Source organism: Aethalodelphis obliquidens, unplaced genomic scaffold (genome assembly GCF_003676395.1).
Source record: "Aethalodelphis obliquidens isolate GAN/ISIS:26980383/991018 unplaced genomic scaffold, ASM367639v1 scaffold10, whole genome shotgun sequence".
NCBI lineage: Eukaryota > Metazoa > Chordata > Mammalia > Artiodactyla > Delphinidae > Aethalodelphis > Aethalodelphis obliquidens.
This window is the reverse complement of record NW_020837954.1, coordinates 12,171,746-12,241,388: the sequence shown is the minus strand read 5'-3', so window position 1 is coordinate 12,241,388 and position 69,643 is coordinate 12,171,746. Positions and strand designations below refer to the sequence as shown.

General features: G+C 36.8%; 1 protein-coding gene across 4 annotated transcripts; it reads right to left on the bottom strand.

The window, feature by feature from the left end:
- Window positions 1–20,029: 20,029 nt before the first annotated feature.
- BRMS1L (BRMS1 like transcriptional repressor) lies at window positions 20,030–61,628 on the bottom strand. 4 transcript variants are annotated; one of them, XM_027111083.1, is made up of 11 exons: window positions 61,364–61,627; window positions 55,152–55,242; window positions 51,230–51,357; window positions 49,365–49,444; window positions 42,447–42,506; window positions 30,385–30,481; window positions 29,246–29,329; window positions 28,273–28,337; window positions 27,168–27,207; window positions 24,946–25,093; window positions 20,030–23,563 (listed from the first exon to the last, which is right to left on the bottom strand). In XM_027111083.1, exons 1-11 carry the CDS (start codon window positions 61,503–61,505, stop codon window positions 23,446–23,448), a joined length of 1,053 nt encoding a protein of 350 aa, XP_026966884.1. In that variant the 5' UTR covers window positions 61,506–61,627; the 3' UTR covers window positions 20,030–23,445. The 4 variants fall into 4 exon arrangements, with proteins under 4 accessions (XP_026966884.1, XP_026966885.1, XP_026966887.1 ...); XM_027111084.1 differs by having other exon boundaries at window positions 24,946–25,072; XM_027111086.1 differs by lacking the exon at window positions 42,447–42,506 and having other exon boundaries at window positions 24,946–25,072; window positions 61,364–61,628.
- Window positions 61,629–69,643: the final 8,015 nt, after the last annotated feature.

Genomic DNA, 69,643 nt, shown 5'->3' with positions numbered 1-69,643 from the left:
TTGTATTGTTTTTAAAGGGTAAACTAATTTAATGAGTAGTGTGCAAAATCTTAACTTATATAACCTGAATTACAATTTTGGAAAAAAATGAAAGTCAAACAAATTAAAAGGTGTCAGCTGAGCCAAAGGCATTGCAGTCAGGGCTGAAATACAGAGACATTTAAAAGCTACCTTAGAAAGTGACAAACCACCTACTTTAACTGGCTCTAACTAGAAACATCAGCCATGTCTGCTCATTTTGAGCCATAAATATACATAACTGACTAAAGGGAGAGAAAAAGACTGGTGTCCATTGATGTCTATGTATCCACTACTCTGTTTCACCTTTAGAAACCTCTTTAATGCTTGCATTTTTGAAATGCAACAAAAATGATCAATTCAATTATTTTAGAGTCTATGTCGAGTACCATATAGTTTAGCTGAAATTAGAGACAACCAGCAATTGAGGGAGACCAGTTGAGAATGCATGCAATACACATTATAAAGAGGTAGATTTCACTCATTTAGGACTGAAAAGCACTATTTAAGAAAGTTGTGGAATAATCTTTAAGTGAAGACTCTATCTCTGGACTAGTCTTTAACCCAAGAGTAGAACCAGGGGGGGAAAAACTCCCAAATTTTCAATCTGCTTCAAAGAGAAATTTCACGAGGAATCTCTGCTATCCAGAATTTCCAGAAATCCCAAACACTTACTGTTCAGAAATGAGTTTCGCATCTTGAGCTTTGAAAAATGTCACGTTATTTGCTCTAAAGAAAACAAATTATTTCACAGAAAACAAATATGCAGTTTCCTCTCTCTGAAAGCCCCCTTTGTGTTTGAATGAAAACTTCATGGGATTGCCAGGAACCTAACGAGCTCAGATACCATGTCGATGTGCTTGCTTTTTAGATTTCTGGGACATGCCTGCTGCCTGCCGAGGATGTGAAAGGAGACAATTCAGAAGATAACGAGCCAATTTCAGATGTCTTCACATTCTATCAAAGTGAACACTGGAAAGTGTTTATCACTATTATTTATATAACATTGAAAGAAAAAAGATTTTGAAATTTGTTGTTGGTCTAGAACACTTGACTAACATTCGACTAACACTCCATGGATAATAATCAGAAGGTAACTGCATAGTAACATTGCAGCATGTACACAGTATGCAGTAACACTGATTCTTAAAAGGAATCATTGAAAAACAATGGCTTCATGAACTTTTGTGTCTCCCAAAGTAACATTTTACATATAAAATTTAGCTCAAAAATATATTCTAAGAATTTAGCCAAACCAAATACTAAAGATAGGAGAGAGAGAGAGAGAGAGAGAAAGAGAGACAAGGGTGGGGGAAAGGAGAGAAAAATATCTAGAAGAGAGTAAGCTTCAGATAACCAGAAGAACCTGAAGACATCAGTGTAAGGATTTAGTCATGCATAGTAAATATGTACTTTTCTGGTAGACTAAGACAAAATAAGGGTTATAAAAGTGTATTTTTTTGTATATAGAATTTTTCATCACAATCACAACCCATTACTAGCTAAACAATGAATATAGCATCTTTTAAAAATTTTATTGAGGTAGAATTGACATACAATAAACAGATTATACATAAGTGTACAATTTGGCAAGTTTTAACATATGTTGATAGCTATGCAATCACCACCACAATCTTTCATCATTCCTGTTTGTATTCCTGCCTCCTGTCCCTCCCCAGCACTCTCTCCCCCTCCTCTAGGCAACCATGGACCTGCATCGCATCACTTTAATTAATTTGCATTTCCTAGAATTTTATGTAAGTGGTGCTATTGGTGTCTTGCTTCTTTCACTCAGCATAATTATTTTGAGGTTCACCTGTGTTGTGTATGTATCATTCCTTTTTATTTCTGAGTAGTATTCCATTGCATAGATATAATACAATTTCTTTATTCACCTGTTGAGGGATATCTAGGTTATTTTCAGTTTTGGGCTGTTATAGATAAAGCTGCTATGAACACCCCTGTGATGTACAAGTTTCTGTATAGAGATAAGCCTTCCTTTCTCTAGGAGCAAAATGACCAGGTCATATATTAAGAGTATGTGTAACATTTTCAGAAACTAACAACTGCCAGCTGTTCTGACTTACATTCCCATTTTGTGTGTAAGAATCCTCCACATCCTTATCAATTTTTGATATGGTCAGACTTTTTCATTTTACCATTCTAAATTGTTTGGTGGTATTCATTAAGGTTTTAAATTTTCATTTCTTTAATGAATAATGATGTTGAGCATCTTTTAATGTCTGTGTTTCCAGATTTGTGTTTCATTGACTTCATTGTTCCTGTTTTATAATTTCATTGATTTCTACACTTCTCTTTATTATTTCTTTCCTCCTGTTTACAGTAGGTATCATCTGCTCTCCTTTTTCTAGTTTCCTAAGATGGAAGCTGAAATAATTTATTTGAAACTTTTCTTCTTTTCTAATATATGCACTTTAGCACGATAAATGTCCCACAAAGTACTGCTTTAGTAGCAATATCCTATAAGTTTTGATGTGTTGTGTTTTCTTTTTAATTCAGTTTAAAATACTTTGTAATTTTTCTTTTGATTTGTTCTTTGTCCCATGGGCTACTTAGAATTTAGAAGTGTGTTCTTTAGTTTCCAAATATTTGGGAATTTTCAGCGATCATTTTTTTTATTGATTTCTAATTTAATTCCATAGTGACCAGAGAAAATGTGTTTTGATGATGTGAATACCTTTAAACTTACTGAGACATGTTCTGTGCCCCAAGATATGTTCAATCTTGTTAAATGTTCTCTGTGCATGTGAAAAGAATGTGCATTCTGTGGTTGTTGGATAGCTTTCTAAAAATGTCAATTAGTTCTAGTTTGTTAATGTTATTTATTGTTCAAGTCTTTTATATCCTTGCTTATTTTTTGTCTAGTAGTCTATCAATTATTGAAAGATTTTTAAATTTCTGACTGTAATTGTGGATTTCTGTATTCTTTGATGTTTGTGTATTTTGAATTTTGTTAGGTGCATAAATGTTTTGGATTGTTGTGTGTCCTCTTGATGAATTGACTCATCATTACAAAATAGCATTCTTCATCCCTGCTGATAGTGATTGTTCTGAAAACTTTGTTTGCTATTAATAACCAGTCCAGCTTTTATATGGTTAGTATTATTATGGAATACCTTTTCCCATCTGTTACTTTTTAACCTATTTGTGTCTTTATATTTAAACTGTGTTTCTTATAAGCAGCATATAATTGACTTTTGCTTTTTTAATCCAATCTGGTCATCTATGCCTTGTAATTAGGGTGTTCAAACCATTTACATTTCATGCCATCATTGGTACAGTTAGTTTAAAGTCTATCACATTAATATGTTTTCTGTATATCCCATCTGCTCTTTTTTCTTCTCTTTTTCTGCCTTCTTTTAGATTGAGTAAAATACATATATTTTTGATGGGTATAGAATTCTAGATTAACAGATTTTCCCCTCAGTACTTGAAAGAGGTTGCTCGATGGTTTTCTCACTTGTATTGCTTCAGATGAGAAATCTACTGTCATTTACTTATCTTAATCTACTTATCTTTATGCCTCTGTATGTAACAGGTATGTGGTAGGCAGAAAAATCACTGATTTAGATGATGGATGAGACTGGGATTTTTGACCTAATGAGATTTAGATGATTTTTTTTATTTTGTCTTGATGACATAATTGGAGCTCTTGGGATGAGGTGAATGTATTTTACATGTGGGACATGTATAGTCATAGGACCCATGTATACTTAGGGTCCAGGAGATAGACTATGCTAGGCCTAATAATGACTCCCAGACATGTTCATGTTCTAATTCCTGGAACTTGGAGATTACCCTGGATTATCTGGATGGATCCAATTTAATCACAAGGGTCTCTAAAAGTGAAAGAGAGAAGTAGAAGAGAGTTAGAAAAAGAAACATAATTGTGGAAGCAGAATCAAAGAGATGCTATTTGCTGGTTTTGAAGATGGTAGAAGGAGCCACGAGCCAAGAAATGTGGGTGGCCTCTAGAAGCTAGAAGACACAAGGAAGCATTCTTTCTTAGAACTTCTAGAAAGGAAGGCAGCCCTGTTGATAACTTGATTTTAGCCCAGTGAGACTCATGGCAGACTGCTGACCACAGTACTGTAAGATAGTAAATTTGGGTTGTTTTAGGCCTCTAAGCTTGAGGTAATTTGTTACATCAGCTATAGGAAACTAATATAATACCCTTTTTCTTCTCTGGCTGCATTTAAGATTTTCTTTTTATCACTGGTTTGATAGATAGCATTTTTAAATGCCATACACATATTCTCAGTTTCCCCCCAGAAAAGACATTAATAGAAAATGCAATTTTAAAAACGTTTCTGTGCTGTTAAAGCAAAAAGCAATAGCTGGTAAAAAGAGGAAGAGAAAATAGAACAATGTATGATTGTCTTACTTATACAAAATTTTCTATTGAAAGTTTACCTTAAAAAACATTGCTTCTGGGCTTCCCTGGTGGTGCAGTTGTTGAGAGTCCGCCTGCCAATGCAGGGGACGCAGGTTCGTTCCCCCATCCGGGAAGATCCCACGTGCCGCGGAGCAGCTGGGCCCGTGAGCCATGGCCGCTGAGCCTGCGCGTCCAGAGCCTGTGCCTCACAACAGGAGAGGCCACAACAGTGAGAGGCCCGTGTAACGCGAAAAAAAAAAACAAAAAAAAAACATTGCTCCTATCTTAGTAAACTGCAGGTGATATCAACAACATTTTTAGAATGATTATACATTATGATCAAAGTCCTAAGACCTCAAAATAAATAAAGAAAAAGAAGTAAACATGAAGGCTCCTCCATGGGGGGGGAGCAGTGCTCAAACATTAATAATATAAATGTTTCTATATGTACCACTGAAGGACATAAAGTAGGCTATTTTATCTTAATCTGGTCTATTAAATTCATTTCAAGAATAATGCTTTACAGTTCTAAGAGGGAAGTTTATAGCAATACAATCCTACCTCAAGAAACAAGAAACAGCTAAAATAAACCACCTAACCTTACACCTAAAGCAATTAGAGAAAGAAGAACAAAAAATCCCCGAAGTTAGAAGAAGGAAAGAAATCATTAGGATCAGATCAGAAATAGATGAAAAAGAAAGAAGGAAAAAATAGCAAAGATCAATAAAACTAAAAGCTGGTTCTTTGAGAAGGTAAACAAAATTGATAAACCATTAGCCAGACTCATCAAGAAAAAAAGTGTGAAGACTCAAATCAATAGACTTAGAAATGAAAAAGAAGTAACAGCTGAGACTGCAGAAATACAAAGGATCAAGAGAGATTACTACAAGCAATTATATGCCAGTAAAAGGGACAATCTGGTAGAAATGGACACATTCTTAGAAAAGCACAATCTTCCAAGACTGAACGAGGAAGAAATAGAAAATATGAACAGACCAATCACAAGCACTGAAATTGAGACTGTGATTAAAAATCTTCCAACCAACAAAAGCCCAGGACCAGATGGCTTCACAGGCAAATTCTATCAAACACTTAGAGAAGAGCTAACACCTATCCTTCTCAAACTCTTCCAAAATATAGCAGAGGGAGGAACACTCCCAAACTCATTCTACAAGACCACCTTCACCCTTATACCAAAAGTAGACAAAGATGTCACAAAGAAAGAAAACTACAAGCCAATATCACTGATGAACATAGATGAAAAAATCCTCAACAAAATACTATCAAACAGAATCCAACAGCACATTAAAAGGATCATACACCATGATAAAGGGGGGTTTATCTCAGTAATGCAAGCATTCTTCAATATACGCAAATCAATCAATGTGATAAACCACATAACAAATTGAAAGAGAAAAACCATATGATCATCTCAATAGATGCAGAAAAAGGTTTTGACAAAATTCAACACCCATTTATGATAAAAACCCTCCAGAGAGTAGGCATCAAGGGAACTTACCACAACATAATAAAGGTCATATATGATAAACCCACAGCAAACATCGTTCTCAATGGTGAAAAACTGAAACCATTTTCCCTAAGATCAGGAACAAGACAAGGTTTTCCACTCTCACCACTATTATTCAACATACTTTTGGAAGTTTTAACCACAGCAATCAGAGAAGAAAAAGAAATAAAAGGAATCCAAATCGGAAAAGAAGAAGTAAAGATGTCACTGTTTGCAGCTGACATGATACTATACATAGAGAATCCTAAAGATGCTACTAGAAAACTACGAGAGCTAATCAATGCATTTGGTAAAGTTGCAGGATACAAAATTAATGCACAGAAATCTCTTGCATTCCTATACACTAATGATGATAAATCTGAAAGAGAAATTAAGGAAACACTCCCATTTACCATTGCAACAAAAAGAATAAAATACCAAGGAATAAACCTACCTAAGGAGACAAAAGACCTGTATGCAGAAAACTATAAGACACTGATGAAAGAAATTACAGGTGATACGAACAGATGGAGAGATATACCATGTTCATGGACTGGAAGAATCAACATTGCGAAAATGACTCTACTACCCAAAGCAATCTACAGATTCAATGCAATCCCTATCAAACTACCACTGGCATTTTTCACAGAACTAGAACAAAAAATTTCACAATTTGCATGGAAACACAAAAGACTCCGAATAGTCAAAGCAATCTTGAGAACGAAAAACGGAGCTGGAGGAATCAGGCTCCCTGACTTCAAACTATACTACAAAGCTATAGTAACCATGACAGTACAGTACTGGCACAAAAACAGAAATATTGATCAATGCAACAGGATAGAAAGCCCAGAGATAAACCCACACACATATCGTCACCCTATTTTTGACAAAGGAGGCAAGAATATGCAATGGAGAAAAGACAGCCTCTTCAATAAGTGGTGCTGGGAAAACTGGACAGCTACATGTAAAAGAATGAAATTAGAACACTCCCTAACACCATACACACAAAAATAAACTCAAAATGGATTAAAGATCTAAATGTACAGCAGACACTATAAAACTCTTAGAGGAAAACATAGGCAGAACACTCTTTGACATAAATCAAAGCAAGATCCTTTTTGACCCACCTCCTAGAGAAATGGAAATAAAAACAAAAATAAACAAATGGGACCTAATGAAACTTAAAAGCTTTTGCACAGCAAAGGAAAACATAAACAAGACCAAAAGACAACCCTCAGAATGGGATAAAATATTTGCAAATGAAGCAACTGACAAAGGATTAATCTCCAAAATTTACAAGCAGCTCATGCAGCTCAATATCAAGAAAAACACAACCGAATCCAAAAATGGGCAGAAGACCTAAATAGACATTTCTCCAAAGAAGATATACAGATTGCCAACAAACACATGAAAGGATGCTCAACATCACTAATCATTAGAGAAATATAAATCAAAACAACAATGAGGTATCACCTCACACCAGTCAGAATTGCCATCATCAAAAAATCTATGAACAATAAATGCTGGAGAGGGTGTGGAGAAAAGGGAACCCTCTTGCACTGCTGGTGGGAACGTAAATTGATACAGCCACTATGGAGAACAGTATGGAGGTTCCTTAAAAAACTAAAAATAGAACTACCATATGACCCAGCAATCCTACTACTGGGCATATACCCTGAGAAAACCATAATTCAAAAAGAGTCATGTACCACAATGTTCATTGCAGCTCTATTTACAATAACCAGGACATGGAAACAACCTAAGTGTCCATTGACAGATGAATGGATAAAGATATGTGGCACATATATACAGTGGGATATTACTCAGCCATAAAAAGAAATGAAATTGAGTTATTTGTAGTGAGGAGGATGGACCTAGAGTCTGTCATACAGAGTGAAGTCAGAAAGAGAAAAACAAATAATGGATGCTAATACATATATATGGAATCTAAAAAAAAAATGGTTCTGAAGAACCTAGGGGCAGGACAGGAATAAAGACGCAGACGTAGAGAATGGACTTGAGGACACAAGGAGTGGGAAGGGTAAGCTGGGAAGAAGTGAGAGAGTGGCATGGACATATATACACTACCATATGTAAAATAGATAGCTAGTGGGAAGCAGCCACACAGCACAGGGAGATCAGTTCGGTGCTTTGTGTCCACCTACAGCGGTGGGATAGGGTGAGTGGGAGGGAGACGCAAGAGGGAAGAGATATGGGGACATATGTATATTTATAGTTGATTCACTTTGATATAAAGCAGAAACTAACACACCATTGTAAAGCAATTATACTCCAATAATGATGTTTAAAAAAATAGAATAATGCTTTAATAATGCTACCTACTAGTCCAACTAAATTCTATAGTCTATCAGGCTTAAAGAATTATATTGGGCTTTTAAAGCTCCTCTCTGCTGAGAAACTCAGACTGCTTTTTTTATAAAAAATAAATTTATTTATTTATTTATTATTTATTTGTGGCTGCGTTGGGTCTTTGTTGCCGCACATGGGCTTCCCTAGTTGCACTGAACAGGGGATACTCTTCGTTGTGGTGTGCGAGCTTCTCACTGCGGTGGCTTTTTTTGTTGCAGAGCATGGTCTCTAGGCATGCAGACTTCAGTAATTGTGGCGCGTGGGCTCAGTAGTTGTGGTGCAAGGGCTGAGTTGCTCCGCGGCATGTGGGATCTTCCAGGACCAGGGCTCTAACCCATGTCCCCTGTGTTGACAGGCAGATTCTTAACCACTGCACCACCTGGGAAATCACCTAAGACTGCTTTTATATATAATGACTTTAAATGTCGTAATGGTCCCATAAATTTCATCAAAAGACCGTAGTATTCCCAAATAAAGCCAATTCCCCACCCCCCACCCCCAAATGTTAACATCTACTGGAATCGGGCAAACTCCTTGTTTTCTAACTAAAGAAACCCTGTGGATATTTTTTAAGTAAATAAGGTTTAAAGGTTAAGAGAGGGTGTTCAGCTGTGTAGATATAAAACAACTGAATTTTGGCAGAGGAAGTTCATAATTTCCAGATAATTTAAGGTAAACTATTTCCACAAAAAACACACACAACTTTTTAAACTTTTAAAAACTCACATGTCACATGCGTTCATTTTCAAAAAGTTAAAAGAAATAGACAAGAATATGAACCCATAATCCCACTGTCCAGGATAACCTCTGTTAATATATTGCTGTACACCTGTTGATCTGGGTATTTTCTGATTGCCCCTCAGGATCCATTCTCAATCCTGCCCACCCTGCTCTGTGCTATATAGGCTGATCTACATGGACTGCATCAAAGGACCCCTTTGCAGTCTGACTTCTGGTTGAGCTCAGTGAATGAAGGACACTAGTTAAGAGAGTAGAGGGAGGAAGGAAAGAGAGGCCAAGATATTCATTTTCCAGCAACCACACTGTCAAGTTGCTATGGGAAGACTACATCCCTTTAGGAAAAGTCACAAATCCTGTCAAAAGGCCATCTCCACCGAACAGCCCCTTCCTCTGGCTCCTTTAGGCAGGCCTGGAGGTGGTAAGAACATCCCACCCTCCATACCCTTATAAGTTCCAGGTTCTGTACTATTGTTCATTGTTTCTCTATGTTCTGCCTACACCTTGTAAATAACCCCTATATTGAACTCTGCTCAAATTACTCAAATTCAGTGTGCCATCTGTGTCCTGCTGCTACCTTAACTAAAACCCCTGTCCAGGTTTTTAGGTATCAATTATATACAAACACACACATACAAATACACATTCATGTTTTTATAAAATACCTGCATAATTCGCCAGTGACAGTATAGCTCTATCGAAATCTATATGAATTACTATTATTCAAATTTTACATTGTTTCCATTTTTCTATCTGAACATTGATGCAATAAATATCTATGTACTTACATATATCTTGACCCTTTATTATCCTAAGATACATTCGTAGCAGCAGTATTTCTGGGACAAAGGGTATGTGCATATTTAAGGCTTTTGATATTACCAAATAGTCCATCATACAGGCCATAATGATATTCACCTGCCCATGCAGCATACAAGAAGCCCAAATGCCCATTATCTCACCCACTCACTAACACTCTACCAAAACATTCTTGCAGAAAGAAAATTAACCTCTTCAATTCTATTGTATTCATACCACTTAGTACTGTGTGATGAAGCTATACCCAAAGCTACTAAGTTGCTAGCTGGATAACAATTCAAACATCGGCTCTAAATTCCAATTTTAGAAATCATAAAATACTGTTTTCTGACTTCTCCTCTTTTTCCTGCATGCCCCTCCACCACCCAGGTTTAAATCTTTCTTATTGTAAAGTAAAATGTGAAGACAGAAAAAGCACATATACACAATACACAATACACATATATAACTCAAGAAATTATTATAAGGCAAACATACCTTAGTCGAGAAGTAGAATCTTTCCAGCAGCTCCAGAAGTTTCTTCCACGTGTCCCATCCCAGTCACCACTCTTCTTCATCCCACATGAATAACGACCATTTAGCTTTTATAATAATCACTTCTTTGCTTTTTAAATATAGTTTTGTCAACACACCATCAGTTATTCTTGCCTAGTTTTAATAAAATTATATGTCTTTTAAGTATGTCTTATTCGATAAGTTCTCCCTCTATCCCTTTCATTTCCTTACACTTTTTCAGTTGAAGAAACTGGGCCATTTGGCTGGCGAGTCTCCCACAGACTGGATTTTGCTGATTGCATATTCTTGGTACAATCCAAAATTTTCTTCTGTTCTCTGAATTTCTGCAAATTGTCAGTTGCATCCAGAAACTGGATCAGACTCAGGTTCAAGACTATAAGAGGCATGTGATTTCTGATTATCTCATTATTTTGTGATCTTAGCAGCCAATGATGTTTAATGCTTATAGCCATTCATTAGAAATTGCCAAATGGCAATATTCAAATTCTATTACTTTATTTTAATTTATTTGTTAGATTACCTTTATAATAATCTACTCTGTTGTTACCAAGTAGTGCAGTTCATATAGGAAAGGCAAGGTAAATGTTGTTGTCTTTCTCTTTATTCACCAGTTTTCAAGATAATGAATTGCTTCCTTATTCTCCAAAGGTTAAACACACACATGCACACACAAAATCATTATGAGCTTTTCAATGTAAACATTTTTATGGGCTTCAGTCCATTGTAATTGTTATCACATTTGAGCTCAAATTGTCCCATTTTTTACCACTAGGAGCCCTTTAAAGCCAGCCCCTGAATCCTTTTGATGTGACTCTAGCAGTATTTGATAGTTTTCTCTCTCTGGTAATATAGGATGTTCTAGGCTTCTCTTGTTTATTTCTTGCCCAAGTCCTCGATTTGACCATTTCTCCCAAAAGCCCTGGTTTCTTTTAATGAGAAACTGTAATGAGAATTATACCTTGTATCACAATCTAAGCACAAAGGATGCACCCTGTTTCTGGGTTGATCATTGTTTTTAGGCTGTTCGGTGGACAGAACTAGGAAATATATGTGAAATATTTGTTGCATCCAGATTGATAATTCCAATTCCACCTCAAGGTTTTATGTAACCTCTTTCCTATTGTATCTCCTTTCTTCCAGATGAGAATTCTGGTTCTCAAGAATGCAGAGGATGATAGAATTAATATATTCCCCAATTACTCAGTTTATCTCATACTACACACACAACAGTCTCAGAATAATAATATTAATATTACCACCAATATAACTACTGAAAACATTTTAAAAATTCATATACTCTTCCTATTCTTAAAACAGTTATACTCTACTTTGTCAGGCCATTACATACTACACACACTCTCTCCCTCTTATCCAGTGCTGGGGACACCTCATATCAGCTCAGGAGAGCCAGTTGTTAAATTTTCAGGAACTTTGTAAGCTGGATGTTAAACACATCCATTATTAAAAATTAAACTATATAAACTTACAATTAAATCATACTGAGAGAAAAGGTAGAAAATAAACAAAACTCATCATCTCCTAATTATTTTACTACATGTCATTACTACCTATGCTTTTAAGGTTATTTACATGGATTACATCTGCATGGTGGAAACACCATATTACTCTATCATGGTGAGAGGCTGCACAACTCTTCTCAACCCCGCCTTCAGTGACATCACATTTGGTAGCCTGAAGTCGACCATGGTGGGAGGATGTACGTCACAGAAATTGACAAATCCTATAAACTAGGGTTTTATTGTTTTTTACAATTGTCTAGACTTAAGAAACTGAAGGAGGAAATGGTAATAATGCAAATTAAACTTAAAAGTGTATTGTGTCTAAACGTATTGTGCCAGTACGTTTTTGAATAGCACCCCAAAAATGAGAAAATACTTGAAAACTATTATCCAGTTCATCGAAGAGGTCACTTGCATCATTGACAAATGAGTGAACTCATGATACACATCTTCATTGTTTCACATTTGTCTTACTCCTTAATATAAAATTTTACAGAGTTCCCTCTTGAGTTGTTTCCATGTGATGCTCAAAAATATGGTGGCTTGTTTTCTGAGATTTTCTTCGTTTTGTTACCACACACCACCTCGGTCTGAACCTTCTCTTTCCTTCATCTCTATCGTTTCCATGCTGCTCATCTTTGATTATATTCCCAGAAGTTTCTCCTCAGTGGGATCCCTGACCCAAAAGGGCTCCTGTCAGGTCTGTTTGGAGAGTTCATGGGGCGGGGCTTCTCCAGCTCCTTCAGTCCGTCTTCCTTCAGGGCCCTTGGTATTGGAGAGAGCAGAACCTCAGCAAGTGTCAGCTGCTCTCCTCAAAGTGGCCCACGTTGCTTTCCAGTGAATACCTGTTGGCTACTTTAAGGGTCTCCTCTTCCCTGTTGCTTCCTTCTTCCTCCTACACAGATGCTGTTTGTGTTTTGTGGCTGATGGTGGTTTGGCCTCACCTACCTATAGTTTGGGGTCCGTAAGGAAACTTCTCCATTTAGTTTTGTCGTAAATGGAGTCCATGAGTTTTTAGTTTTGCTATCTGGTTCCTCTGAACGCTTTTATGTGGAGAATAAAAGACATTGAAAAACCATGCTGCTGTCATCATCATCTCTCCAGAATTTTCCATCTAAAATTAATTTTTGTATTAATGTAGAAGTTCAACTTCCATATTTTCCCATATGGGTAACTATTTTTCCACAGCCACTATTGAAAAGTCCACCCTTTCTTCATGGCTCTGCAATCCTCCCTCAGTCATGTATTAAGCATTCATAGATGTCCAAGTGGGATGAGTGTGCTCCTGCACTCTGCGTTTTGTTCCCCTGATCTCATCGTCTATTCCTGTGCTGATACCTCACTGTTTAATGACAAAATCTTTATTAAAATTCTAGTATCTGGTGAGAAGATATCTCAGCTTATTCTTCTTTGGAAGTGTTTTGGGTGCTATTGTCCTTTGTTCTTCCATATCCATTTCCAAATCAAGTTTGTCAGGTTCCTTGAAAAACCCCGTTATTTTCTACATTTCATTTAAGTATTTAAAAATGTAAATGCCTCTTTCATACATTATAAGGGTAAATGTTGCTTCAAGATACTTTTGTTTTAGGTGCATGTGTGTGGTATGTGTGTGCATACACGTGTATGTATTAGGACATGTGTCCCTGTCAAAAGGAAAGCCACTGCCCTGGGTCATCCAGAAGGTTACCTTGGCACTGGTTCCCGCTCAGGCTTCCTCTTTTCCATTAGGTGTTGATGGCCTTCTTATCCCTTGCCAGACAGTCTGGGAGTTTTTAAATTGAGACAGGAAATCATAGGAAATAAAGAAATGTTAGTAATGTCTTTACTCTTAGGAAAACAGTTTGAAGACAAACAGTCTGAACTCTTGGGCCGCCCAAATCTTGGAATTCTAACAGGGACACCTCAAAGCGCCCTCTGCTGGCAGCCAGTATTAATCACCGCTAGAGTCAATAATTACAAATAATTACTAATGCAGACTTTACTTGTACATAACTACATTTTAAGCTCGTGATCACATATAGGGAGTTATATTTATATTTACTATGATGTTCTCCAACTGACAAAATGGAATTCAAGCACATAAGCTAAAATAGCTCTAACTTATACAGAATCTACAGTTAAAAGACATTCTTTTTGAATGACACAGATAGATCCTTAAAAATAATGTCCTTAAAGACAATACACACACACACACACATATACACACACACACATATACACACACACACACAGAGCACAATTAGTGCCTCTCTCTGAGGGGTAAGGTTACAGGTATTTCACTATCTAAGTTAGATATATTCTATAATGGAAGTGCAAAAAAGAGACATTTTTTTCTTTACAAGTTTTCAAGTATTACAAACAAATCTAAATGCTACTTGAAAATGAAATGAACTAGTCATCTAAAATTATTGAGAATAACTGTTAGTTAAAAATGACTATTTTTGAAATTCTCTATTATGAACAGCTATCAGGAATAAATGTATACGTCAGAAATCTGTGCTTCTAACTTTACATTTTTCCCTGGTCAAAAATAAACAACCCATGACTAACCTCTTTCATTCTTCATGTAAAATTTCTGAGTGCCTAAGAGAGATGGCCATAACAAATGATAAAAATAAATTCTATGTAATTATGAAAATTAAAGTTGTATTTACTGTGGTTGATAAAGTCATTTATTAGTATACTACAATCTTAAAAATAGAGTTGAATAGTTTAAAATAGTTAATAAAATTAACTGGAGAGATAAAATTATATCTTAAAATTCAGATCATCCATATTAATAATTTCTAAACTGATAATTACTCCTGTGTCAGCATGGTATTGGAAGATATTTAAAATATCATTTATCTTGCTCAAAAAACTTAACTATTTTGTGTATTTACCCACTAATACATACAGTACCTGTTTATTTTAACTTTAATCTAGAAAGATTATAGAAAGTCTATGCTTCCCAATTTTCAAAGCTCTAATAATCGTATGCCTATATACTGAGGTCACTAAAACATCACCCTAACTTTGGGTATAACTCAATGTTTCAATGACAATGTTTATACCCTAAGAGAAGGAACTATGAAGCAATCTAGTTCTAGATCTTTATATAAAAGATCAGTGAAGTAATTCATTTTCCAGTGTGAATATTTATTAATTTGCTATTTATAAATATTCTTTATTGAATTATCAGCTAGGCCATTCCTGATTAGTAACAGTCTAGAGATTCTATTGATTATAAGTAGATTATTGGGTAAAACACAACCATACAAAACTATTTTAAGAATGCTGAGGATAAAATTGGAGAAGTGGGGAGCAAAGCTTACAACAGGGTTATTGATTTAATAGACAAACTATTTACTGCCACATCCCTTCAGAGCACTTCGATCTGTACAAAAAGTTCTGTTTCCTTTTTTTAATTCCACACTCTGTTTCTGTAGTAACTCTAAAGCATATAATCCGTTGCAATGTTCCTAAGCTTTTTACATGGTGAATTCTTTTCTGTCAATAAACAGTAATAACAATATAATGCTTGTTTCGAACTTTATCTTCTTCCTGAATATCCCTTAATTAGTACGCAACAGAATTAAATGTGACTGCAGTCTCACTATACGATTTTGAATAATTAAAAGAAAAAATACAAATTCCAAACTAAGCACCTAAGTCTTGTAAGAATTTACTGCCACCTTCAGGTTTTAATCAAAATGCAATCGTAGTACAGCTTTTACATTTCCAGGAGACAGTCCCTGGTTAATGTAGTTAAAATATTAACATTATTTTCTGGTTTGGGAAGCAAAGTGCTATCTAAGTTAGACTGCAGTACAAATGTCTTTCATGAAATACCCTTTCACCTTGTCTTTCATGATTCTTCTACAATGTAATTGAAAATGAAAGCCTACAGTATTTTATCAGTCACTACAATTACATACAGGGAGCTCCCAGAACACTGTCCAGAATATACCTAGGTATCTTCAGACTAAATCTAATTTAAAAAGCTCTTCAAGCAAAACAGTTTTAAAGGTTCCATGTGTCAGTGCCCTCCAGCCAAAGACGACCAGGAACACACCTATAGTTAAACACGTTGGGTTTCTTGCTCACTGCAACGAGGGAGCGCACACACCATGGGGGCTGTGGGTGTCTGAGAAAGAAGGTGTGAGAAAGGACTTAGAAGATTTGGACTTATAGTGGGAGATGTGGGGTTGTGTTCATGGAAGTGGGGCTTGGCTCTGGATGGGATACTGTCAGGAAGTGGGGGCACTTCTGTGATTGGGCACTTTAATAAATCTTATTTATAAGGCAGGAGGAATGAAACAAGGCCAAAGCCACCATGGATAAAACAGCAGCAGCTGTTCATATTAGCCAGGATAGGGGAAGCTTTCAGATTTTTGTGGTTGGCAGGCTGACCTTGGTTTTGTCTATACTTACACAAGATTATGAGGGCGTCTCACTTCATCGCGGGCACAGAGTGGCCTTGTTTGATGTTGATGTTCCATGCGATTGTTTATGCTCAACAGAACACAAAGGCCAGTGCCAGACAGTTCCCAGTTGTCAGGGACTGCTTTTCTTTCTCAGGGGAACGTTTGCAATTCTACCAATACCTTTAGTGTTATTCCTTGAATTTGTGGTGAAACCATAAAAGTTTATTATGTTTTTTTAAGATGGAAATCAATAGAATTTGAAGCCCTGGTGTTCATGATACATGTTGTAAGCTAAAAAAAAAAAAAAATTAGAAGGAGGGTATTTATTAGAAGACTCATGTAACATGAGGAAGATTGGGTGCAGGTGGACTGTGGGTTAGCTGGAAGCAGGAAGTTAAATGCCAAGAACAGTCTCTCATCTCTTCAGCTCTCCATGTCATCTTTCTCCACAGGGCAGGAAACTTAATTGCCTATTGCTTAATTGTCTTCCCACTTACATTTAAAAAGGGAGACTGACTCTCTTTCCACAGATATAATTTGAAAGATCCCAGGGGAGGGTTCCAGCTGGGGCAGCCTGAGTTACAGACCCACCTAATCTAAACAACTGTGACCAAGAACGGCAGAGCATGAGAGAGATGGATGCTCCCATTGGAACCACATGGTTGGGGAAGAAACAGTTTCTGGAAAAAGTAGAACTGGAGTGCTGGGCAAAAGAACTGAAGTTCAGCCAGGAGTGAAAAAATCAGTTCTGGGTTTTAGAAATAAAATACCTGCTATAGGCAGTACTCTTTACAATAGTCAAGACATGGAAGCAACCTAAATGTCCATCGACAGATGACTGTATAAAGAAGATATGGTACATATATACAATGGAATATTACTCAGCCATAAAAAAGAACAAAATAATGCCATTTGCAGCAACATGGATGGACCCAGAGAGTATCATACTAAGTGAAGTAAGTCAGACAGAGAAAGACAAATATCATATATCACTTATATGTGAAATCTTAAAAAAAAAAGATACAAATGAACTCATTTACAAAACAGAAATAGACTCACAGACATAGAAAACAAACTTATGGTTACCAAAGGGGAAAATGGGGAGAGGGGGATAAATTAGGAGTTTGGGATTAACAGATACACACTACTATGTATAAAATAAACAACAAGGACCTACTGTATAGCACAGAGAACAATACTCAGTATCTTGTAATAACCTGTAATGGAAAAGAATCTGTAAAAGAATATATATATATTTTTTAATTTTTAAAGGTGATTAATAAAAAGTCTTGACATTAAAGAAAAAGACAAGCACAGAAGAGTACGTATAATATTCCTTTAATGTAAATAATGGGCCCTGCTTTGCCCTATTTTATTTACCTAGCAGAAAAACAACCAATATAAGTCATGGAATCTTCTAAAGCTCAAAATGGAGAGAGAAAAAGAGGAAGTCCAGAGAACTAGGAGAGGACACAGGAGGCATCTTGCAGGCAGTGGACAGACCAGCATCCTCTCCTTCTTTGGTCTTCCTTCACCTCGGCAGCCTCGCAGAGAGTGGACTTGGGCCATGACCATGACTGGTGCTAAGAGCTCCCTTGAGCAGTCACACCAGGAGGAGGGAGAGGAGAGCTCTACAGGAGGGGAAGGGGAACAAGCAGACACAACCCTTGGGCTCCCCTGACTATGAGAAGCCTGAAACCTCCCAACAGACCCTTGGGCATGAGGGACGGTACAGCTCAAGGGTGTATAGGAAAGGCCCAAACCAATTTGGCCCTGACATAGTGGGTACTGTCATTATTTATACATATATAAGTATATTGATAAAATACGTATAGGTTAACACCATGGAGGGTAAGCTTCAAATCAAAAACTGCTATAGTGGTGGGGGAGTTGGGGGGGGAAGAACTGGGAGATTGGGACTGATATATACACACTACTATGTACAAAATAGAGAACTAATGAGAACCTGCTGTACAGCACAGGGAACTCCACTTCGCTGTACAGTAGAAACTAACACAACATTGCAAAACAACTATACCGCAATGAAAAAAAATTGCTGTAGCCAATGAATAATTTAAACAGTACCTGAAGTTTTTTTTAAATCGTCTTTCCTTAATAAGTGCAATTACCCATAAATGTACTTAAACATAATACACTGAAATCATAAATTTATCTTCAAAGAAGTGAAAACACTTCACTATTTTTGCCATTACCAATAACATTTTCATATTTGCTCAATAATAAGCGAAATATATTTCTTTCAACATCCCACTAATAGCAGGTATCATTTAGCCTCTGCCTGAGGATCTGGTTTCCTAAGCCGTTTAACATAAATTATAATCTTTACTAGCAGAGATGAAATGCTACCATGTGGCCTGCTTCTGGACTAGAATTATGGCTCTTCTCTCTTCAAGAGAATGCAACAGTCTCCTGGCAAGTTCACCCACTTCAGACTTCTATTAGATACAGAAAATGGAAAAGGAAAGGAAAAATGCACTCTAAAGATTGTTACTACATAACTTTTCCCCTTGACCTTCTTTAATAAATTGTGTCTTTGAAAGAGAATATATTAACTTCAAGTTTAGGAACAAAGAAATTTTAGACTTATAGTTGCTTTCTAGTTATAGATAGATGATAGATAGAAAGAAGATAGATGATAGATAACGTATATAACATATATACATTTTTCAGGAAGATCAGCAACTTGAGATAATCAACTAAGTTTAAGATCATTCAAAATATAAGTTCTGCCACAATCTTTTGCCTTGCATACCTTGAGGAAAAAAACCCCAGAAATTCCTAATATATGGTAAATTTATAAAGTAAGCATATCAGAATTCTGACATTTATGTTCATTTTGTTTCCAACATGAAAAATATTAAATAATGACTTTCTGTTTATATACTAAACATAGTTCCTGGCACATGGCAGGCATTCGAATTACCAGTATTATTATCACTGGCTGTCCATGAGCCAGGGGCCACACTGGTCCAATAAACTGGGCAGAGTAGCAAAGTACATAATATAGAAAGAACTTAGAGGGGGGCTGTGGACCAGGCCTGCACAGCGAGATCCTGGTCAGCAGAGCACCAGGAAAAAATAAAATCAAAAATAAGATACTAAAAATAGAGTTGCCATGATCCAGCAATCCCATTCCTGGGCATATATCCAGACAAAACTATAATTCAAAAAGATACATGCACCCCTATGTTCATAGCAGCACTATTCACAATAGCCAAGGCATGGAAACAACCTAAATGTACATCAACAGATGAATGGATAAAGAAGACATGGCATACGTATACAATGGAATATTAACCATAAAAAAGAATGAAATAATGCCATTTGCAGCAACGTGGATGGACCTAGAGATTAACATACTAAGCGAAGTAAGTCAGAGAGAGAAACACAGATACCACATGATATCACTTATACGTGAAATCTAAAATATGACACAAATGAACATATCTACAAACCAGAAACAGACTCACAGACACAGAAAACAGACTTGGGGTTGCCAAGGGGGAAGTGGGGCTGGGGAAGCATGCGTTCAAAGTTTGGGACTAGCAGATGCAAACTATTATATATAGAATGGATAAACAACAAGGTCCTACTGTATAGTACAGGGAACTATATACAATATCCTGAGATAACCCATAATGGAAAAGAATATGAATATATATATGTATAACAATCATTTTGCTGTATATCAGAAATTAACATGACACTGTAAATCAACTATACTTCAATAAAATTTTTTTAAAAATAAGATGATAACAATGTGTCTGGCACAATACCAGGAAGGGGCTATCTCACAAGAGCACAGGTGACCCCTTCAAGTTTCGACAAAACCATCTTTTGATTCCAAGTTTGCTTTCACACAGATTTTCCTAGAAGGAAAAAATATGCCAAGTAGTTGACTTGAGGAGTCTGGTCTCCTTCTCAGTGAAAATTATTAAACTGACACTCGGCTGTCACTTCAATCCACTGTGAATGGGTCGGTCTAACTCCCCCAGAGCTGTCAACTCAGGCATGTTATTAGTTTGATAGAGCTGCCATAACAAAATACCACAGACTGCGTGGCTTAAACAACAGAAATGTATTTTCTCACAGTTCTGGAGGTTAAAAGTCCAAGATTGAGGTGTTGGCAGGTTCGGTTTCTCCTGAAGCCTCTCTCCTTGGCTTGCAAGTGGTGGACTTCTCACTGTCTTCACATGGTCCTTCCTCTGTGTTCACGTATCTGCTGTCCAAATTTCTCTGTGTCCAAATTTCCTTTTATAAGGACATCAGTCAGACTGGACGAGGGCCCAACCTAACACCCATTTTAACTTAATCACCTCTTTAAATGCCCCATCTCCAAATACAGTCACATTCTGAGGTAATGGGTGTGATGGCTTCAAAATATGCATTGGAGGGGCGGGGGAGATACAATTCAGCCCACAACAGGGCATATGAATAAAGTTTAAGTTTCTGGGCCTATGAAGTAAGGGGCAAGACTCTGAGCCACAGTGACCAATGAGGGAAACCGCCTCAATTAATCCCACCTGACATATCAGGCACACTTCCAGTAGTTCATCTATGAAGACAATAGAAGGAACATACATTTTCCCTAACCTCATTCTGAGCTTTTGTGTTCTTTGAAAAATACTTTACATTTCCTTACATTTAGCAATTAAAATCATTTATATTCCAACTTGGCAAGAGACTACATAAATCCTAACTAGTGTATTCATTCATCCTACAACCATTTTCCTTATCAATTCATTTTAGTTCAGTTTTAGTGTACTGGACTTACTGGATCCAAAAACAAAATCAGAAATAACCAACGTCCCTGTTCTTCTTTTTAAATAATTATCAAGTATTTAAGATTGTACATGGTTCTGTCAGTGGTGTTTGAGTTCTGAGTAACAACACACATATCAAAACAACTTTTACGTGAAGAAGTTTGCAATGAAAAGTACTCAGTGTCCACTGAGAAGAAGGGACAGAATGAGGAATGTACATTAGTGTTTGCTAATAATTATTAGTGATGAATTGGATTACTGATGATTAGATTCTTTTAATGGGAAATGTCGAGAAGGGATAGACCAAACATGAAATCCTGGAAGCTGTGACAGTTAAGGTCCATATATTGATACTAAGACAGAGTCTGATCGTAAACAAAGTACCAGCAGCTGCTAGATCACATTTTGCAGATTCTAACAGTTCCCCTAAACTAGACCGTTTTTGACCAGAAGTCAAATGGCAAACTGCCAACAACGAAATATATTTTATAGTATTTCAATCATAGACAAGCATACACTTACCTGAATCAGTATCAATATTATGGAAAAGTTACATATGATATAAACATTGAAGTTCTGAAAGTAAATGTACTAAATCATAGTCAGTTTTTAAAATAAAGACTTTCTACTTAAAATTTCAGAACTTACACGGTACAGTTTTATTAAAGTAGAACATATATGCATATATTTAAATTAAATATAACTTAGCTGCCTTAAATATCTAAATATACGCCAATAGAGGTTGAATTGTGGTTTAGGGATGCAGAAACATTTGTTCAACACTCCGACACTCCATATCTATTAATGTAAATTGCCTTAAATCCTTCTTAGAAGTAGACAGGTTATAAATAATAAAAGTGCACAAGTCATTCAAGACACTACGAATGACACGCAAACACATCTTTTTATTATATACTAAATTTAAAAATCCAAATATTATTAAAAATGCTTATGAAACATTGTATACATAAGTACTGTCAAATACTATCAGATTATGACATTATGTACATTTGCTAAGGTTAATTAGAAACAGAACAACGTACATAACTGCTGATAATTAATTTCAGAAGTCAAATATTTTAACATTTGGCAACTGTGAAGTAGTGATCTGCACAGGAAGATGTTTGCAGAGGTAAAATAGCGAGAAAACAAATGGAAAAATGCAGATATTCCTGCCCTAAGTGTTAATAAGTAGATCTCTTCCTCATCCTCTTAAGTCTCAATATAACAGAAATTAAAGTGCACAAGACCACCAGGAATACCTGATTTGGTTGTACCCTAATATATACTACAGCCAATTGTGCTGCCATATTGAGGGTTTCAATTCCCTGTACTGTTCCTGAGTTTTTAGAAGTTAATTTTGAATGTGACTAGGGGAAGAGAGGCCAATACTTTCTAAATTGCACCAAGTGGCCTTAAAGTGTAGAAACACCAAAGATAAAAATATTAATTTGGGAATAGATTCAAGGAGATCATCCCTGTCTATTTTGCCCTAGGAATAAAATTAGGATACGAATCTAGTTTTACCTCTGGAAAATGCTTACTAAAAATCTGTTTCAAAAGATCAGACATGTACAGCAAGCACCACAATACTGTCAGTTACTGTCCACCACTTACATACTGCATCATAAATACCAGGCATATATACCTGCCCTCGAAAGGTTCACAAGAAATAAAGGTAGAAGCACGTTATTACTTGACACTAATATTTCTAATCAACATGAAGTATAATTTGTAAAAATAGGTCACCTCCATACAATCAAGGAAAAGGAGAAGGAAAGCTCCTAGTCTACAAAAGTGCTCCTTTTAGCTTTCAAACCCAATAGCTTAATTTCGGGTAAAACAAGATTGCAAAGTAAGGCCATCAGTTCTAAATAAGCTGATGATGCCATCTATACATACTCACGTATATATGTTTAAATTTCAATTCTGATTTGACACAAATGTACTATTACAAACCATTTATAGGAAACATTTTATAGGGCTTATTTACAAATATATGATCAGTGACAAAGACACTGAAAATCAAGAAAACTGCAGATAAATGTAGCCATTGCTAACATAGTTCACTAAAGGTAAGACAGATTTACATAAAAACCAAAGAAAAAAGTTTAGTAAGAAACCCCTACCATATATACCTATTGGTCACTGGGCCAAAAAGGCAAATAAATGTAATGATCATGATTAAACTTTTATCACTGTCTCTTTCAATAACATATCAACATGAGGTCTATTTAGAGTACTACCTACAGATACACAGTCTCTCATGATTCGATGAGAATATTAAGTTACTGAATATATTTTTTATTCCCATGGCACATCATACTTGGTAACACTAATAAGGTAGATTTAGATAACACTTAAATCATGATTACGAATGTTTAATTGAATATTTTCCTTTCTGTAGCTGTGAAATGTAAAGCTTAGATTTGCTTCCATCAGGCCTCTTAAACCAAACTTCATCATGGTTAATTGTTGTAATTACAGCACTAAAAAGAAAAAAAATACGAATGAATGAATTACAATATGCCTTCTCCACTCATTTTAGAGCACAAACTATAAAACCAAAATAGCTGGACTATAAGAGTAGATTCAGGTATGTAATTGTCATTTATCGGAATGCTATCAGCAGGGCATGCTGTCAAAAATATCACATTCAGCAACACTTAATAGATAATCTCCTTTCTTTTCTTAATAGAGTTGGTAAAACTTACTACTAGAACTATTAAAAGCACATTGTCCCTAACTCCATTCCCACCCCACCTCCAAAAGAAGAAAAAGTGGAGCTAACACCACTCCTTATGTAGTATTACACCTCCAACTCATATCAGCCTTGGCAGTAGGAAATCTTTCAAATGCCAAACTTAATTCCCAGTGTCAAGCATCTGTGGTACTTGTACAGATTTTTTTTAACACTACTAATCTTTACATAGACATCTTTCTAAAAATATATGTGTTTAATCCTCTTTTATGCTATTTCATCTCCTTTTTAACCACATTTATGCTAAGTAGTAGTAGTTAAATGTCTCAAAAGCAATAAGATAAAGCAAAGAATCCATGGGTATCATGTATAACCTAGTAATTAATTAGCTCAATGAGCTTCTATGAGAAAAGTTACTATACACACTGATCCTGAAATGAGTATTCTATACTAAACGCAAACACTTTATTTACTACTGATGCCTAGAAAAAGATAGTTTCTTACTGTAGAAGGTTACTACTCTGAGGATTAAATCCTAAACTACTAAAGGAATTAAAGCAGCAATGGGCAATAATATTTTCCAAAGGCCACACCAGATAAAACTTATAAGGCTCTATAAATAATTATATAAACTTTATTTAAGCCTAGACAGATTGAGTTTTTTAAAAGGCAATTTTCAGTTTTCAAGTTATACTTTAATTCCCACTAGTCTAAGTTTTTGTTAATTTTCAATTCCTTTCCCATTCTAATTGAAGCAAATTTTTAATCTAAAATACTGTAATAGACCCCAAAAAGTTAAGGATTAATAGAGCCACACTGTGGCAGCATACTGTCAAATTCATAACAGTCTGGATTAAAGGTCATAATATTAGGATCATAGCAAGTCATCTATTATAAGAATTAATAAATGGGATTTCTTACCTGGCTAAATAATTCCAACATTTCCATTTGTGTTAATGCTTGTGTCCATGAACTTAATATGTAACTCTGGTGTATAAAATTAATACTGGTGTGTAAACATGCTAATCAAATCATATGTCAAGAGAAAAAAAGAATCCATAGGGAATTAATAATGTATTATGAATGCACTATGGAAGCAGCAAATATTTACTGACAACAATGTGGTAAACTCTAATACTGAGTAGCACTGAAATGATAAAGGCTTTTTACCTTGTAGGACATTCATCTTTTTTGTCAATACATATTGTCTGTCCACGTATATACCATTCACCATCATAATACAATCTTCCCTCTTCGGATCTAGCACTGTGCAGGTGTTTTTCCAGTTTCACAGGTGCTAAAGGGATCAGTTCAAAAACTGTTATATTAATGAGACATTGTCAGAAGAAGAGTGCAGAACATTAAGTATTAACACCAACCCATGCATATATGTGAAAAAACACTAACAATATTTCTTAGATAACAAACCTAAATCTAATGAAAACAAGAGAATTTCATTTCTTACATTTTTATATAATTCATTCAGTTTTTAATATAGCTATTTAATAAAGCTAAACAATATATAATAAATCAATTAACTAGACAAGTGTAAGAAGGAGAAGCAGATATATTATCAATTACTAGTGCCAACTTCAAGTGAGATTTAAAATCTGAATTGTCATATTTCTACTGAAAATTATATTTTTCATATTTTCTCCCCTGCAGCTGACACTTCCAAAAAAGCAAAGTTTAATAAATATTCCAAGAGTTCCCCAGGACTTTGATTCTAAAAAGGAAACGTCCTCAAGTAGAACTTCCATTTTGAAATCCTAGAAATGGTTTGAGATTCACCAGATAAACTCATGCAGAGAAAAAAAACGTTCTTTATAGAAACACACTGTCAAAAGCATACCATGAAATACACACCTCTGCATCATTCAAATGTCACCACCTCAGAAAGGTCTTCCCCAACCACTCTACCCACTCCTCAGTTAATCTTCATCACAGCTTTATATTTCCTTCATAGCAATTATTACAATTTGTCAGTATCTGTTAGTTATCTATTTACATATACATTATTATTCTGCTTCCCCCCAAGGAAGTTCTAGGAGGTCCATCTGTTGCACCATTGTATTCCCAGAACCTCAAATAGTGCCTCCTATATAGAAGGTGTTCAATAAGTATTCACTCATTCATTCGTTCAACAAATGTTTTCTGAGCACTGCGACTAAAAGAGAGATGTTTCTGACCTTTGTGGAGCTTACGATTCTCTCAGGAGACAGGTAAACATGTAAACGATCAATAAAAAATTACAAATTGTGTTAAGTGCCATGAAGAAAACAAATAGTACACATGCTAAAGATAACATAACAGGGGTCGGGGAGGAGACCCACTCAACAGTGTAGTGAGACTCTTAAAGGAATCCATGACTCAAAAATGTTCAGAATATAGGTAGTTGCCCTTCCACCTAATTCCCAAGGGAAGCAGTTTAGTACAATATTGCTAACAATTTCCTGACATCATATAACGTTTAAAAGAATCCTTGGGTTAAATATAAAATAGAAATTGATCTCTTATAGATTATCTGTTGGGATACGACTCTTCGTATTTAAAACATGTTTTATTTAAAATTCTTGCTTCATTGTTCTTAGGATTAGGAAACCTCATATACAGTGAAAGTAGGCAGAAACAGAGAAAGTTACCCTAGACAATAATGCCCATCACTATCTTGGCAGTGATTTCAGACTTTCCAAAAAATTGTGAATAGTATAATTTGATATAAATTTTACTAAGGCATATCAGAATGTGTAAATCTTAGTGGTGTGTAAATTTTCTTGATGAATCCCACTGCCAGCACTCTAATCTCTCGCCTAGAAAACACAGGCACAGAAGAAATTTTGCCCACAATTCCAGAGGATTCACAGGCTCCCTGAAGGCCATCCACGGACTCCTAAAACCTCCCCTACACAATTACTGAACCCATAAAAAACACTAAGTACATACTTTTAAAATTACTGATCCATTATCAGCAATTGAAATGTAGTTGAAACACTAAAAGAAGAAATACATTCCATTCAGAAATCTTGAAACTTTTACATGAGACAAAGACTCCAGAAGAATTCCTCATAATTCTGGGGATAGTGTTCACTGATGAAGTGAAACCAGTGATAGGGGACTGACTTAAAAAGTCTCCACAGGGCTTCCCTGGTGGCGCAGTGGTTGAGAGTCCGCCTGCTGATGCAGGGGACACGGGTTCGTGCCCCGGTCCGGGAAGATCCCACATGCCGCAGAGCGGCTGGGCCCATGAGCCATGGCCACTGAGCCTGCGCGTCCGGAGCCTGTGCTCCACAATGGGAGAGGCTGCAACAATGAGAGGCCCGCGTACCGCAAAAAAAAAAAATAAATAAAAGTCTCCATAGCGAAGATTTCTGAACTCAGACTAAATGACTTACGTTCTGTTTTCACTCTGTGTGGACCCAGTGTAGCCATTGCCTTAATTTAAAAAAAAAAAAAAAGAAGAAGAAAGATGTCTGAGTTCATAGGCAAAGTATATTTTAGTTTCTATTTACTATATACAACACTACTGATAAGCCCAATAACAAAAACAGTGAAATACGATCTTTAGCTGCTTCAATAAATTGGTAATATCTAAGACCATAGGAATATATAAAAAGAATAACAATTTCTCCTAGAGGTGTTATCAATATCCGAAATAATCTCAAATTCTCAACTAAGAAGCTTCTGAAAATAGAAAAATTTAATAAGAAAACAAGTCTCCACTTTCAAACAAGCACAGAAAACCCTATAATGCTTGAATGTTTAAAGACAGGATGCAAGACATATGATAAGGGTTCAAATATTCACTTTCGTTTATTCAACAAATATTTATTGAGTGTATTCCATGAGCCATTATCAGGCTAAGAACTAGGCACAGAATGGTAATTTATTATTATTTTGGGGTAACCTAAATAAATGCTTTTCTGCACTTTTGCATGAATTATTAATTACATTATCACAGGAAAATACAGTCAAACAGCTGACATGCATCTCTTAAGATACTCTTGCAGGGACTTCCCTGGTGGCTCAGTGGTTAAGAATCCTCCTGCCAATGCAGGGGACACAGATTTGAGCCCTGGTCTGGGAAGATCCCACATGCCGCGGAGCAACTAAGCCCGTGCACCACAACTACTGAGCCTGCATGCCACAACTACTGAAGCCCGTGCGCCTAGAGCCCATGGTCCGCAACAAGAGAAGCCAATGCAGTGAGAAGCTTGTGCACCGCAACAAAGAGTAGCCCCCTGCTCGCCATAACTAGGGAAAGCCCACGCGCAGCAACGAGCACCTAACGCAGCCAAAAATAAACAAACAAATAAATAAATTTATTTTAAAAACTCTTGCAATTCACTATTATCTGTATTAGTATTAACTGTCTTAGAGAGACTGTTGCAAAGTAAAGCATATTTACAATAATATTTTGATGTATTAGTGAAAAATCATAGACTCTTAAAAAGTAGACTATAAAAAATATACTTGCATTCCATTGCTCTTTAATCATACCTTCCTTATTGTTGTCCAGTCTTCAAGAATATCAAGATCTTGTAACATATAAACTATATACGGACGTTGAAAAGTCAAGGTCAATTTAGCTGTAAGAATTTCACATTTTGAATTATACTTCCAAACTTCTGTTTTTCAGAGAATGGAACAATGACCTCTGGACAAAAACCTTCAGCATGCTGAATTCTGACTTCAAATTATTCTTCAAAAAACTTAGTACCAGGATAAATATGTTCCAGTACTTCAGATGTTATAACCATATTCCCTTAGTCCTATGGTATCAAGGATAGCAAGATATACCACCAACCTAATCACTGGTTTGAGGTGGGGGGAAAAAGGCAGGAGCGAGAGGAGGGTACCAAAGGGAATGCCAAGACTGAATGCACATACTAATTTAATTTAAAGACACTCCACTTTCAGAGACATTAAAAATGTTAAAAAGTACACATGAGGGCTTCCCTGGTGGCACAGTGGTTGAGAGTTCGCCTGCCGATGCAGGGGACGCGGGTTCGTGCCCCGGTCCGGGAAGATCCCACATGCCGCAGAGCGGCTGGGCCCGTGAGCCATGGCCGCTGAGCCAGCACGTCCAGAGCCTGTGCTCTGCAACGGAAGAGGCCGCAACAGTGAGAGGCCCGCGTACCGCAAAAAAAAAAAAAAAAAAAGTACACATGAGAATTAAGCAATCATGCTACATACTAAACAGCTGCTTCATATCAAAGCCCTTGTGATCTACAAAGCCATATTAATTTCAAAGTTGGGATCGTTACTAAATTTCTACTCCTTCCGTACTCCTCTTAATCTAAACTATACCCTTGTGCCTTCAATCGGTTTTATAAATCATCTTTCGCTTATTACAGGATCTTGCAAATAAAGACAATGTATACTAACAAAAGTTACAAAGATATGCACAATGCAAAAATGTACATTAAAACAAAACAAAACAAAAAAACCCAGAAAATTTGAAAAAGGATATCTGAAACCACAACTGGCTTCTTTTTGTCAGGACTGAAAGGGTCCTTCCTCTTTTTTCTTGACTGAAGCTCATCGTTCCACAGCTCTGGCAAGTAAATAAAAATTAAGTATTAGCTGATTTCTAGAGATCAAAGGAGGAAAGAAAGACTATATAATTTCATAGTAGCAAAATTTCATTGGTGTCTATGTTTATATACTGCATGTGTATACTATACATATATATATGACTATATATAATTTCATGAGCAGTTATATATTTTGAATTTTCCTCTGCTTTTATTAGAGCAAAATTCAACTTGGCACTTAGTGACTAATAACTGATAAACATATGTCAGGCACTGTGGTAAATATACATCACATGAATGGTCTCGACTAATCCTCAAAGCTACCTCTGAGGCAGATAGTCTCACTACTTCAATTATAGGAGGAGACTGATTTAGAAAAGCTAAAGTGACTGTCACTTGTAGTCACCCAACTACAAGTAATGCGTCATTAGAGCTCAGCTTGTCCACTCTGTCTACTCCATATCAGAGAAATAGAATTTATAACAAGTAAAATAATACATATGCAAGAACAATAGGATAACCCAGTAAATCTTCCATCCAGTGTAGAAAGCCTTTCCACAGTACCTCTGAAAAAGCCATTTCACTTTGGACTGATCTAATTAGTAGTAAGTATTTCCTTTTCCTGAGACAAAAATCTGCCTCCCTGGAAAGTCCATCCATTTGTCCTAGTTTGTGTGGGACCAAACAGAAAAGGGTTTTATTCCTTCTTCCACATGACAATCTTTCAAGGCTTAGAGGAAAGAACATATACTACAGCTGTCTTCCAATACTATTCTTATGTTTTAATAATATTCTTACTATTCTTGTAGTATACTATCTTATGCCTATAGTTCCTGTCTCGCTTCTGTTTTGTTCCCTTTCATGTGCTCCATTCTCTACGTCTTTCTGAAGTGTGAGTCCAAATCAAAGCAACGATCACAATCATATCAGATTCTTTAGCAGTCTTGCCCCTTCCTCTCTCATTAGGACACTTCATTTACATGACATATGTAAAGGAGACTACATACAGCGAGACACCTCAGTAAACCAAAGGTTTAGTGTCACTTAAACATGACAGTCACAGCATTCCCCTCACCTGAGGTAATATCAATGCTATGCCTGTCCTCTTCAAGCCTTCTTATCTTCTCCTCTAGTTCACTCTGCACTGTATCATATAACAAAAGCTTTTCACTCTGAAAAAAAAAAAGAAAGCAGATCACACATAAGTAGAAAGAACAAATCAGTCTATCTTAACTAAAAGTACCAAATAACTCACTCTTAAAGTATTTTAACATATGGCGCTTTTGTTTAATTTCAACTTAAAAATTTTAATGATAAAATGTCAAATATATGAATAAACTAACACTAGAAAATACAGAATCTAAATATAGGGACAACTATATACAATTAAATTGTTTAAGAACATCTAAATGTATATGTGATAAATAAAGAGGCAAATATTTACTTTACAAAAAAACTCATAGTAAGCTCCCATGGCCCCTTTTAAATATAAGCAGGTCCCACCTGTACCACAATGGAGACCTTGTCCTATAAAGTATATCATTATAAAATGGATCACTTTTTCTCATCAGAACAATTCCCTGTTAATATCGCAGAATCATATTAAAATAGACTAATATATCACCAGGAGAAAAATTCAAATCTAAACTTTACAATTATTTTAAACAATTCAATTATAGTCAAAATCCTAAAATTACAGATTAATTATATCCAAATCTTTCAACAAACCTACAGAAAGATTGAGTCACTTGCTAAGAGACAAGACTGTTCACTAGTAAATCAGACTAGAATCCAGGTCTACTACTTCTAGCCCACTGTATCCCTTATTTTAAAAGCCATAGAACACACATCAGTATAATATATAGATTTATTATATAAAAAGCTATGACAGATTTCCACCCATCCACCACACCCTTATCTCTAGTAAGGATATTAGCCTATTGGGCCAGATATATAGCTAGATGTGACTGTCTCATAGAGGCCACTGGAATGCAGTTAGTTATGATTTCTTGTGGATGGCATTAGCCATGCCCATTTTCAGCATTCCCAGTGTCACTTATGAAGTCCTCTCTTTTGGGTTTGAAATTTAGAGTCTACACATGCTTGAAGGTTCTCCTGAGTGGTAGAGAAAAGATGGCTTTTGTCAGGTTGAAGCAATCCAGGAGCTAGAGAGAAAGCAAAGCTGAAGAAGACTAAAACTAGATCTCATATGAAAAATTACCTCATTACATGCTACTCTCTATGCTTACTTCCTTTTACTTACCCCTCTGTCTTTGGCGAAGTCTAACAGATATTCTAGCCTTATCTACATTGTATTACAAGAATTGGGAAATGTTATGTAGCAGAGAAAAAGGGAGAGCAGGCTGTGGCCACAGTCAAGATCGTGTGACAGCTATAAATAGAGCCGGATTCTCCAACCAAAGATGACTCCGAATGCTAAGCAGGAGTGATAAGGCTTTTGCTTTTAAGAATATTTCAATTTTAAAAAAACTTTTAAGTAAAAATAAAAATTAACATTAAAAAAAAGAATATGGAAGTTTAACTGCTGCATTCTCTTTGCTTTCCATTGATAAATTTCCCCTAGGCCAAGCAGAAATTCTAAAATAAATCTACCCATCATTCTTTACAATTTAAAAAAAAAAAAAGCCACAATGGGACTAAAATGTTTGAAGCTATCTCTAAAAATATAATAGGTATATTTTAAAGTATACAAATAGAAGTATCTTGATTCTATCCTCACTGTTATTTCTTTGATCTTCTCTCCCTTATCCCCAACCCCTCAACAACTTTCCCTGAGAAGGAAAGTCATAATGAAGCAGCTAAAAGACACCTAGAAAAGAAAGAGGCATCCAAACTCCCTTGCTTTGGTGCCTGGAGAGGCCTCTATAGTCAATAGGTAACTTAGCTTTTTTAAAGTATTACTAATTATAATTACATGTTTGGCTTCAAAATCCCACAACCCTCCAATCTCCACACCTATACTTAGTGAACCGGCTCACTGAGCCCTTTTGCAGGCTGACACCTATGCTCCTTCTCATCAGGGCAATGCCAGGGAGCCCCAGGAAAGTGGCTCCAAGGTTCCCTGTTTGTACTCGTCTCCCGCTGGCCTGGGTTCAGAACCAGCTCCCTTTCGGCAGTTCCCTGACTTAGGCACCTCACAGTTCCCAACCTGGAATGGAGTCCTCGGAGATTTTCAAAGACTAGCATTACCAGAGAGCAAACCATATTAAAAAGCTACAATCATTTTTTTTTAAAGTGGGATACACTGGAATGAAAAGATAAGCAGAACAGAATTTAAAAGCCAAGAAATAGACCCATTGGTTATGGGAAATTTTATGAAAAGGGTGACTTTTCAAATCATTTGGAAACCTGATGACAATAAATGACAACAGAAAAATAAGTTTAACTATATAGAGAAAAACTCAGGTTCTTTGCCTCATGTTATACAAAAAAATTAATGGACTAAAGAGTTAAATTTACGAAATGAAATCCAAAAGAACTAAGGGGGACGCGGGTTCAATCCCTGGTCAGGGAACTAAGATCCCACATGCCATGGGGCAACTAAGCCCACGGGCCACAACGACTGAGCTCCCGTGCCTTGACAAGAGAGCCCGCGTGCCACAAACTACAGAGCCCACGCACTCTGGAACCCACGCACCACAACTAGAGAGAGAAGACCCAGCCGCCACAACAAGAGAGAAGCCCGTACGCTGCAACAAAGAGCCCGCGCAGCACAACAAAAAGATCCTGCATGCCTCAATGAAGATCCCATGTGCCGCAACTAAGATCTGATGCAGCCAAAAAATAAAGAAAAAATATCAGCTTCAAAGAACTAAAGGAAGGATGGGGACTCTTTATTTGATGTTGGGGTGAGAGAAGTCTTTCAAAGCACAAAAATTAGAAGGACAAGTTATTTTTTTAAAACTATGCACACAAAAATTAAAAACACATTAAAAAGCAAATAAAAGTAAGAGGAAGGCAATAAAAAAATATTTACAACATGACAAAGGCCTAATAACCATAAGATGGAATTAAACAAGCATGGATAAGTCAGTAAGAAAAATCTAAATACTATCTATACTCACTGCCAAAATCAGCCAAAAAGAGAGACAGAAAACACAAGTGCAAATTAAAATGTGCATTATGTGATATTATTTTTCACTTGACAAAGTTGTTTCATTCTTTTCAAGTATAATAAACAATGCCAACCGATACTGAGAATATAAACCAACTCAACAATTTGGAAAGTAATTTAGAAACAAGTATTGAGGACTTCACTGATTGTATCCTTTGATCTAGTAATTACACTGAAGATTCCATCCTAAGGAAATAACAACCTCGACCAATGCTGTATGGAAAAGGATGCTCACAACAGCAATACTTGTAATGCCAAAAACTAGGAACAAAGTAAAATCCAGTAATAGAGTATTGGCTACATAAATTATTGTACATCCATACTACTACTCTGCAGACACCAAAAATTCAGAATTCAAAAAGTAGGGAGAAACTGCTAGAGTAAGATTACAAATGAACCCAGATCATAAACTCTCTCTTCCCTAAGACATAATGAAATAAACAAAAATATGTACAAAATAAATCAACAAACCACACTTGTAGTTCTCAGACAAAGGAAGGGGCACAATGTCATGCCATAATCTCTGAACGTGGTGACTAAACTGAGACAGAACCCCAAGACCTGCATTATGTACACTACACACATGCGTGCACTTCATAAAGAAAGAATGAGAGAAGGGGGAATATTCTGAAAAGTCTGAGTTATACTTCCAAATCTAGAAAGAAATGAAGGAGGGTCTGGATGGGGGAAAATACATGAAAAGCCCTAGAGACAGAAAGCCCTCTTCATCATGGTAGGCTCACCAGTGAGAAGAAAACTTCCACAGCTCAGCAGCTGACAAGCTCTGCACATAGGCAGACTGTACTGACTCACTCTTAACTATGAATGATGGCCAAAGGTGACTAGTTATTTGTGAAAAGCATTGAAATGAAAGACACAGAGACAAACAAACAAAAAAGAAGTATAAAGAAACAGACACAAGTCAAGACACAGAAAAAAAATTCAAAACAACTACATTTAATACCCATAGAGGAAAGCGATTACACCCATAAGGAAAGAACAGGAGTTAGAAAAAATATTAAAAAATGAGTAATCAGAGGGCATAAGTGCTCTTGGAAATTAAACACATAATAGAAATAAAATATTTAGTAAAAGGAGTGGATGAGAAAGTTGAATATGCTCTAAAAAAGAATAAAATAAGAATAAAGGGAGGGAGGGGTAGGGACTTCCCTGGTGGCATAGTGGTTAGGAATCCACCTGCCAATGCAGGGGACACGGGTTCAAGCCCTGGTCTGGGAAGATCCCACATGCTGTGGAGCAACTAAGCCCATGTGCCACAACTACTGAGCTCACGTGCCACAACTACTGAAGCCCACGCACCTAGAGCCCGTGCTCCACAACAAGATAAGCCACTGCAATGAGCAGCCCGCGCGCTGCAACGAAGAGTAGCCCTCACTTGCCGCAACTAGAGAAAGCCCGCACACAGCAATGAAGATCCAACGCAGCCAAAAATAAATAAATTTTTAAAAAAATGAAGGGAGAGGGGTGGAGGGAGGTACAATAAAAATATATAAGATCTATATAATATATAATAATTATATGAAATATAAGAAAATTCAAAGATCAATCTTGAAGGTCCAGCAGCCAACCAATGAGAGTTTCAAAAAGAGAAAACAGAAAATAATGGAGAAGAACAATATAAGGAACTTCCCAGAACTAAAGATATGAGTTTCCTGATTTAAAGGTTCCTTTGAGTATTCATAATGAATGAAAAGAGACACACGACAAGGCACATCATCTTGCTGTTCCACAGCACCAAGGATAAAGAAAAATAGGTATTCAGGAAGAAAACAGGTCACGTACAAAGGATCAGGAATCAAAATAAGAGGCTTCTCATAAGCAATACTGGGAGCTAGAAGACAATGGAAAAATCCCTTCAAAATTCTGAGGAAACATGATTACTTACCATCTAGAATTCCATACTCTGAATTGGGAGTTAAGATGTTTTTGGACACGAAAGATGTAGGGTTTTAAAACATGTCCAATAAATGTTTGACATGCCTCCCTTCAAAAGGTAGAGTCTAATTCCTCTTCCCTTGAATGTGGGTAGGACTTAGTGACTCATCTCTAATGAACAGAATGTGGCAGAAATCTAAGTTATTAAAAACCCTGTCACTTCTGTCTTGCTCTCGTGACCCGTTCACTCTGGGAGAAGACAGTCACCAGGTCATGGGGGCCCTCAGTCAGCCTGTGGAGAGGCCCATGGGACTAAGGCTTCCAACCAACAACCAGCAACAGCTTGCCAGCCTTGGAAGTCAGTCACTTGGGAAGCAGATCCTACAGCCCCCCCTCAAGCCTTCAGACAACTGCTTCCCTGGCTGACCTCTTCACTGCAACTTCATGTGATTCCCTGAGTCGGAACCACCCAACTAAGTGGCTCCCAAATTCCTGACAATGGAGACTGCGAAATAATAAATGTTGATTATTGTTTTAAGCGACTAAATTTTGGAGTAATTTATTACAAAGCAATAGATAACCAATACAAGAGGTCTCAAACAACTAACTTCTGTACACTTTTTCCCAAGAAGCTACTCTATGAAACTGAAAAAAGAAAACAAGATCTAGCAGGAAAGATGTAAAGGGAATTTCCAGGGTGAGGGTGAAGAGATACACCTTAAGACAGAGATGCAGCTGGCCTAGAAAGCATCTGAAGGATGTAGCAGGAAGGAACAGGTGAACAAGGGGTCCAGGGGTGGAGAAGTTGCGCCCAGGAGGGAGGACTCCAGAAGGAAATGGGTCTCATGGATTACCTGATGCATTTGATCACGTGGAAAATGGCACTGGGGGTTTTCATAAATCTGCTGGAGTCTCTGGGAAGAATTGGTAAATGAGAGAAAACTAACAAACAATAAATGAAGCAATTAATCCCAAGGTTAAAAAAATAGTTGTACAAAAAGGGAAGTTTAAGCAAAGTATAACTCTTGGATCAGTAAATAATATTTATAGTTACAATAAGAACAAAAATTGTGACACAACAATATTGGAAGAATGAGATGTGGGGAACTATTATGGAATCCTCAGCTTTCATAACAGGAAACCAAAAGGTAATATCTAAAACTGATATTATTTAGAAATATGAAGGTAAACTCCAGAAGCAGTAGATAAAAGATTTTGATAGACAATTGCTGCTGGGACGTAAAATGTGGAGATGGGAGAGGGACTGCTGTTTTTCATTACAAGCCTGTGCCTTCAGAAATATGTACACACATTATCCCGTAAAAACTGACTTTTAAAAGGGTATTCAGGGAGGGGGAATTGGATGAAGACAATCAAAAGGTACAAACTTCCAGTTATAAGATAAACAAGTAATAGGGATGTGATGTACAACATGATTAATATAATGAACACTGCTGTATGTTATATATGAAAGCTGTTAAGAGAGCAAATCCTAAGAGTTCTCATCTCGAGGAAAAATACTTTTTTCTCTTTCTTTAATTTTGTATCTGTATGAGATGATGAATGTCCATTAAACTTACTATGATGATCATTTCACGATGTATGTAAATTAAATCATTATGCTGTACACTTTAAACTTACACAGTGCTATGTCAATTATATCTCAATAAAACTAGAAGAAAAATTAATTTTTCAAAATAAAACACAAAATGACCCCCCCCCCAAAAAAGTATTTAGAGCCATAAGGAAACGCTCATGAAATGCTGCTTATAAAAAAGTTAGGATACAAAATACTATACATAGAGTCATATCAGCTATGTGAAAAACAATTATACAAACACACATACTTATTAACAGTAATTACTTATGCTTGGTAGATTATGGTTGCTTCTATTGTCTTCTTTAGACTTACTTCTCAAGTTTTCTCAGTAGACAGTTATTAATGTTATAATCAGAAAACAAAAAATAATTAAATGAATAGACAACCAAAAAATCAGAGCTCTGAAGAGCTCTCACCAATCTTCTCAAGAACTGAAATCCTAACCCTGAACCCTAAGGGCCTGGCTGAGACCTTGCTACCACCTGCTGTCGCATCTGAAAACGCATTTGCAGCTCTGTGGGGAGGCTTAAATGAGATAACCTAAATAAAGCATCTCCACCCCTCTTAGTGCCTGGCACACTGTAGTATTCTATAAATGTGATTTTCTCCCTTAATTTGACACAAACCATCTGCTGCCTAATTGTCTCTGTGGTTTTTGGCACACTCTCTATGTGCATACCTGTGTGAACCTGTCTAGTCTCTGGTCCCGGCCCCTCCTTCCTATCTGCTGCTAATCAAACTTTTATTCTGACAACTGTCAGTGTGTCTTCCTTCTTCCCACTTCCCTTGCCTCTCAGGTTATTTCTATATGAGTCAAATGTAGAACTAAGGAACAAGCAGATACAAAGCCCTGAACAACAAGTTCAGATTTAATGGTAAACTGCATGAATGACTAGAAAGATCAAAGGATTTCAATCCTGGTCTGCTGCTTATTAATTGTGTGACCCCCAAGCAAACTATTTAACCTCTCTGAGCCTTAGTTAACCCATTCATAAAAATCAAGATAATTCCTATGCTATAAAGTTGTAAGTACTAAAATGAGAGAAAGAATGTAAAACACATAACACTCTAAATGTAAGTTCCCATTCACCCTTTATTTCCTATCTAAAATGCCCTTGAACTACTAGTGAGTATTTTCAGATTAATTATATAATTAAACAGAGTAATTATAATATTAATTATGTATTAAACATACAAAACAGCAACCCATAACTAAACCACAAGAAATTTAGGTAAATATTTAGCATCTCTATGGAGGAGGGAGGACTGTCAAAGCTGAAAAATGATGAGAGAAAGAATATCAATATAATTGTCTAAGTAAAAAACATTACTTGAAGATATCTTATTGACTTGTATTTATGGCAATATAGTAGACTAGATATCCACAAAAAACAAAACAAAATAAAACTTTCACCACACCTAGACAGACATTCTAGATAAAATACCACAAAACTTTTTATAAGGTATAGCTAATCCCTTAAGAAAATAAGAGATTACCCCCAAAGACCAAATATAAACAAGGAGTTAAAAACCAGTAGGCTAACCTGATATTAAAGCTGGGGTTTTCCAAAATATAGCAGAGGGAGGAACACTCCCAAACTCATTCTACAAGGCCACCATCACACTGATATCAAAACCAGACAAAGATGTCACAAAGAAAGAAAACTACAAGCCAACAACACTGTTGAATATAGATGCAAAAATCCTCAACAAAATACTAGCAAACAGAATTCAACAGCAAATTAAAAGGATCATACACCATGATCAAGTGGGGTTTATCCCAGGAATGCAAGAATTCTTCAATATATGCAAATCAATCAATCAACGTGATACACCAAATTAACAAATTGAAGGAGAAAAACCATATGACCATCTCAATCGATGCAGAGAAAGCTTTTGACAAAATTCAACACCGATATATGATAAAAACCCTGCAGAAAGTAGGCATAGAGGAAAATTTCCTCAACATAATAAAGGCCATATACGACAAACCCACAGCCAACATCATTCTCAATGGTGAAAAACTGAAACCATTTCCACTAAGACCAGGAACAAGACAAGGTTGCCCACTCTAACCACTATTATCCAACATAGTTTTGGAAATCCTAGCCACAGCAATCAGAGAAGAAAAAGAAATAAAAGGAATCCAAATTGGAAAAGAAGTAAAGCTGTCACTGTTTGCAGATGACATGATACTCTACATAGAGAATCCTAAAGATGCTACCAGAAAACTATTAGAGCTAATCAATGAATTTGGTAAAGTAGCAGGATACAAAATTAATGCACAGAAACCTCTGGCATTCCTATACACTAATGATGAAAAATCAGAAAGAGAAATTAAGAAAACACTCCCAGTTATGATTACAACAAAAAGAATAAAATATCTAGGAATAAACCTACCTAAGGACACAAAAGACCTGTATGCAGAAAATTATAAGACACTGATGAAAGAAATTACAGATGATACAAACAGATGGAGAGATATACCATGTTCTTCGATTGGAAGAATCAACATTGTGAAAAGGACTCTATTACCCAAAGTAATCTACAGATTCAATGCAATCCCTATCAAACTACCACTGGCATTTTTCACAGAACTAAAACAAAAAATTTCACAATTTGTATGGAAACACAAAAGACCCCGAACAGCCAAAGCAATCTTGAGAACGAAAAACGGAGCTGGAGGAATCAGGCTCCCTGACTTCAGACTATACTACAAAGCTACAGTAATCAAGACAGTATGGGGCTTCCCTGGTGGCGCAGTGGTTGAGAGTCCGCCTGCCGATGCAGGGGACATGGGTTTGTGCCCCGGTCCGGGAAGATCCCACAAACCGCGGAGAGGCTAGGCCCATGAGCCATGGCCGCTGAGCCTGCGCGTCCAGAGCCTGTGCTCCGCGACGTGAGAGGCCACAACAGTGAGAGGCCCACGTACCGCAAAAACAAAAACAAAAACAAAAACAAAACAAAACAAAAAAAGACAGTATGGTACTGGCACAAAAACAGAAAGATAGATCAATGGAACAGGATTAAAAGCCCAGAGATAAACCCACACACATATGGTCACCTTATCTTTGATAAAGGAGGCAAGAATATACAGTGGAGAAAAGACAGCCTCTTCAATAAGTGGTGCTGGGAAAACTGGACAGGTACATGTAAAAGTATGAAATTAGAACACTCCCTAACACCATACACAAAAATAAAGTCAAAATGGATTAAAGACCTAAATGTAAGGCCAGACACTACCAAACTCTTAGAGGAAAACATAGGTAGAACACTCTATGACATAAATCACAGCAAGATCCTTTTTGACCCATCTCCTAGAGAAATGGAAATAAAAACAAAAATAAACAAATGGGACCTAATGAAACTTAAAAGCTTTTGCACAGCAAAGGAAAACATAAACAAGACCAAAAGACAACCCTCAGAATGGGATAAAATATTTGCAAATGAAACAACTGACAAAGGATTAATCTCCAAAATATATAAGCAGCTCATGCAGCTCAATATCAAGAAAACAAACAATCCAATCCAAAAATGGGCAGAAGACCTAAATAGACATTTCGCCAAAGAAGATATACAGATTGCCAACAAAAACATGAAAGAATGCTCAACATCATTAATCATTAGAGAAATGCAAATCAAAACTATAATGAGATATCACCTGAAACCGGTCAGAATGGCCATCATCAAAAAAATCTACAAACAATAAATGCTGGAAAGGGTGCGGAGAAAAGGGAACCCTCTTGCACTGTTGGTGGGAATGTAAATTGATACAGCCACTATGGAGAGCAGTATGGAGGTTCCTTAAAAAACTAAAACTAGAACTACCATACAACCCAGCAATCCCACTACTGGGCATATACCCTGAGAAAACCATAATTCAAAAAGAGTCATATACCAAAATGTTCATTGCAGCCCTGTTTACAATAGCCAGGACATGGAAGCAACCTAAGTGTCCATCAACAGATGAATGGATAAAGATGTGGCACATATATACAATGGAATATTACTCAGCCATAAAAGGAAATGAAATTGAGTTATTTGTAGTGGGGTGGATGGATCTACAGTCTGTCATACAGAGTAAAGTAAGTCAGAAAGAGAAAAACAAACACCGTATGCTAACACATATATATGGAATCTAAGGAAAAAAAAAAAGGTCATGAAGAACCTAGGGGCAAGACGGGAATAAAGACACAGACCTACCAGAGAATGGACTTGAGGATATGGGGAGGGAGAAGAGTAAGCTGTGACAAAGTGAGAGAGTGGCATGGACATATATACACTACCAAATGTAAAATAGATAGCTAGTAGGAAGCAGCCGCATAGCACAGGGAGATCAGCTTGGTGCTCTGTGACCACCTAGAGGGGTGGGATAGGGAATGTGGGAGGGAGGGAGACGCAAGAGGGAAGAGATATGGGAACATATGTATATATATAACTGATTCACTTTGTTATAAAGCAGAAACTAACACACCATTGTAAAGCAATTATACTCCAATGAAGATGTTTAAAAAATAAATAAAAATAAAGCTGGGGTTTCCTTGAGGGTATTTGCTGGTTATTGAATGGAGAGGCATCACTTTTAATGGCTATTTGGTTAAAAGAGAAAGATCTTGGGGGAAACTGGGATCCCTGCATGGTCCTCAAGGGTTACTACCTTTAGTGAAAAGGGCGACTGAAAAAATCCACCTGAGGGAAATCTATCTGTCTCAGCCTAGGCAATAAGTGGGGAAAAAAGTTTTCCCTGAAAATATGTTATCTTGGGCCTGATTTCTACATCTTTGGGATTCAAATATAGACCCTGCATCTTCCAGAAAATCCAAAGCCAGAAAGCAGTCATGTGGTGCTGGCATACCAGGATGCCTGGCTGAAACAACTCAGCGGAAATAAAAGCAGACACTATCTGAAGAGCTACAGCCTGTGTCCAAGGCTCACAGAATTGCTACCAATAAAACCTCCAGCATCAGAAAATAAGGAAATAAGGTGTGAGGTTTGGCAGAAATAAAAAACAGCAGAATTAGGCTCTGAAGGATGTCAGATAATGACTTATTGAATAAAAGTATGAATTAATTATTGCAATATGGAAAACCGAATAAGGCCTTACAGATGACTAATCACAGTTCCAGAAGACAGAAGGAAAGAAAATGGAAGACAGACAATACCAGAAAAGTTAACAACTGAGAAATTTCCAGAATTAACAGAGAACAAATTCTGAGATTCAGAAAGCACAACCAATCCAAGTCAGGAGAGAAAAATAACCTCTATGGAGACACACAGTAGAGAAACTGAAGAACAACAAAGAGAAGAAGAGTTTTTGCAGCCAGTGAGGGGAAGGAAAAATTTATCTACAAATGACTGTAACCTTCTAGCACAGACTATGGAAAGTAAGATCCTAAAAACATTAACAGGAAATAACTGTCATCCTGGAATGTTATAACCCCCTAAACTGTCCTTTCACAATTTTTACAAATAAAGCTATTTTTGAACAAATAAAAACTGAGCTTACCACTAACAGACTCTCAGTGAAGGAATGCCTAGGATGTTCTTCAAGAAGCAGAAAATAGACCTGCAAGGAAGGGTTGCAATTCGAAAACAGTGAACAAGAAACTAGTAAACTGTGGATAAACCTAAAAAGAACTAAATTTACGAGATCAAAATAACGTCTCATCTAAAGTATGAAAAACAAGATGGAACTAAAATAGTAAACAACTATACCTTGTAATTTGAGAGGGAGTAACTGGAGTTAGAGTTCTAAGGTCCTTTATAGGAGTTCTAAGGAGGAGGACAGAGTTATTAATTAATATTTAGATTCTACTAATGTAGGTATGCATGTTAAAAATTTAAGGTAATCATTAAAATATAGAAATGGAAGGTATGGAGATAATCATTAAAATAGACATAGAGGGTATAACTTTATGATGTATTTTTAAAACTCAATAAATCACACATACCTCCCAAAAAAGGTCAGGAAAGAATAAAAAAAGGATAAAGCAGAACAAACTGAAAACACAAAACAGGTTGGAATTAAATATCAAAATACTTACCATCAATATAATTGGACTAAATTTATCAGTTAAAAGACAGAGATTGTTAAAATAGATTTTATTTTAATTCAAGGTTTATGCTATTTACGAGTAATACACCCAAAATACAAGGTCAGAAAAAAGTGAGAGGAAAAAAAAAAGGATGAAAAAACCTTTTATCAGGAAAATTCCAAGCCAAGTAAAACTAGGGTAGCTGTTTTAACTATCAGACAAAATAGACTTTAAGGCAAAAATCACTGTTACAGAGATAGAAGGGTATAAAAAAAGGATAAAATGTTACATTTATTAAAAAATAAAAATTCTAAAATATGTGAGTCTGCTAATACAGACTCTCTCTCTCTCTCTCTTTCTCTCTCTCTCTCTCTCTATATATATAAAGCAGAAACTGATAGAATGAAAGATATGGAAAATTAAAAATCCCATTTACAAGAGTATCAAAAATAATAGAATAATTAGGAATAAACTAAAGTGAAAGACTTGTATACTGACAACGTAAAATGCTGATGAAAGAAATTAAAGAAAACACAAATAAGTGGAAAGCCCACGTTCATGGACTGAAAGACTTAATATTGTTATTAAGACTTAATATTGTTAAAATGTCCATACTACCCAAAGCAATTTACAAATTCAATGTAACCTCTATCAAAATTCCAATGACTTTTTTTTTACAGAAATAGGAAAAACAATCCTAAAATTCATATGGAAACACAAAGGACCCCAAACAGCCAAAACAATCTTGAGAAAGAACAAAGCTGGAGGCCTCACATTTCCTAATTTTAAAATATATTACAAAGCTATACAAAATATATTACAAAGCTATTGTAATTTTAAAAATATGGTACTGGCATAAACATTTAGACGAATGGAACAGAATAAAGAACCCTGAGATAAACCCATGCATATATGGTCAACTGAACTTCAATAACGGTACCAAGACTACATAATGGGGAAAGGATAGACCTTCAACAAATGGTGTTGGGAAAACTGGAAAGCCACATGCAAAAGAATAAAACTTGACCCTTATCTTACACCATACACAAAAATCAACTCAAAATGGATTAAAGATTTAAATGTAGGACCTGAAACTGTAAAACCAATAGAAGAAAATAAGGAGGATAAGCTTTATGACATTGGTCTTGGCAATGATTTATTGGATATGACACCAAAAGCACAAACAAGACAACAAAAACGAAAAGATAAGTGGGACTATATCAAAACAAGAAAGCTTCTGCACAGCAAAGGAACAACTAGAGTGAAAAAGCAACCTAACAGAATGGGAGAAAATATTTGCAAATCATGTATCTAATAGGGGGTTAATATCCAAAATATGTAAGGAACTTGATTTAAAAAATGGGCAAAGGATTTGAATAGCCATTTCTGCAAAAAAAAACATAAAAGTGGCTGATAGGTACGTGAAAAGATGCTCAACATTACTAATCATAAGAAAATGCAAATCAAAATGACAATGAGGTATCACTTAATATCTGTTAGGATGCCTATATTCAAAAACCAAAAGATAATAAGTGTTGGTGAGGATATAGAAAAATTGGAACCTTTGTGCACAGTTTGTGGAAATGTAAAATGGTGTGGTCACTGTGAAAAACAGTATGGAGGTTCCCCAAAAACACTAAAAATAGAACTACCATATGGTCCAGCAATCCTACTTCTGAGTATATACCTAAAAGAACTGAAATCAGGGTCTTGAAAAGATATTTGCACTCCTATGTTCATTGCAGCATTATTCACAATAACCAAAATGTGAAAAACAACCTAAATGTACACTGAGGATGAATGGATAAAGAAAATGTGATATATACATACAATGAAGTATTATTCATCTTTAAAAAAAAGAAGGAAACCCTGCCATATGCTACAACATGGAAGAACCTTGAGGACATTATGCTAAGTGAAATAAGCCAGTCACTTAAGGACAAAGATTGCATGATACCAATTATATGAGATATATAAACTAGTCAAACACATAGAAGCAGAGAGTAGAATGGTGGTTGCCAGGGGCTATGGGGAAGGGGAAACAGGGAGTTGCTGTTCAATGGGTATAAAGTTTCAGTTATCTGTGACGGTTAAGTTCTAGAGATCTGTTGTACAACAAATGTGCCTAGAGCTAACAATACTATATTACACATTAAAATTTGTTAAGAAGGTAGATCTCATGTTAAGTGTTCTTACCCTAATTTTAAAAAGAGAGAAAAGGGCTTCCCTGGTGGCGCAGTGGTTGAGGGTCCGCCTGCCTATGCAGGGGACGCGGGTTCGTGCCCCGGTCTGGGAGGATCCCACGTGCCGCGGAGCGGCTGGGCCCGTGAGCCATGGCCGCTGGGCCTGCGCGTCCGGAGCCTGTGTTCCGCAACGGGAGAGGCCACAGCGGTGAGAGGCCCGCGTACCGCAAAAAAAAAAAAAAAAAAAAAAGAGAGAAAGAAAGAGAGAGAGCGGGTTGGGGGGAGGGAGGGAGGAAGGGAGGAAGGGAAGAAGGAAGGAAAGAAGGAAGGGAGGAAGGAAGACAGAGGAAAAAAGGAAAAAAATAAAACAAAACAAAGAAAAAGATGAAAGAAATTCCATGAGAGATGTTTCAACTGGGTGCTCTGGAATCATGAGCATTACAGCGTCTCTGGGACTGTACAATCCTTTTTGACCAAAGGAACTTGAGACAGTGGACATGCATTGTGAAGCATCTCATCATTAGCACCTTTGGTCTCCAGATCTCAAATTATGAATGACTTTACTATATTGAAAAGAACAGTATGTGAATTTTCTTAGGAAATGAAAGAAAACTAATATCAAAAATAAAAGAAATAAATACAAGGAGGTATTAACAAATCCACCATCACAGAGAGAAATTCTGCTCACCTCCCTCAGTAATTGAAAGATGAAGCAGACAAAAAAAAAAGAGTGAGGGAACAATGCATATATTTATATAAATAAATAAATGAATAAATTGAAAGTGTTACGAGGAATGAGATATTTGCAGTTTCAAAGTACTTCTCCACTAAATACTTACTAATCACAATGAGAAAAAGTTAAGTATACTTAGAAAAACCTAGAAGACATCACTTAAACCAAGTGATCAGAGTGTACATAACCTATCATGGTACATATCAAAATTGTGCACTGCCTATTAGAATTCAATGAGAAGAACACAGCATCATTGCTGTGATACTCCTACCAAAGATACAAAACCTGGTTCTAATCATGAAGAAACAGCAGACCAACTCAAAATTGAGGAACATTCTATAATATAACTGGCCTGAAATTTTCAAAAATGTAAAGATCATTAAAAAACCAAGGGAAGACTGAGGTATTGTTCCACACTGAAGGAGACTAAAAAGACAAGACAATTAAATGCAGTGACAAAGATAACATGTGATTCTGAACTGCATCTCTTTGCTATAAAGACTGCTATAGGGAAAACTGCTAAAACTTAAATGGAGTCAGAAGATTAGATGGTAGTAACAATATCAATGTACATTTCCTGATTTTGATGATTTTAGTCTGGTTATGTAAGAGAACATCCCTCATTTGTTTGAAATATTCATTACAGTATTCAGGGGTTATGGAGCATCATGTTGCCAACTCATTCTCATGTTCACCAAACAAGTTCTTTTGTACCTTCTTTCAACCCTACTATGAGATTGTTTTCAAAAATGCATCATAAAGACAAGATGTACTAAGCACTCATGGAACTGAAGATTGCAATGTTAAATATATGCTTCTATAGAAGAGAAAAATATGGAATATTCCTAACTTATTTTATGCATCTTGGAATCAAACAAAGATAATATAAGAATTAAAAATTAAATCTCACTTATTAACATAGAAATGAAGCTTCTAAACAAAATATCAGCAAACTGAATCTTGTAATGCACAAGAAAAATAATCATTCCAGGAATCCAAGGACAGTTTAACATTAGAAGATACATTAATAATTTAAGTGCAAAAAAAATGACTAATTCAACAGATGCAGACAAAAGTATTTAATAAACTCTAACAATATTTATGGGAAAATTCTTAGAAAAAAAGAAATAAATTTCCTTAACTTGATAAAAAGAGTATTTATTAAAACCAAACATCAAGTATCATACTAACTGGAAAACCATTAGAAGCATTCCCTTAAAATCAAGAACACAGTAATGACCAGCTTTCACTGCTTCTATTCCAACATGTACTAGAGGTGCTATCAGTGCCATTAAGACAAGTGAAACAAATAAGAAGAGATCAGAGGACTTCCCTGGTGGCAGAGTGGTTAAGAATCCACCTGCCATTGCAGGGGACATGGGTTTGATCCCTGGTCTGGGAAGATCCCAGACCCAGATCAACTAAGCCCGTGTGCCATAACTACTAACGCTGCACTCTAGAGCCCGAGAGCCACAACTACCGCAGCCTGTGTGCCCTAGAGTCCACACGTTGCAACTACTGAGCCCACCGTGCTGCAACTACTGAAGCCTTCATGCCTATAGCCCGTGCTCCATAAGAGAGGCCACCACAATGAGAAGCCCGCACACTGCAACAAAGAGTAGCCCCCGCTTGCCACAACTAGAGAAAGCCTGTGCGCAACAACGTAGACCCAACACAGCCAAAAATAAATAAAATTAAAAAAAAAAAAGAGATCAGAAAGGAAGAAAAAAGTTGCTATTATTCACAAATGACATTAGTATCTACATGGACAATCTAAGAATCTGTAATTAAATTATTAGAATTAAGAGAGGTAGATAAGATTGGATATAATATCCATATATAAATTACTTTTCTATGCAGCAGCAGAAAATAAAAAGCAATTTTTTAAAAGTTGTTACTAAAAAAAACAAAAAAAATTAACAATAACTGTAAGAAGGAAAAGAGCAAGATAAAATTATTAGGGTATTGAGTTACTAAGAATTACTAGACTGAAAGCTGTAAAAAATGATGGTGTGACACTGGTGCAGAAAGAACCAAACAGACCAATGGAACAAATGAAAAAAAGCTAAAAACAAGCCAACACATATGTGGATATTTGATATAAAGAAGATGGGAGGGCTTCCCTGGTGGCACAGTGGTTGAGTCCGCCTGCCGATGCAGGGGACACGGGTTCGTGCCCCGGTCTGGGAGGATCCCACATGCCGCGGAGCGGATGGGCCCGTGAGCCATGGCCGCTGAGCCTGCCGGAGCCTGTGCTCCGCAACGGGAGAGGCCACAACAGTGAGAGGCCCGCGTACCGTAAAAAAAAAAAAAAAAAAAAAAAGAGATGGGATTGCTGATTAGTGGGAAAACAATGAAGAATATAATAAATAGTGTCGAGAATTACCTATCCATATGCAAAAAAGTAAAATTAGAGCCATACTTTAACCACACATAAAAATTAATTAAAGGCAGTTTAGCAATCTGTTAAAAAGCAAAATTTCAACTTTTAAAAGAAAATACATCATTTTACCTCAAAGTGGGGAAGACACAAAAAGCATCTATCATAAAGGAAAGATGATAAATTCAACTACATTAAAATGTAAAATTTTGTTCATAAGGTCATCAGAAAAAGTGAAAAGATATTCCATTGCCTGGGTAAAAATATTTGCAAAGCAAATAACCAGCAATGCATTTGTATCCAGAGTACATAAAGAACTTCTACAGTCAACGAGGAAAAGACTAAAAGCCCAAAGTAAAGGCAAAAGATATGAACAGGCACTTCTTAGGAAAGAAAATCCAAGCAGCCAGTACACACCAAACGATGTTTCACCTCAATTATAACCAAGAAAATGAAATAACAAGCTCCATCATTTTTATGCCTATATATTCTTAGTATTTTAATGATTTATAAAGATATGGTACATTAAAGTAAGATAAGAATCATCATAGAACGCGTCCTCTTATTTTCTCTAGTATATTTATGATCTTGTCTAGGTTTTATGAAAAGTTATCTGCAAAATCAGCACTATGTTTTCAAACGCTATTCAAAATAAACACAACATACAGAATTTATTTTTCCCCGTAGAGAATTTTGCCCTAAGATGTGGAAACAGATCTAGAGATTGAGAAATTAATATAGCCCAACAATCTAACTGTACTACTGGATATACATTTTTTGAGCCTTGAATATTATACTAATTATACTATTTTCAGTGATGCCAGATGACATAATCATTAAAGTCTTTTTAAGGTAACAGTTGCAAAACTTCTAAAATTATATCACTTAGTTCTTTTCTATGGTCCCTTGTTTGTGTCCTATTTCCAATACAGCTTCCAGTGCAACTGTATTTAAAAAAAAAACAAAACGTACAAGTGCTGAGCTAAAGTACTATTTAATTTTGTTTCATTTAGTTTATTTACTATTTTAACTGCTGTACTCATAAGACTTGAAGAGTTGAAATCAGCTTAAAAGTTAAGCAAAATAACAGTACCTCACAATGCTGGCGAGAAGCTTGAATTTCACATTCATATTTGTTCTTTACAGATTCTAAGCAGAGCTCTCTATAGATTCCTGCAACCAAACACAATTACTCTGATTATGTTAGCAATAAGGAGTTTCAATATCACTTCCCTACAGGAATTCTGTCCTAACTATTTTATAAGATGAATCAAGAAGAAACTGGCAAGTGAGTCTAACTTTACCTTTAAAAACTAAAAATAAAAGGCTCAGTTAAAATATATATCAAAGAAGACTAGAAAACTAATAAGAGTTTAAGTGCTAGAAAAAAACTACACTGCAATTTTTAGTTCTTACCCATTTTTCTAAAGAATACTCCTAAATGTTTGATAGAGAATGATTAAATGAAAATAAAACTCTTCACCTATGAAAAACAATCTCTTGGGATTCATAAGGGAAACAGAGTCAATAAGCTCTGGTTTCTTAATCATATATACTCAAAGGAACAACTGGATACCATAACCATCAAAACCACTAGTTTTTAACTATTATTTATCTTCAGAGTCCAAAGCTTCCAAGAGGATTAAATGTAGAAACTAATATAACAAAATTTATAAACTGATACGAGGTTTGAGTGCTCCTAACAGGGCTTTACCTAGAGAATGGATGCTCAAGTGAGTTTAACTTAGAGGTACCAAGACAACAGCATAAAATAGGCACCATGGTCATGCAAACATGCCATCACAAAAATGGCAAATAAAGAGGTCGAGATGTATATGCTTAACTGTATGCCATAGTTGCCCCTAGAAATGTAATTCTGTTTCTTGTATAGAAAAGGCAAGGGACAGATATCTGGAACTATGCCATCAGCAACACATTCACACACACTACTTTTTGTACAATCAAAAAGTAAAGGAGGCTGCCTAACAGAAAAGTGAATAATTGACTGAAGTAATATTTCCTAAACATCCACTAAGTCTCACTTAGTGCTTTTAGAATGTCCAGGAAAATTAAGGACATGTTTACTTTTAAGGGTGTGCTAAGCCAATATGCAAAGACAGCAGATTAAGCATCACATCATCTACATACTTAATACTAAGCACTCAAGAATAAAATTTGGTTTAAGGTGGATTTAGTACAAAGATAACCTATGATCAACAATGCCTTAGGTATTATACAACAGGTACATGAGGATCAATTAGTGTCCCTCAAAAAGAAAACAATCGGCATCTCCATTAATTAAATTTCAGTTTTTAGTTTGACTATGAAAAATCATTAAGTGACCTTCAAATAGATATATCCCTTGTTATGCGTGGTAGGACACAATTCTGAGGCCAGATCCCAGTTACAAACAGAAGGCTGAAATTTAACCACACAAATATAGTACATCTTCATTTAGTCACAGCCACAAATGAGTCATCAAACTTATCAAAATAAAAACTCATGTCTAAACTGTAGGTTTGAAGGCGAATTCTCTGTTCTTTAATATCCTGATCAAACATTTAAAAAATGTTTTTACAAATAAAAAATCCTTATCACTCTTACAGATGAAAAATACTGAGGACTTAAATTGAACCTTAATAGGAAATTAAACTGCGATAGTAATAGTATCTCTTAATGAAAGTATCATGGTTTCTAATTGTTTCACATGTGTTTCACCCTCTCAACAACACTGTGAGCAATTTGAGGGCTTTTTTTCTTTTTTCAAGCCCCTACAGTAGCAGAGAAAAGCATGAGGCATTTAATAAATAACTGTGGGCTGACTGACAGTGAAATACTCTGGTCAACGTAAATACAGTTGTACTTTCATTAACAACAACCGCTCACTTGATAAACACCTTTTAAGTCTATTGAAGAGTTCATTTTCTACTATATGGAAAAGATGTTTCACTTTCCTACCTGCTACCTTTGTACGAATTTGCATATTTTCTTGTAAAGTTGCCAGTGGTTCCAAATATTCTGGTGCTTTTCCAGCTATGACTTCTTGTAGTTTTGCATCCACCTGACTTAATCGTTCTTTATAAAGTCTTAACAAAGCAAAAATTAAGATATTAATTTTAAAAGCCCAACAAAGGCTAACAATTTATCATTTCTATACATTCTCTTCTTAATATCATTCATATTCTAATAGCCTACCAAATGTATTTTTGCCTTGCTCTCAAGTGAAGAGAAGAATGCAGTTACATTATTTGGCTTTATGCACATAATCACAAAGAAATGTCTTTCTATTTTTTAGATATATCACTCTTTAATAGTTAACTTACAATACAAAAAATACAACTGAAATAACCACTTTTGGTCACTCTAGATGTTTTTGTTTTAACTGCAGAATAAATCAATTCTAAGAGAAAAGGTCAAATAAACACTGAGTTTAAAAAAAAATCATTTTGAATAATTTAGATACAGGCATTACTAGTTTTCAAAAATAAAAAATTCCCTGTCTCCTCTCCGAGTTTCCTGAAAAGCAGTCAGTATTACAATATTCAGCCTACTTGATTTTTAAAAGAACAAAGAAGAAGTAGAGTGATGAAGGTAAAACCAATGGCTAGAGAACTTGTGATCTGGCATACCCAGTTCTTCTAGACTGCAAATGAAGAAGATATAACAATGAGTTGCTCAATAGATGGGGGAGTGAAAAGTGGGGCAAGGAATCCCTGTTGCTCTATTTATGAGTCCACATACAAATACTCCTAATTTACCAGCTGTCATCCCAATACCTTTAGCTTGATTATCAAAGACAGTATGTGAGACAACTCAATGTTTATTTTTAGCAATAATCCTGCAGGACAGAACTAACTCTTTTTTAACAGGAAAATGTTTAAATTGTCATTCTTTATGAAAGGCACTTCTAACCCTGGCTTTGTGGCATTTCAAGGGCATCCTAAAATTTCAAAGCAAACAATTTAAGGTCATTTTGTAAAATTTTTTTGCCATTTATTACTTCATCATAGGTGAAGAATATGTCATATACATCACAAGGATGGCATCTAGTAACTTCCAAAAGAAACCACTGCTTATGCTTGTAGGTGTTCATATAAATAGCAGTTGGCTATTGAAAACATGATGATACCTGGCTTTCATATAAAATTCCACTCTTTCCTCTTGAAAATATAAACCAATACAATTAAGGCAACTAATATTAATTGTCTACTATTGGCCATTATAATTAGCATAGAGATTTATACAATGATTCTAAAGGAATAAAGCAAATTTGAGTGTTAATACAATAACTATTTTTTTTTAAACAAAAAGGGAAAAATTATCTGAATTAACTGCCAAAATAATACGTTATCACATCTGGGTTAAATTTTTCTAAAACGCAACATACAATGTGTAAAGTCAGAAAAGTACAACATGATACTTATAGTTTTTGAAGTTATAAATACAACTTTAGGCAAAATGCTAAAAATCTGATAAAAAAGATGACTGCCCCTGAAAATCAAACTCATACAAAATACTGATAAGGTATCCTGAATAGGTGAACATCTTGAATGAAGAGGATATGTGAATGAACGATATTCAATTAGCTCACTTTTAAAAGAATAGATTCCTCAAAATCAGTATAATTTCTACAGCCTTGGAATCCAAGTATAAACTCATCAAAGGCAAGGATCATGAGTCCCTCAGCAGCAACCACAATACTATTCGCAGAATAGAAGCTCAATTAACGTTTGTTGGATGTTGAACGCTGAAATGAATGGAAACTTGGATGGCACAAGTTCCTCTATCTTTTTAAGGAGGTGGAAGAACTCACCTTCCACCACTTTACAAACTGCAAATTGTGGATTTTCTGCCTTAGGAATGGAGTGCTACTGTGCCCTGTAGTAGCAGAACAGGCAAAGCAGGGTATTTATTACTACTATTATTATTATTACTATTATTATTATTATATTTCCCACCTCTGCCAAAGAGGATTTGAGACAGCTTACAGAGATACACAGTGTGACAAAATAAAAATAAAACACAAAGCAATGGGGCAAGACAAAAAAATAATGATAAACCTGGTGCCGAGATTTTTCTTTTCTAAAACATATTTCTAGATTCCAATTCCTTGAGAAAGAATCCTATTAAATAGTGGTAATGGGTCTACTTTTAACACTTTCAGAAATGAATAAAGCTGGTAGGGGGAACTGGCTGGTGGTCATAGTGAGCCATGAGAAAGTAATAATCAAGACAATTGCCTGCCCCAAGGTGAACAAGATTAGTCCAAATGACTCACTAGATGCAAAGTTCTCCTACGTAATATATTATACGAGTGCTTTACAGCAATTTTCATGTCTTGGATAACCATAAAAGGCACTTTAAAAGCTCAATAGGTGTATCTTAAATAATTGTTTAAGAATTATTCACTCACGGATTACTTGTGCTAAAATACAAAAATACAAATTAGCTTCCTCTTTTCCAGAATGATCCCAAATGAACTGAATGAACTCTCCGTGTTGCCCAAATAATGGATTCCTGGGGATCCAAACTAATTTTAATTTCAAATTAATAATGTAAATCTTTAGAATAAGAAAATATCATGTTTTTTAAAGCCACAATTTTAAACTTTGGATTATTTTGGATTGCTTATATTAATTTGTTGCACTAGCAGGGAACATTATCTATATATTCATCTCTAATACCAGTGAAAGTTAAGACCAGAAATGGCATAAATCCAGCAGGATTCATATGGTAACCAAACCTGTCTTATTTTAGTCTGGCAATTTCAGATATTAAATGGGCTTTCATCTCTTCTTTGGGCCTCTCTAGGGAAGAAGTAGAAGAAAAGGAATAAGCAGCAAAATCACGAAGGATTCATAAACTGAAGAGCCAGCTTCTGAATAAGTTAAGGTGTCTTTCTCTCTTTCATTTACAATTCCTAAAATGTAGCTTGCCCCATAACCTTGCCAGCAAGTTCCAAACTGAAAGCTCACCTTTAAGATTTTTTTTTAATCTGCATCTGCATCTATTCTGTTCTCTCAAATCACTGGGGCCCATTCTTGCGTTACCAACTTTACATAAGAGTTCTGGCATTATAAGCAGGGGGAAAAAAATAATATCTAATAAACATGCACTACATGCCAGACAAATGGCTGAGAATTTTACAGACTGCTCATTCAATCTTTACAGTAGATAATAATGAATCTCTTATTATACCTTTGAAATCTGTCCAGAAAGCCTGGATTCAGAGCCTATGCTCTTTCTATTCCACTACAGTTCCTCCAAAGTAATGTGCCTTAGTGGAAGGGACACCACAGCACTTTCTGCACTAGGAGGCAGAAAGCCTGGCTTAATTTATCACTTTCTGAAGAACTATGAACAAATCACTTAACCTCTCTGAGCATCAATCTTCTCATGGGTAAATTAGAGATAAGACTATCTATCTCCCAACCTTACAGAGAAGCAAACTAAATAATGCGTGTGAAAACACGTAATGTATATATTACCCAATGTTAAGATATAAACAAAAATCACTATGCCATCTTTGGGAAATATCTCTCTTATTCTCACAATTTTAAAATGCTATCTTTATCCAATTATTTAACAAAGGAATAAATGAAGCAGATTAGAATCAAGGGTGCAACAACCCAGGAAAACATTTTCATTACCAACCCCACAAAAAATCTTATTATATCCCCCCCAAAAACAGCCTCAAAACCCTTGATTAGTTAATGAGGCCTTCAGCAGGCAAACAATAGCCAAAGCCTTTTTCAGATCAGTCGGTCCCATAAAACACGAAAAGGAAAATAGTTTAGAGTGAATATAATTTCTCTCATGCTACTGTACACGTGACAAGGTTAAGATTCGGTGACAATGACCTTCTGAAGTCACTACTTACTGATCCTTGAGATCGGTAAACTGTTTTTCAAGATTGGACATTTCATCTAAACATTCCATTCTTCTTCTTTCACAGTCTTCATCATCCATTTCTGTTAGTAAAAGGCAAATATCAAAGATAAAATTAATTTTATGTTCCAAATATATCTGAATGTTAATTCAAATGGTAAAAAAAAAAAAAGAAAAACACTGAAATATGAAGTTAGATATGCAAGGCCTACATTCAGCCTTAAAATACATATTTACCAAAAATAATTTCCACTATAGATTTTAACCTAAAATACAGATGAATTAAAACTATAACAGTCTCTAGACCTTCTTATTTTTATTCATTTCTAAATCATTTTAAAGGGCCGACATTAAACTGTGACTATGAAGTAATTAACCCACTTTTGGTCTGTTTTCCACCAAATCACGAGAACTTAAGCACCAAGATGATTATGTCCTTTAAAGGTTAATATTGCTCAAAAACACTTATGGAATTCTTCTTTCAGCACTGCTCACAAAGATGATTTGCGATTCAAATAAAAAAGAAGACTAATCTCATTATGTTTACCACAGAATATCTTGGTCTCCTACTCTTATATTCCCATTGATCCCTCTCCCCAAATTACTGTCAGTCAGTGCAAAAGAGGAAAATGAGGAGAAAAACAAGCAAACTTTTCAAGGAAAGCAACTGTTAGTTACCAGCTCTGTCCTGTATTTCATATCTTCTATTTTTACATCACATACAGTTGACAATAACAGAAGCTCAAAATGATGTGCATATTGATCATCATCAAATAAAGGTCAAACTATGAGAAAGAGTTAAATTATGTTCAGTTATCTTCCAATAGTGAGGAAGTATACAATTTTTTTTAACTCTTCTGAAACAGATTAAAATTATTTCTGGCTCCTAATAGCTTATTCCTTGGCTATTTAAAACGTGGTCCCTCAAGACGACTCACTCCCCAATATCTCTGGATAGTTTTTCTGTAGCCTTAGGACCGGCCCAGTACCAAGGCTGGAAAAGAATAAAACTGTGGAAATTTAACATGCAAGACATATGGTAGAAAAGAAATGCTTTCACAACATGCAAAACTGCAAAGTTTATTTAAATAATTTCTTTGCACTTAAAAAATTTGACTTGTAGTTCAAATTATTGTTACATTTTTCACAAATTAAGTTGTTCATTATTTTCTGGGATAGAATAAAAAACAGTGAAAAATCACAAGGGTCAACATAAAAATTAGAGAGGCAGAATTTTAGTAAATAGATGTCATATTGCGAGATTCTAGCTCCCATAAAAATTAAAATTACAAAAAAAACAAAGAACACTTGAAGATAAAATGTTTTACAGATCTAGGAAATGTATTCACATATAGTATAGATGTTCTTTCTCTGTATTCCTCACTTTTGAAATCTCACCTATTTTCATGACTAGGAAGATGACTTCCAAATTATGCTTCCCATACCAGGCAGGTCCCAACGCCACATTTCTACCTATCAGTTGGGCACTCTGACTTAAATACACCAACAGGACCTCAAAAACAACATGTTTGTAATACTCTATCCTCCACCTTCATCTCAAATCTTTTACTTGTCTATTTCTGTTCATGCTACCACCATTCTCCTTGTATCTGGGTTTTTCTTCTTACCTTGACTCTTAAACTTGTAGTGATCAATCCCACTATCTGCTTTTTTTGAAATCTTTCACATCTATATCTTTTCCTTTTCTAGCTCAAATCCTTCTCCCAACCAAACTGGTTTTCTCACTTTTTTGAACAAGCCTTACGATCTGGCCTTTGCACTTTTTCTTATATTCCTCCTTCTATAGCAGGGGTCCCCAACCCCCGGGGCCATGGACTGGTACCACATTAGGAACCGGTCCCCACAGCAGGAGGTGGGCAGCAGGCGAGCAAGCAGAACTTCATCTGTCTTTATAGCCACTCCCCATCGCTCGCATTACCACCTGAGCTCCACCTCCTGTCAGATAAGCAGCGGCATTAGATTCTCATAGGACCACAAACCCTACTGTGAACTGCGCATGCAAGGGATCTAGATTACGCACTCCTTATGAGAATCTAATGCCTGATGATCTGAGGTGGAGCTGAGGCAGTGATGCTAGCACTGGGGAGCGCTGCAAATACAGATTATCATTAGCAGATAAGTTTGCACAGAGACCATAATAAATCAATTGCTTGCAGACTCATATCAAAACCCTGTCAGTGGGACTTCCCTGGTGGCACAGTGGTTAAGAACCCACCTGTCAATGCAGGGGACATGGGTTCTATCCCTGGTCCAGGAAGATCCCACATGCTGCAGAGCAACTAAGCCCATGCACCACAACTAATGAGCCTGCACGCCACAACTACTGAGCCCACACATCGCAACTACTGAAGCCCGCATGCTCTAGGTCCCACATGCCACAACTACTGAGGCCGAGTGCTGCAACTACTGAAGCCCACACGCCTGGAGCCCGTGCTCAGCAACAAGAGAAGCCACTGCAATGAGAAGCCCGTGCACTGCAATAAAGAATAGCCCCCACTTGCCGCAACTAGAGAAAGCCTGCATGCAGCAACGAAGACCCAACACAGCCAAAAAATAAGTAAAATTTTAAAATTTTTTTAAAAAAACCCTATCAGTGAGTGGCAAGTGACAATTAAGCTACATCTGATGGCAGGCTTTATAGTGGCAAGTGAGTTGATGTACTTCAATTGTACAGCTGCATCTTGTGGCAGGCTTTAAGTCAGAATCCGACACTTATTTTAGTCCGCACATGGCCCACCCATTATTTTATTTACCACTTCCATCCGTGCTTCTTTCCCCCACTGTGCACTTGTCTCAGTCACAGTTTTGGTAAGCCCACAAGCTAACCCTAGCCAAAATGAGTAAAGAACAAATATCGCTGAAGAGCTTCTTTGAAAAGGGGGAAAGACCCAATGATGAGACAGCAGAAGACTCTAAGACTACCAACAAAAAGAAAGCTGGGTTTAAAAGAAAATACCAAGAGTCCTACTTAAATTACAGGTTTGTTGCAACAGGTGATTTACATTTTCCAAGCCCACTTTGTATAACATGTGGTGACCGGCTATCCAACGAAGCCATAAAACCTTAAAAACTGCTTCACAACATGGACACCAAGCACCCTGCATTAAAAGACAAGCCTTTGGAGTTTTTCAAAAGAAAACGATGTGAACACGAAGAACAGAAGCAATTACTGAAGGCCACCACCTCATCAAATGTGCCTGCACTGAGAGCATCATTCTTAGTGGCTAAACGTATTGCTAAAACTAAGAAGCCTTTTACTATTGATGAAGAGTCGATCCTGCTTGCTGCTAAGGACATTTGTCGTGAACTTTTAGGAGAGAATGCAGTTCAAAAGGTGGCACGTGTTCCTCTTCCGGCTAGCACCGTAACTAGATGAATTGATGAAATAGCACAGGATATCAAGGCACAATTGTTAGAGAGGATTAATGAGTCACCGTGGTACACAATCCAGGTTGATCAATCTACCAATATTGACAACAAGGCAACAATGCTTGTTTTTGTGCGATACATTTTTCAGGAGGATGTGCATGAGGATATGTTATGTGCACTTTTGTTGCCAACCAATACCACAGCTGCAGAACTATTCAAGTCTTTGAATGATAACAGGAAAACTGAATTGGCCATTTTGTGTCAGTATATGCATAGACAGAGCGGCTGCCATGACTGGACGGCTTTCTGGTTTCACTACTCGGGTCAAAGAGGTTGCTTTTGAATGTGAGTCTACGCACTGTGTCATCCATAGAGAAATGCTGGCTAGCCAAAAAATGTCACCTGAACTTAACAACATTTTTCAGGATATGATTAAAATTATCAACCATATTAAAGTACATGTCCTTAACTCATGTCTGTTCACGCAGCTCTGTGAGGAGACGGACACACGTCTTCTCTTATACACAGAAGTGAGATGGCTTTCTAAAGGTAGGTCACTGGCCAGAGTTTTTGAGTTATGAGAGCCGCTCCAGAGATTCCTTTTAGGAAAACATTCACCAATGGCAGCACATTTCAGTGACACAGAATGGGTCGCAAAACTTACTTGGTGTGACATATTCAACCTGCTCAACGAACTCAACCTGTCACTTCAGGGGAGAACGACAACTGTGTTCGAGTCAGCAGATAAAGTGGGTGCATTCAGAGCCAAACTGGAATTATGGGGGCGACGAGTGAACACTGGGATTTCTGACATGTTTCAAACATTAGCAGAGATTTTGAAAGAGACTGAACCAGGGTCTTCTTTCTCCCAGCTGGTGCATGATCACCTATCTCAGCTTTCTAAAGAGTTGAACATTACTTTCCAACCACAAAAGACCCCAAAACTGGGAAGAAATGGATCCGCGACCCATTTGTGAATAAGCCAGGTGAAATCGACTTTGTCAATGCTAGAAGAGGATCAACTGCTTGAGATCGCAAATGACGGTGGCCTTAAAAGTATGTTTGAGACAACTTCAAATCTCCATACGTTCTGGATTGAAGTCAAGGCGGAATATCCTGAAATTGTCACAAAAGCACTGAAAAGCCTGCTTCCATTTCCAACTCTTATCTTCATGAAGCAGGGTTTTCTGCAGTGACAGCAGCCAAAACGAGATCACGGAGTAGACTGGACATAAGCAACACACTACAGGTGTCACTGTCTCCCATCACCCCCAGATGGGACCATCTAGTTGCAGGAAAACAAGTTCAGGGCTCCCAGTGACTCTGCATTACGGTGAGTTGTACAATTATTTCATTATATATTACAATGTAATAATAACAGAAATAAAGTGCACAATAAATGTAATGGGCTTGAATCATCCCTAAACCATCCCCCCCTCCCCGGTCCGTGGAAAAATTATCTTCCACGAAACCAGTCCCTGGTTCCAAAAAGCTTGGGGACCGCTGTTCTACAGAAACACCTGAACATTACCACTCCAATCCAAGTTCTACCCATTCTTCGAGGTAATTTAGGTAACCCCACCTTCTTCATCTAGCCTTTGCTGACCACCCTATACTGAAAAGATTTCCTCTGCCTCAATTCCTACAGTATTGTTTATAGTTAAGCATTTGTTTGGCAATTTAATCAAGTGGTGACCTATGACAGCTCTTTAATTGCAGTCAGATTATAACTATTTATAGCTCACAATGAGTGGAACCCAGTACTGCACAAGGAAGTCACTCAGAAATACTTATTTTGGGGTGGTTGATTTATTGACTGAAATTACATACTTCCATGGAGGTTTCCTTTGAAAGGGAAACCTGAAAAGACGGTGTCAGGGTGCTGACAGACTGTCATCAACTTGTCATCAATCCTTGCTTCACATGGCCAAAATCAGGACAAGACAAAGAAATAAGTCTCATCTTCATCATATGGATAAAAGGAAAAGAATCCAGGTAATCACAAATTCCATTTTTTTTAAATAACCATTACTAAAAGTTTGCAAAAATTCACTTGTGGTGTTAACCTGCCCTTCTCTACCCCACCCCACCTCCCCCCCGAAAAAACAAAACTAAAATAGCCCAAAGTTAGAAAAGATTGCAGGAAAGAAAAGATTTGGAGAATTTCAAAGTTGCCGAAAATCAGCCAATTTATAAGCATATGAAGATCCCCAATCACCCCTGATGTTAGGCTCTTCTTAGTCCTGACAAGTGCAGAGAGATGCTGTAAACGGTCCAGCTCCCACGTCAGCCCCTCGAAAGAGCACTAATATCAAGTGCTGACTTGGAAGCTGAGATTAAAAAATTCTAAGCCAGCCAAGAGCCAATACAAATCTACCCTCGGCTCCGACAACCCACCCACGTCGACAAGTAAGGGTTGCAAAGGTGCAAAATAAGAAGTCGGTGGTCTGGGGAGAGGAGGCATTTGCAGGGTCTCCCAGACAAGATGCGGCACATTCCTCGCTCCGGATAGCCCCGGGCACTACCCAGAGATTCCCAAGGGCGGGGCGGACCGCGAGCAGGACCGCGCAGCGTACGGGAGCTGGGCGAGTCCAGGCCCGGGCCCTGCCCCGCCCCGCCAACCGGGACCCGCCAGGAGCCGGGCAGCGCCCAGCGAACAGTCCGGGTGCCAGGGAGAGCTGGGAGCCAGTCTCCGCCCCTTCCCTCTCTCTCCTCCCCGTTCTCCCAGCAGGACGCAGCTACCCGGCGTGCGGAGAGCGGCCTGTCGCTAGCCTGGCGCGAGGACTCGGGGTCCCAGCCCGCTGGGTCGCGTACCTGAGCTATCTCCATCCTCGGAGACCGACGAGCTCTCGGTGTCCTCGTCCTCGGAGCTGCTCCCCTCGTTTTCGGCGTAGTCCACCTCCATCTCATCGTGATGGTTCGTCTCCTTCTTATCCCCTCGGGAATGGACTGGCATTTTCCAGCCGCGCCGTCGCTTCCCACTCCCGGCGCCCAGCCCGGCCACCGCCGCTTCAGAGAAGGGCGCGCCGAACGCCCCGACCCACCCAGCGGCCGAGCTTTTTCTGAACCCCCTCGGCTCCTCCCCGCCCCCGCCGGAGCCTCACAACCTAACCCACAGGCTTTGCGCTGGGAGCTCTGCCATTGGTGGAGGCAGTCCTCCGAGCCTGGGGCTGGAGCTTGTCCTGCTCGGGTCCGGTTGGTTGCCGGTAATTACGGCGCGGCCTCGCGGTATGTGTCGGGAGTTGTAGTCCTTACTGCTCAGACCTGCAGGGGCCGCCAGCTTCCAAGCTTCAACAGTCCTGATCACTTCTCCCCTCTGGACTTCAAGTCCCACAAGGCACGAAAGCTGCCAGAGTCTATCGCAGTTTATAAACTAAACAGAAACAGATTGTGAGAATTTGGTCTGTATTGATTCTTTTCCCGCCAAGTGATTGAGCTCCCAGGCCATCCAAGATGTTTCTGTCAGACGAAAAGGTCTTTTGCCTGAGGTTTTTTCCTCCTCTTTGAGGATACGGGAACTGGAGAAATGTCTCTTTACCTAAGCACTTTTATTTACTACTAATAAACTATTATTTAATTAATTTCTGCAGGCAACTTGCACTTTCTATGTTGCACAAAAGTCTTTAAATTGTTATTGAAACTTTTGCAATCCATAATATGGAAGGAAAGGAAGTTTTATCTTGGCACTTTTCTCTAGTATGTTTTGCATTATTTTTTACCATTTGCAGCCTGAAAATGCTACCAATCTTAACTTCAGTTTTCAAAGAAAAATACATATTTGACTTAATGAAATGTTATATTTTATCAATGGTAGGGATGATAGACAAGGAAAACTCATTAAATATAATCATAATAACATACTAATTGACCACTTTTACTCTATATCAGGTACCCTGGTAAGTTCTTTAAATGAGTTATATTGAGTTAAATTCTCAATTTAATAGCCCTGAGGTAGTTGCTATTATTATACCCATTTTACAGATGAGGAAACTTTACTTGCAGACAAACCTAAAAACGGTATTTTATCAATTATAAAGACAGGGCTTCTTCCTGAAGTGGCAATTTGCTATTGACAGAGATTTCATAGAATATTGTGGGTTGTACAGCATTTCTCAAACACAAGGCCCAAAGACATTTGACAGAGAATGATAAGAGTATCCAAGCATAAATTTATTAAAGTTAGATTTGGAATTTAATGACAGAAAACATTTCAAGGGCTATCCATCTCTTGGCTTAGATCCAAATTATGGGGCTTTTATTATCTAGTGTCAGCCTACTTGTCAGCCTACTCTTCTTACTGTAGTCTCCAAAACTGAACTCCTCAATTGATAAACACACAAATTGTTTCCCATTTCAATGTTTTTGCATATCCTATTCTCTCTGCAACCCTCTTCCACTCCTTTTTTTCAAAGCCACTTTCCTGACAACGTTCATCACCAGCAGCACCTCCACCATTCAGTACACACTCCTGTTCCTTCAGGTTGCTACTATACTTTGTACTTTGCAACTTTGTACTTGTTTCTGTCAAACTGTATTGTGAATTGTTTAGCAGATGCATCTCACCTATTGGATGTGAATTCCTTGAGAACAGGGACTGTCTTATTCTGGGATGCAATTTCGGAGGCAAGCATGTGAGTACATGCATGTACATTATGTGAGTGGTGTGGACTAAAGTGGCGCAGCTGCTTTTAGCTCCAGCCAATTGTTGCTACATCAGAATTCTGGCCTAGATGTCAAATCTTCCAGTTTTCAAGAGAAACTGGAAATTTAGATCTCTATGTGAAATAACCAGATTTGTAAACATTATCTCAAGTGCATTTTTTTTTTTGCTGTTGTTTTGGTTTGGTTTGGTTTATTAAACTCCAGACCAAACAAAAACAGCTGTGGATAAAATCCCTGGCCTCTGTTAATCTCTGTTATATCAGCAGCTAGCAGAGTATGTGCTAAATAGTAACAATCACTTAGATTTCTGGTCACTATGTGCCAAGCACTGTTACATGCTTTAAGTACATTAATTCATTTAATCCTTATAACAACTCTATGAAGTAGATATAAAATTATGCCTTCTATTTTGTAGATATGGAAACTGAAGCTCAGAGCAGTTAGGTTACTTGGCCAAGGCCACACAGCTAATAAATAGCAGATTTAAGATTTGAATTTGAGTAGTCTGACATCAGAGCCTGCACTCAACTACCAGTATACAGTGCCCCTGTAACAGGTGCTTTCTATGTTTCTGCTGTTTAAAGGAAAACAGAAGGAAGTTGGAGAGGAGGCATAGATTCTAGCCCTGGTTCTGCTAGTAATCAACAATTCAATTTGGCAAATCACACGATCTCTGGTCACTTGTAAAATGAGAAGTTTGTATTAACGTTATCTTTAAGTTCTCTTCTGGGGCTTCCCTGGTGGTGCAGTGGTTAAGACTCCGCCTGCCAATTCAGGGGACACAGGTTCTAGCCCTGGTCCAGGAAGATCCCACATGCCTTGGAGCAACTAAGCCTGTGCGCCACAACTACTGAGCCCACACGCCACAACTATTGAAGCCCACCTGCTCTAGGGCCTGCATGCTGCAACTACTGAGCCTGCAAGCCACAACTACTGAAGCCCACATGCCTAGAGCCTATGCTCTGCTCCACAACAAGAGAAGCCACCGCAATGAGAAGCCCGCGCACCACAACAAAGAGTAACCCCCGCTTGCCTCAACTAAAGAAAGCCCGCATGCAGAAACAAAGACCCAATGCAGCCATAAATATATAAATAAATAAATAAGTAAAATAATAAGTTATCTTCCAGCTCTAAAATTCCTGTCACCATTATATTTATGTTTAAGGCAGACAAAATAATGGGAGATTATACAATTACAGTTGCATGATGGTGTTTTGCTTAAAAGGGTAATTTCTCTCTCCTCTCCCCAAACAGATTTTAGAAAAGATGCCTAGGGAGTGTAAGAGGAACCATAAGGGGAAAAAAATGAATAAGGCTGGAAAAGAATGTTGTCAATTTAGAAAGTACAAATTAATGTGAAGAAAACCATGAACACAGAATGAAGTTTCCTCAATCGAGGCATATTAATAGATAGGAATGATGCCTTCCATTTACGTAGCACTTTACATTTCACGTAGGGCTTACACAATCATTAGATACGTTTTAAATCTCACTTTTCATTAATCCATCCATATGCACTCATTTATTGAAAGCCTTCTAAAACTCATGGTCGGTCATCAGCAAAATCTACTATATCATCACCTCTGCTCTGAAATGTTCCCTTAACTTTCTTGTTCTAAAGGGAACATTGCTCTCCCCTAGGACTCTGCTTCCTTTGCACCCCTACTCCCACTGAGCCTTGTCATGGAGTAGGTATGTTCCATGTCCCCCTTGTTCCTTCTAGATGATCATTCCCTCCCAAAAAAAACCCAGCTTGTCATCAGCATATACCACATAGTATCCCTACTTGTGGCTGTCATGTACATACTGCCCAGACTCATTCCCCCTCATTTTTTGAATATTTTAGCTCTTGGTTCATTCTCTCCCATGGTATGCCTATCATAATCCTTGGTCATTTTAGTATTCATGTAAATAATCCTATACCACTCCATTTCCTACTCGGTTTGCTCTGGTACAGAGTAGACATAAAATAATTCTGGCTTTTTCTTTCTAGTTTTCCTCCCATACCTTCTTTGGGGTAACTTTTTTTCAATCTGTCTTATTAAATATTTTAATATTACATGATAATTTAAACACATAGAAAGGTATTCAGAATATTATATATATATATATATATATATATATAAAACACAGTATTGCTCTCTAAGCTTTGTCAAATCTTAGAATTTTACCACATTTGCTCCAGACCCCTCTTCAGTCCCAGTTTTCTCCTTCCCTCTCCAGAGTAACCATTATTCTGACTTCAGTGTTTTTGATTGCCGTGCACGTGTACATACCATTTTTGTATATTATGTATCCATAAATAATAGAAAGGATTGTCTAACATGTTTTAAAGTAGTCTCATACACTACATATCATGCTACAACTTCCTTTTTCCTCAACAATTTTTTAATATGTATTTATTTATTTATTTGGCTGCACTGGGTCTTAGTTGCAGCACGCAGGATCTTTAGTTGTGGCATGCAGGATCTACTTCCCTGACCAGGGGTCGAATCCGGGCCCCCTGTGTTGGGAGCGTGGAGTCTTAACCACTGGACCACCAGTCCCTCAGCAATGTTTTTGAGATGTATCTATTATGATACAGGTAGCTCTAAATCCAGTTATTTTAACCTGCTCTAAGGTAGTCCCTTGAGTACATATATTCCATTGAATGAATATTAAAAACTTTACTCACCTGTTAATGGACAGTTAGGTTGCTTACAATTTTTTCATTATTAAAAACAGTTGCCTCAATGAATATTCTTGTATTTATCTTTTGGGGCATGTGTGTGAGGATTTCTCTAGGATAGTGGTCTCCAAAGTGGGGCATGTGAATCCAGGGAGTATATCCTAGGGGACAGGAAGAAAAGATTAAAATTTCTGTGTATATAATTTTCAATTTCATCTTTGTCTGGAATAAAGTAGATGTAGGAAGGAAGCTATACGCCCATTTTTTACTCTGATTTACACTCATTATATTCCCTGTGCTTACTTGTTTTTAATCAGCAGATCCTGCCCCTAAAGGGAAGCAAACTTAATTTCAACCACTACCACGTGGTGGAGCTGAGACATCAGCTATACAGCCACAAACCTTGCTGCTGATTGACCCAGGCCAGATGCTGATAACTTGAAAAACAAACGCAGGAGACCAGAGGCAGCGACTAATGGCTAATATTCAAATCAGCGTAAACATTTTAATCATTCAAACTAAATCTAGGTCTTTAGAGATCTACATTGACAAGTAAATGAGACCAATTTATTATCAATGATATGAGACCATGATTTCAATTGCTTAAGAACGAAACCATTTAAAGGTGCTTGAAATAGCCTGTTGACTGGTACAGGGCCCAGCCTTGTATTAATTGTCTATTTGCAGAAATTAGTTCTTGGATTAGTTCAACTATAAATTTTATAACATTCCTATTAGCATGTTTATATTATTATTCCACTGTCTCATAGCTCAAATTATCATGTGCTTGTCTGTAGTCAATAACTGATTTTTTTTTTTTTTTAGTAGAGAAATTTTCCTTTTCTCTTAAGATTTTTCTCAAGGGCAAGTATTTTATATGCAGTTTTATTTTTAATGTGTATTTTTCCCTCTTCAGATAATTTTTCTGTATAGTTAAAGTGGGTATCTTTTATCCTCCTCAGTATCTATCCCCTTTTTGAAGCAATAGCTCCTTGATTTTCCCTTCAAGAGCCCCCTCTGCTCCATTCATCCCATATGGTTCAGGTGACCAATCAGAATATTATATTCTCCTGGTTCAGGGATGGAGCTGTGGACCAACCTAGGCCATGATGGGCATTGCCAGAACTTTTATTGGCTCTATCAGGAAGAAGTTTCCGTCTTTTGAAATTAAAAGTTCGATTAAGCCTATGAGCCTAGCTTTACTAGGGCCATTTCTCCCTCCATATATGACTGGGGGAAACAGGGAGGCAGGCATGGGAACCAACAGAAAGAAGAAACAAAGCTAAAATAGCAGATTCCTGATGACATTGTTTAAGCACCTGCATCCACGTGTGTTCAATGTTAATCCTTAGACTTTCAGTTACATGAACCAATGAATTCCTTTTCTTTGTTGAGTCTTAACCACTGGACCTCCAGGGAAGTCCCTGAATTCCTCTTCTTATTGAAGAGGTTTTGATTGGTTATTTGTTCCTTTCAGTTGAAAGAGTTCTGACTACAACAGACAGTTAATTTTCTTGTCTTTAAAATGTGTGTGTTTTTTTAAAGGAAGCAGTGAATGAAATATTTTTAAATCTCCCATCATAATTTCTTATCTATTCTTGTCACTTATATATTACTATATTCACTTATATATTACTATATTCACTTATATATTATTCACTTATATATTCACTTATATATTACTATAATATTTATTGAATGTATATTATATGTCAGGTACTGTGGTTTCAAGAGATTCATCGACGAACAAAACAGATACAGCCTCTGCTTTTACAGAGTTTAGAGAAACGTAAAGAGATAAATATTAAAAAGTTAACTATACAAATTAAGGTGTGCTCTCTGCTGGTGTTATGAGAGTATAACACAGAGACCTGTAGGAGTGGGTGTCAGGTAAGACCTCTCCAAAGTAGTAATATTTCAGCTAATACCTGAGAGATAAGTTGGAATTAGCCCATCTAGAAGGGAGGGAAGGGGGAATATTATAAACTGAGGGAACAGCATATGTAAAAGTCCTGATGTAGAAAAGAGCTTTCTCGTGTTCATGTTTGAGGAATTAAGAGATCACTATGGACAGTCAGCATATAAGGGTGAAAGGGGTACAAGGTGAGGTTTGTAAGTTAGGGAAAGGCCACATCTCACAGGGCCTGGTAGATTACAATAAGGATATATGATTTTTATTTATTTTTGATCCTAAATGCAGTGGGTTGCCCTTAGGAAGTTTATAGGACGGGATTATACGATTAGACTAGTGGTAAGATTACATTAATTTAAGATCAGATCTTTAGAAAAAAAAAGTTTGTAAGAAGGGATTATACGATTAGACTAGTGGTAAGATTACATTAATTTAAGATCAGATCTTTAGGAAAAAAAAGTTTGTAAGAAGGGATTATACGGTTGGACTAGTGGTAAGATTACATTAAAGATCAGATCACTGGTTGCTTATTGGAAGATGGACTGGATAGCAACAGGGAAACGAATAAGTCAATCAGATGTTGAGGTAAGATAATGGTGGCTTGGACAGGAGTAGAGGCTGTGTGGAGAAAAGAAATGGACAAATTTGAGATAGTGGGAGATAAAAATCAACAAAACTTAATAATGGATTAAATATGGGGCATGAGAAAGAGGATATACAACATAGTTTACTTATCTCCCTTCTCTTTGAATTCGATTTATTTCCTTATGCTAATAAATAATGTCAGCAGCCTTTGCGTCAACAAATCTCATGAAAAATATATTTCACTTAAGAAGTTCTATACTCACTGTATATTATTTTCAGTGCTCTCTGTCCTTAGCCAATCACAAAATTTCTTCCAGTGCTTCTTTTATTCTTCCAGTTTCATTGAGATATACTTGACAACACTGCAAAAGTTTAAGGTATACCTCATAATGATTTGATTTACAAGAAGTGATTATCACAATAAGTTTAGGGAACATCCATCATCTCATATAGGTACAAAATTAAAGAAATACAAAAATATATTTTTCTTTGCGATGAGAACTCTTTAGAATTTACACTCAACTTTCATACATAACATACAGCAGTGTTAATTATATTTATCATGTTGTGTATTACATTCTTAGTTCTTCTAATGCTTCTTGACTTGTGTGTGAATGTTACCTGTTTTCTCTAAAAATTCAATCATAATCTGTGAAATTAAACAGAAAGAAATTACAAAATGTTTTGACATTGGAACCGATGATGCAAAAGCAATGATAGGTAAAATGGTTGGCACAATAGCGTGAAGGCAGTGGTACCAAACCATACTAATATTCATTGTATTCTTCATTGCCAGTTTCACTTACGAATGTCCTTGATGAAGCAGGAAAAGTTACTCTTTATGAGATCCCAGGCACTGAGTACATCTTTTTAATATTTTCTCTGGCAAAACCTACATACTGAAGTACAATGGTGGTCTTCAGGAAAAGCACTTGTGTGATTGAGTTGTAAGCTAACCTAGCAACTTGATTCAAGGAATGGCAGTTTTACTTGAAAGAGCTGACAAACCAGTTATTCAGACTTGGTTATCTGACAAATATTTTCACAAAAAATCAAATAAACAAAGTGAGCCTGTCACTTTTAGTAAAACAAGTGACGGTATTTGTTACGAAAGATAAAATTCAAGTTTCCAAATGATAATTAGGAATTTGGAAAACTTTTATTCACCATAGTGATCATGACAACCTTTTAATACTTAAAAGATTTTCTGATGTATATGCTTTTTAAAATACTTATATTGTTTAATGAAATGTATTAACATTTGGAA

Bases quoted from the DNA above. Each gene is read 5' to 3' on its own strand.
- BRMS1L (XM_027111083.1), bottom strand. From the start codon at position 61,505: ATGCCAGTCCATTCCCGAGGGGATAAGAAGGAGACGAACCATCACGAT. The intron at 51,358-55,151 runs GTAAGTAGTGAC...TGCTTTGTTAAG, and splicing joins TTTACCGATCTCAAGGATCA to ACTTTATAAAGAACGATTAA. The intron at 49,445-51,229 runs GTAGGAAAGTGA...GTTTGGTTGCAG, and splicing joins AATTCGTACAAAGGTAGCAG to GAATCTATAGAGAGCTCTGC.